General features: G+C 38.8%; 1 non-coding gene across 1 annotated transcript; it reads right to left on the reverse strand.

Annotated features, from left to right (window-relative positions):
• Nucleotides 1-40514: 40514 nt before the first annotated feature.
• On the reverse strand, nucleotides 40515-40587 carry TRNAK-CUU (transfer RNA lysine (anticodon CUU)). The gene has a single exon. It is a non-coding gene; the product is annotated as a tRNA-Lys (tRNA).
• Nucleotides 40588-72089: the final 31502 nt, after the last annotated feature.

A 72089-nucleotide genomic window follows, 5' to 3' on the forward strand; every position in this document is an offset into this window, starting at 1 on the left:
AGTCTTGTAAGTAGAGTCCAAGGTTATAACATTGTATAACACATAAGGTCCCAAGGCTTATGAGATCCAAGGTTCTATCAGCAATTTCCAAACACAGGTGGACCAGCCTTTGTTTATCTTTCTAGGTGGGGGTAGGAATAATGTCCTTGTCAACATTTTGACTCTTAGCTTCTCTCTAAAATCAAAATATGCTGAAGTGAGGCCAGAATAATCTTATTTTGAAGGTACTTCTCAGATAATTCTAGGTGGCCAAAGTTTCTTATCCACTGGCCTAGATTATTTTTATTGAACACATTTATGTTTATGTGGTTATGACCAAGATGCATCCGAAAAACTTATTGAGGCCTCTGTATCCACCACAGAGAAGTTTTATGTAGCTTTTCCTTTGAGTTTCTCCAAGCAAGTATGGAGATAAATGTTTCTTCTCTACTAGGTCATTAATCAAAAAATCTAAAACTCTGATAAAACACATACTATGCTTTGACTTTAGTTATAAAATCATTACAGAAAGAAAGAAACAAAATAAGAAGTGCAAATACAAATCTCTTCCTATACCCTCAGACCGTAGACGATGGTGTTATTGCCCTGATTGATGTAGCCTCAATAAAAATAATTTGTTTTTAGCATCAATCAATGGACATTTCAGCAGATATTTGCAGTGTCCTGCTGGATCCTACTTGAATAAGATAAAGACAATTATGTACATTTTCATACCATACAAATTTTGCTGAATCATTTCACTACACTTAAAAAGCTACAACTGTTTGAAATTCAGATGAATATTTGTCATTTGTGGTCTTCATTAACATTGTAATGGCATCATGATTTCAGACATTTCTGTTGATGAATAATAGTTTTCTTGAGATTTTTACCAGCTAGTTTTAATTTTGTAGTCCATAAACTGTAACAAGTAATCTGATTTATTATAAATAAATCATAAAGAGGAGACATTAGAAATCATCAATTTTAATATCCTTCCTTTATGAGACAGGAAACCAAGACTCTGAAAAGGGGAACTGATACAGGCTGCACTGTGTCCCCTCAAAATCCACTGTTTAAGTTGTAATTCCCAGTATCTCAGAATGTGACTGTGTTTGGAAATAGGACCTTTAAAGAGATAATTAAATTAAAATGAAGTCATTAAGGTAATCCTATTTAATTTGTGTTCTTATCAGAGGAAATTTGGACATAGCAGTTTTTATTCTCTGACTTGCTGTAACAAATATTAGAGCTTGGGTGGCTTATTAACAACAGAAATTTATTTCTCATAGTTCTTGAGACTGGGAGGTCTGAGATCAAGGTGCAGGCAAGTTTGGTGTATAGTGGGGGCCTGGTTCATAGATGGCTATCTTTTTGCCATCTTCAACAGTGGAAGGGGCAAAGGATCTCTCTGGGGTCTCTTCTAAAGACACTAATGCCATTTATGAGGACTCTACCCTCAAGATATATTCACCTCCAAAAGGTCTCACTTTCTAAAACTATCTTCACATTGAGGATTAGGATTTTATCATATAAATTTTGAGGAAATACATTCAGGCTTTTGCAGGTGTGTACAGAGGGAAGGTGATGTGAACACACAGGGAGAAAATGACCACCTGCCAATAAAAGAGAGAGTGGCCATGGAAGAGACCAACTCTGACGGCACTTTGTTCTTGTACTTTTTGCCTCCAGAACTGTGAGAAAACAAATTTCTGTTGTTTAATCCACCTACCCTGTGATACTTTGTTATGGCAGCCACAGAAAATTAACACAGGAAACAAACTGCCCAAGTTTAAAGAGCTAATTAGCTATAGAACTGGGGCTAAAATCCAAGGCTTCTACCTCTCAGTTTGGTATAATTCGCTCTATGTCATGGTGCTATTAATACATAAAAGATTAGTTCTCAAAAAGGTTTAGTTATGCAAAATCATAGTAGTATACCAGAACAGTTTGAAGATTGTTCTTATTCTTCATTCACCTTAAACATTAGATGATCTCAATGAGTGTTGGATATCAGCATGTGGTTGAACATTAGGTTTAACACATTATTACCCTGAAATCCAGACAAAAAATCTTACCGTTTCAGTATATGAGCCCTATAAGCTATGAAAAACTTTGACACTTGTTATTGTATTATCACAGTCTCATCTTCGGAATTACCTCTGCATCCCAATATCTGAACTTCGTCTCTTACATACTAAGTGTAATGTCGGCAGTTCCGTGGCACTACACTACACTATTCTGTGACTTTCTATCTACATAGTTGGAATCCATGACAGCCTACCATTAGAGCTGACACCTTAAAATTTGGGGCACAAAAGTTTAAACAAAAAGGAAATTTCAGGATTCTTTGACAGTGAGTTTTCTTTTGTCCTCTTTGGATTTTGCTCTTTTCATACTTCCTCTGAAATTGGCTTACTTGCCTAAAGTAAGGAACCCAAAGCAAGTTAATAACTGTAATCAATTATAAAGAGTGATTAGGAACTTTCATGATCATGAATAATAAGCAAATGCATAATGTTTGTTGTAAAACTGGCAGCACAGATTTTATGTAGGATAACAGATAAAACATGCATTCCCCTGCTGGCTCAGATGGTAAAGAATCTGCCTGCAGTGCAAGGGACCTGGATTTGATTCCTGGGTCAGGAAGATCCCCTGGAGAAGAGAATGGCAACCCACTCCAGTATTCTTGCCTGGAGAATCCCATGGAGATAGGAGCCTGGTGGTCTACAGTCCACAGGGTCGCAAACAGTTCAACATGACTGAGCAACTAATATTAACACACTAACAGATAAAACACAAGACATTGAATACAATATTTGGGACATATTTATACTAAAAAATTATTCACTATTTTCTGAAACTGAAATTTAACTGGGTCTTCTGTATTTTCATTTGTTAAATCCAGCAACCCTAATTTTATAGATTTGATGATAGATTGAATATCAAGATTTTTCCATGTAATGAAAGATTCCATAAGTTTCTCTTTCTAACCTATGCAGGAGAGATTGAACTGAACGTATCTGATAATTATTTTCTCAAAGCAGAGACCCATTTACTGGAGAGACAGTGATCTAAATAGGAAATAGATGGTCAATTGACAATATCTTGTAAAAACTACCAAGTGGAAGTGTCAGTAGCTCAGTCGTGTTGGACTCTCTGTGACTCAGTGGACTGTGGCTGCAGCTTCTCTGTCTGTGGAATTCTTTAGGCAAGAATACTGGAGTGGGTAGCTGTTTCCCCTTCTCCAGGGAATCTTCCTGACCGAGGGATTGAACTTGGGTTTCCTGCACTGCAGGCAGATGCTTAACCATCTGAGCCACCAGGGAAGATCCAAGAACTAAACATATCTGATGCTTAGTTTCTCAAAGCAGAGACCCATTTATTGGAGAGACAGCGATCTAAATAGGAAGTAAATTGTCAATTACCAACATCTTGTAAAAACTACCAAACCTGTTTATATTAAAAAAACCAAAAAACAAGTTTATTGCTTATTCCACTAAGGGAGGTCATTATACTGACAGTAGTTTAGTAGTGTCTCAAGAAGAGGTGGTCAAGGCAAGGTATTTGCAAGGACTGGGGAGTCTATTGTGGGTCTTTCAATGCGGTAGAAGGGATGAAAGAGATTTGGCAAAATTTATGAAATAGTTGTTTACAGTTGATGGGCCCAGCAAGGGCAAGGGATTTGGAGTTAGCCTTGAAGAATAAATAGTCTTTGATGAGTCCTATAAGTGATCTGTTACTCTGAGGGAAAGTTTAGTGGTTGATTATTTGGATAAGTGGATTTTCAGAACATTTCTGTAACAAAGAGCAAACACAACAATAACAGTAACAAAACACATAATTTTAAGCTTTTTGCAATTTCATCTTCCTAAGTAAGAATTTTGTGAAATATGCAAGTCCTGTAATTGCAGAAAGGCCAATATTAAAATCATCTTAATGTAGAAAATAAGCTACATAGCAGTCAATCAGCAGTTCTCTAAGTGTAATCCAAGAGCTACAGGGATGCTGAGATCTTTTTAGGGGATTGACAGAGTTGTCAACTTTCCAATTACATGTTTGTGTGAGGCCAGATTTTCTTCATCTGTTTCAACTGAAACAACATATTACAAAGGATTGAATCAGATGAGAGCCTCTCTTCTATTAAGCCAGACATTAGAGATTTGCAAAATTGTTAATGCTCTTCTTATTACAGTGTTTGGTTGTTATTGTCAAGAACTATAAAAGCTCTGAGGTTTGGCAGATTAACAAGTTAGCTTATCCAGTTTAATGGAGGTTGACAGAAGGCATGAGACTTCTGTGTCAGAGTCAAAAGACTTTATTGCTCACAGCAGTACCAGTAGCCAGAAGGTCAGTATATTACGTCAATTTCCCCAGTGAACACCAGGTCCCCAGGGGTGACATGGATGGGTCTAGATGATGCCTGTACATGCAGTGAGCTGCATGATAAAGAGAAGGACTGACCTTGAGGAGCCTGTCATTTATTGCAAGCAATGAGCAAACCTACTCTTTGTACTGCAGGGACGTGTTACTTTATCCCTCAAGGCTGCTCGCTGTCTACCCAACCATGGGAAAATCTGGGTACAGAGCTGTCAGAGGCTTGCATTCTTGGCATCCACAGCAAGATGTCTGGGAGCACAAGACACTGAGGGATGCACATCACTCAAAAGTTATTTTCATAAAAACATCTATGTCAACATATACTGACTATTCAAGAAGGAAATGGCAATGCACTCCAATATTCTTGCCTGGAAAATCCCATGGACAGAGGAGTCCATGGGGTTGCAAAGTCAGACACGACTTAGCAACTAAATAAACAAGAATATTGGCTGTATTATTGCTCTCTCTAAGTGAATAAAGTAAAATTTAAACTTTTTATTAGTTTTAATTTATAACTGATAAGCTAGTTATAACCCTTTAAACAAACTCTAGGGGCCTCAGTAATTTTTTTGAGTATAATCTCCCAGGACTAAAAAGTTTGAAAACTACTGTTATAAATAGTTTCATTTCTCACCATTATAGCTCTCTTGATTTTTTCCATTCACCTTGATTCTAGAGCTAAGTTATTTATTACTGCCAAGGAATGCCAAGGGATTTATGCAGTATGTCCTCTGACATAATCTCTTTTAAATATTCTCTTGATACCTCACCACTGCTGGTCTCCATCACCCTCTTGGTCCCAAAGGAGGCTGGAAAAACAAGGTGGCTTCTGACCCAGATGGCCCTTGGAGCACTGAGACATTCCACCCAAGGCTGCTGGCTAAAGTCTGCAGAGTGGCTTTTCGTTCTTCTTAAGTGTCAGGATGGAAACAGTTCTGAACCTTGGCGGTCTATGATCTGTGCCATTATTTAATTCCTCAGTTCTCTTTAATTAGAAATTCCCTGAACATTTTTTTCCCTTTGGGAATTCTTTGTTGCTCTTAATGTTTATTCAATAAATCTTCCTTTCTTTCAAAATTTTCCAACAGGATTCTTTGGAATGTGATACACATACACACACACACACACACACACACACACATATATATATATAGGCTTCCCTGATGGTTCAGATGGTAAAGAATCCTCCTGCAATGCAGGAGACCTGAATTTGATAATGACCCTTGATTATGTTTGTATTTTGACAGCACAGGTCTTGAAGGTTGTCTTTATATATTTTCTTCCTTAAATTTTCTCAGGAGAAGGTATTCCAAGGATTTTTTACAAAATAGCCACTTTAATGATTCCTTAGCACTGTCTAGATTATGGTCACACTGAAATATCTTAAAATTCCAAATAGATAACACCAGTGCAGGAGGTTTACTATATAACTAGCACAAATATGTACTATTTCACTAATAATGAGCAGGTATTACTTTCTTTTTAAATAAAAAATTATATTTAATTACAAAAATAGGGGAAAATGTTTAAAATATAATATTTTGGCAACACAGACTTTAAAGCTAATTCTTCCATTCAAATTCAAGTAGAATACAGGCTAGAAGACTGTGGGTGCCTTTGGGTCAGGAGTTATATCTTACTCAACTTTCTTGCCTCAACACCTAAGAAATCATCTGAGCACACCACAGGTTTTCATTAGGTGTTCTCAGTATTGAAGAGATAAATAATAAAATTTATTAACTGCTAATTTTAATAGAACTCATAAACATCTCCATGGAGTTATCTTCTTACTGGAGCATTTGAACTTCCCCACTCAAGCTTCCAAATCCCTGGACACAATTTCTTAATAGACTTATACCATAGCTGAGTATACTGACATTGTTTGGTTGTATCTGTTGTTTTGTAGAATGATCAAATAATGGCCATCTCATGTGGCTTATCCTAAATAAACCTAGGTCACCATTTATTTTTGTATTATATGTACTTTGATAGGGGTAAAATAAGGCAAAAAAAGAAATCAACAGGTGGATGATTCCTTAAATGAAACAACCTCATAGTGTTTCTGCTGCTGCTGCTGCTGCTGCTGCTACTAAGTCGCTTCAGTTGTGTCTGACTCTGTGCGACCCCATAGACGGCAGCCCACCAGGCTCCCCCGTCCCTGGGATTCTCCAGGCAAGAACACTGGAGTGGGTTGCCATTTCCTTCTCCAATGCATGAAAGTGAAAAGTGAAAGTGAAGTCGCTCAGTCGTGTCCGACTCTTTCCGACCCCATGGACTGTAGCCCACCAGGCTCCTCCATCCACAGGATTTTCCAGGCAAGAGTACTGGAGTGGGGTGCCATTGTCTTCTCCGCATAGTGTTTCTAGATTGCCACAAAGAGGGTGGATTTGGTGAGGGGTTTACCATGGTATGTTAGAGACATAGGAATCATTTGTGGGTGGATTAGTAAGCAGTAACCAGACAGACTTTGTTTCTGAACCACTCCTGTTAAGGTGGCCTGTAGGGAAGAGAATATGAATCTGGATTACAGCTCTAAAAGAAATACAGGGCACTGTAGAGTTTTGCAATCCTCTCTGAGGATGGAAGCAAGAAGATGCACAATGTTTCATTTTGTACTTGGAATTTTTAAAGATATTACTTAGCCCCATTTATGATGGGAAAAGCAGTTCAAGGAAAAGAAGTAGTAACTGAATCAGCAACAACAGTTCTGGCCAATGAGCTCTTCAGTAGTGCTGGCCGAACTCGTTTTAATTATTTCACTGAAACCTTCCTTTCTGGGAATAATGCACTTTTTCGCTGACAGCCTTTTGATTCCTAGAAATGTCCGATTCACCTCACCTCCCATCTCCAAATAAACACACACAGTTCAGTTCAGATCAATCATTCAGTCATGCCCAACTCTTTGTGACCCCATGAATTGCAGCACGCCAGGCCTCCCTGTCCATCACCAACTCCCGGAGTTCACTCAAACTCACATCCATCGAGTCAGTGATGCCATCCAGCCATCTCATCCTTTGTCGTCCCCTTCTCCTCCTGCCCCCAATCCCTCCCATCATCAAAGTCTTTTTCAATGAGTCAACTCTTTGCATAAGGTGGCCAAAGTACTGGAGTTGCAGCTTTAGCATCATTCCTTCCAAAGAACACGCAGGACTGATCTCCTTTAGAATGGACTGGTTGGATCTCCTTGCAGTCCAAGGGACTCTCAAAAATCTTCAACACCACAGTTCAAAAGCATCAATTCTTCGGCCCTCAGCTTTCTTCACAGTCCAACTCTCACATCCATACATGACTACGGGAAAAACCATAGCCTTGACTAGACGGACCTTTGTTGGCAAAGTAATGTCTCTGCTTTTGAATATGCTATCTAGGTTGGTCATAACTTTCCAAGAATATTTTATTGGTTAAAGCAAGTGATACAAGTTTTATTGGATATAAGTGATACAAGTTTCTGGGTGACTTACAGCAGAAGATGTGTCTGCTACTGCTGCTAAGTCACTTCAGTCGTGTCCGACTCTGTGCGACCCCATAGACAGCAGGGATTCTCCAGGCAAGAACACTGGAGTGGGTTGCCATTTCCTTCTCCAATGCATGAAAGTGAAAAGTGAAAGTGAAGTCGTGTCCAACCCTCAGCGACCCCATGGACTGCAGCCTACCAGGCTCCTCCATCCATGGGATTTTCCAGGCAAGAGTACTGGAGTGGGGCGCCATTGCCTTCTCTGAAGACGTGTCTAGAATAGTGTATTCCGGACTAGAGTTTTTACTGCAAACCTCACAAGGTAACTCACTGTACATCATGACCCGATTCATAAAGACAGACAGACATACACACACACCTGAAACAGAAGTTTCATAAAGTATTATTTACTTTTGAGATTCAGGATTCACAATAATATTTTTACTTTTTATTCTATTTCATCCAAAAAATGGCCCACTAAACCCACTAAATTGATTTCTTGAATCAGCAATAGATTCCCCACCTACTGTTGGGAAACAAGAAAGAATTCATCCATAAACATTTAAAATCTTTAATAAAAGTTGATTTAAGAAATGTAAACAGGTATAATCATCTACAGAAATGAAAATTTGTGGGAGGGCATGCCTGGTGACACAGAAAGGCTCAGCAATATTTTGTAAACAATTACATGAAACTCAGGAGTGCCTGAGGGTAGGGTTTTATTGCTGATTAATCTAGGTTGTTTCAGAAGCAGATGCCTTCTATAACTTCTATTTACCCTGTTTCAAATCTATGAAATCCATTACAAAATCAATTACAGAAATATATAATGATTTTTAAATTGTTTTAGCATGTATCATTAATTTCCTGAAACATGATTACTAATAGTGCTTTTAATAATACTTTCCTCAAGAATGTGATTCTCACGGTTGGCAAGGGATTATTGAAGATATCGAAAGCAATCTTCTGCCAACTGTGTTTATACATTTCTGTATCTGCATTTATTTGTTATCTGTGTACCTATATGCAGGGTATTAAATAATGATACACCTAAAAGTTAAGCAGGGGAAGAGGACAGTTGAAACTTTAAATAGGATAATCAGGGAAGGTCTCAATGAGGTGAAATTTGTGTTAAGATCTGAAGGTGAGGAGAGAAAGACATGTGGATGGGAGGAAGAGTTTTCCAGGCAGAGTTAACAGTGACTGCAAAGGAACTGATATTGGAGCTTGTCTAGTGTTTTGGAGAAGCAGCAAGAAGTGAGTAGTAGGACATGAGAGCAGTCACCACAGGACAATTGTACGAGATCCTTTGAGCCACAGGAATGATTTTGCTTTTACTTGGAGTGAAATGTGAAGCTACTAGTGGATTGGGAGCAGGGGTATAATAAAAGCTGTCCTCCATTTGTACAGGGTGCTGTGTAATATACAGACGAAATGGGGTGGAGACAGTGTGGGAGCGGTGAGACCCTTTACTATGACCATTACATTTATTGTGACATAACATAGTAATGTAACTTACCATGACCTTTGTAATTGGGCGTCCCTGGTGGCTCAGATGGTAAAGAATCTGCCTGCAATGCAGGAGATCCAGGTTCTACCCCTGGGTTGGGAAGATCCCCTTGAGAAGGGAATGGCAACCCACTCCAATACTCTTGCCTGGAGAATCCCGTGGACAGAGGAGCCTGTTGGGCTGCAGTCCATGAGATCTCAAAGAGTCAGACACGACTGAGCAACTAACATTGTAATAATCTGCACAAAAGATGATGTTGGCTTGGGTAGGGCAGTAGCGTGGAGTGGGGAGAAGTGATAGGACTGTGGATCTATTTGAAGGGGTAATTGGTGGTATTTTCTTAAAATTGGACATAGTTGTGAAACAAAGAGAAGTTGAGGTTGACTGAGGATTTTGTCGTGAGTTACTGAGGAGCCCTTGTAGATTAATTAGAAAATGATGAACACCTCAGTGGAAAAATGGATCATGATGTAATTGAACATAGAAAGTGATTTTCCTTAAAGTATTTTTTAAAGTAAATCTTTATCCAGGAAAAGTGCAAAATTGTAAGCATACAGCTGGGTGAATATTCACAAAGTGTACAAAACACACCCATCTAACCAGCACCCAGATTCAGAAACAAAACATTACCTGCATTCATTATCATGCATTCCCCCTTCCTAAAGTAATTGTTTTTCAATTTAACTCTGCATTTATGCTAAACATATTCTGCACAGCAAATGATGTGGATGTAGAGCGATGGGCCACTGAGGAGGCGATATCTTTAGAAATCAGGAGAGGGAAACTTAAGAAACTCACCTGCAACCGTGTGACAGGAATTAGTCATCTGCTTGATCTCATGAAATTCATACTGAAAAGTTCTTTCCTAATAATACAATGTGAGACCGACAGATAGTAAAAATAGACATATTTTCTACATAGGGTTCAAAATTAGAAAGTTCATAGGAGTTGCTAAAAAAATTTAAAAAGAACCCTGAGTTGACAAAAAAAAGAAACTTACATAAAAAGTGAAATTGAATGTACTAATGTCTAATGATCTGTACTTTCAAAGTAAATTTTTATTATCTACAAAGCTTGGAAAAGGTGAGCATAAAAATAAAATTTAGATGCTGAAACTAAAAACTGGATTTGGAATACAGAAACTGTAGTTTTAGTTTTTCTCAGAAGTTACATATGAAAAAAATCCATGAGCTAATGTGGGTGTGAGGGACTTGGGATAGAATGGCAAAGAGAAAAAAGAGATGAAATGGAGTTCCTAGATGACTACTTGAGTCCTCCTCCCAGCAATTCACCCCCACCCCAAACCTGGATATAAAAATCTTGCATTTCTAAAGTGAAGACGTCTCTTCCTGTAGATGCTGAAAATGTGAATTAGTTCTAAAAATTAATTGCAACATTATTTTGATAGCATCAAAAATGTTAAGTACATCTAAAAGGTCATGCTTTTTATTGTTGGTAAAAAAAAAATGGCTGTCAAAATTAAAATTTAATACTAAGAATAGTGAATGTTGACTCCCTTTATTAAAAAAAATATGAAGAAAATAATATGCTGTAGTTACTGTACTAGGATAACTTTATTTGTTTTGCCTCTTAATATTCATTCCTCCTCCTTTGGGTAAGGCACCTCTGTTTTGTCCTGAGGGAGGTACTTAATCCTCACTGTGTACACTCTGGTAAGAGGGGAGGGTGCCTTGTCCTTTTCTGGCAGCAAGTGGGCTTGTGCCCCAGCGGAAGCTGTCCAAGCCCTGTCTCCTGGAACAGGAATCTTGAGCTCAGTGACCAAACAGAGGACATTATGCAATTGATGCTTTTTCACTGGGGAGGTTGCTCCTTGAAGACATTGTTCCTCATCTCCTTGAACTGCCCTGGTTCTTGCTCTTAGATCAATCCCTCAACTTCTCATTCACCTTTGGGAACCCTCACTTTATATCCTATAAGCTTCCCTTTTTGCCTAAATTAACTAGAATTATTTTCTATATTGTGAAACCAAAGAACACCAATTTACAGTTTAATACTATTTATCAGAGAAAGACCACCTTTCCAAAATTTTTGCTAGTAAGTACAATTTGATTGAATATTGAATAAACTTTTGGAAGAAGACCAGGAAATATTTCATACTCACAGATAGAAACTTTTTAAGGAAAAAATATTCAATAGTGGCATTCTGTTCATAATACATAAGTTCTTAAGAATAAATTTAAGAATCCCTCAAGTAGAATATTGGAGAAGGAAATGGCAACCCACTCCAGTGTTCTTGCCTGGAGAATCCCAGGGACAGGGGAGCCTGGTGGGCTGCTGTCTATGGGGTCGCATAGAGTTGGACACGACTGAAGTGACTTAGCAGTAGCAGCAAGTAGAATATGTGCATACACATATACACACACACACAGAGAAGAAATGCAGTTACCAAGATTTTCATTTTAATGAAGACTAAAGTAGCAAGTATTAGCTGTTTTCACACTGCCCCAACTTTTAGAGGCAGGGTCTACCCTACTCTTCATTGACAAGAACTTGATATTTATTCTTTGATGCCAAAGAAAGTGAACTAAACGATTTTTCCGGGAAAAAGAAAACCTCTCTATTGTGTCTTTTTGGAGTCCTTATCCAACCATAACTTAAACTTTATGAGCCATAAAATGAAACTATTACAAATCACATGTAAATATTCTTTTAAATTTATGTTCAAAATAAGGCCTTTGTGGTCAAGTACAAGAATTTTGAAGTAAAAAAGACTTCGATTCAGACCCTAACTCTTCTGCTATAACATTGAGGAAATTAATTGCCTGCTTTGAACTTAACTTTCTGTAACAGGAAAATATCAATAATTACACCTACCTATTTGTAGGGTGTTCATAGCTGGTATTATTATTAATAGTTGTATTCATAGGTAGAAATTAATACTTCAAGAAACTACTTCTTACTGTATAAGAAGTCAGCTAATAAAATTTGCATATTTCTAGGATAACCGTACGGAGAAGGCAATGGCACCCCACTCCAGTACTCTTGCCTGGAAAATCCCATGGATGGAGGAGCCTGGTAGGCTGCAGTCCTTGGGGTCGCTGAGGGTCGGACACGACTGAGCGACTTCACTTTCACTCTTCACTTTCATGCATTGGAGAAGGAAATGGCAACCCACTCCAGTGTTCTTGCCTGGAGAATCCCAGGGGAGGGAGAGCCTGGTGGGCTGCCATCTATGGGGTCACACAGAGTTGGACACGACTGAAGTGACTTAGCAGTAGCAGTAGGATAACCGTAAACTCCGGGAGTTGGTGATGGACAGGGAGGCCTGGTATGGTGCAGTCCATGGGATTGACTGAGTGACTGAACTGAACTGAGGATAACCATGGGCTTCCCAGGTGACACAGTGGTAAAGAATACACCCGCCAATGCAAGAGACACATGTTCAATTCCTGGGTCGGGAAAATCCCACAGAGTAGGAAATGGCAACCCACTCCAGTATTCTTGCCTGGAAAACTCCATGGATACAGGAGCCTGGCAGTCTACTGTCCATAGGGTCACAGAGAGGTGGACACGACTGAGTGACTGAGCGCACACAAGGATAACCTTAAACGAAAATAGATTTTCACATTTCAATTTGAGCAATGGCTATATGGTAATTGAGGTTATTTTTAGGAAAAGCAGTGTTCTTGATTTTTGAAAATAATATAGAAAATTTCTTATTTCTGATTGAAAAAGACATCTGTAAAGACTGCTGACATCACAGGAATGCATCTATGCAAATATAATTTTTTACTTCTTCTTAGGCAATATGGAAGGGAAAAGAAACACTGTAAAACATTTAAGGCATGATTGGAAGTGCTCGAAAACCAACTAAGGCCCTTTCAATGATTAGCAGAAAGCAGCTGGCAGAGCCTATGGATTACAGCCAGAGACTCCATCAATATGTATTGATCTTATTCTTCCCAGAAAGGTACCATACTTAGTTGTTAATATACCCAGATACTCCTTATATCATCTTTCTCAATTTTATAAGTGGCATTCCATCATTTTGAGTCTGAGTCCATGTCTATTGAAGACAGTTATTAGGCATGAAAATTCAATGGCTAAAACCAGAAAACACACACAACAGATATGTCATACCTTGTTAAATTATCTAGATATTTTATCCTTCAAAGGTCAACTTAAAAAGATAATCATGCTCAGAATCTTCCCAAAGAGATTGTTGAAATTAGCCCTCATAACAGGTGAATTCTAAGCAAATGGTGGCCATCAGCCAATTACCCAAATAAGAGACTTACTATGTAAAATATTTCATATTCAAAAAATATTTCAACAGTTCTAATTCTATTTTGCCTAGTTTCTCTAAGTGATATTATCACTACATATTTATGTATTAGCTTATTGCAGAAGTATCATTGCTAACAGAGATTTTAGGCACATTCCCTTGATGTCTACTAAACCTTCCAGTTGTCTTCATGGGGTTGTCTGGTTGCCCTTTTATTAATGTTCTAATCATCTTCAAAAGTACTTACAGATACATCTTTCTGACACAAGACTGCATGCTCCATGAGGTCAAGAACAGTATCAGTGCTGTATTCTAGTTAGTAACCATACAGAGACTGGCACCAAATTAGTACTTAACCAGTATTTGTTGAATGAATCTCAAACTTGTGGAGGCTCCATGCACTGGTAAGAAACCAACAGTGGCAATACCCCTTGGTTTGTCTTTTTTTTTCTTAGCTTTTGGTGTTAACACCCTGCACCCACAGTGTTCTATCAGAAAGCCTGTCAGATTACTGAGAAACCTGGAGGCTAAAATTACTCAAGCCATGTTTGCCATGTATTGATATCTGTATGCCACACCCTGCAGTGAATCTGGCCCCACCTTAAATAACCACGTTACTGCAGGCACATAATGATGTGAGCAGCATTGTGTGTGAACATGCTTTTGAAATTTTTAAAAAATGAAATACTGCAATGCGATGACATTCACCCATCCTTCATTTAATTTCAAATCTCTCTCTGAAAGTGCTGTTTATTTCTTAGTCATATGATTTCTACCAAAAATAAAGACATGGATGGTACCCTGCCTTCCCCGGAACCATCTGTATGAACTACCCAACATTGTTTTCCAAAAAAGAATGTGAATCCAAAATCATATGATGAATATTTTGAAAGTGATTTTGATTCCTTTCATCACACCCCCCCCCAGTTATTCATCACAAAAGGAAAGAGGAAATGTCAGTATTAAGTGTCCCCATGTGACATAAGCTTTATGTCTAATAAAGGATATTAGATATTTTAAAGATCTAATTTAACTTTCACAATACTAGCTAGTGTATGGGTATTCCTTACCCTTATTTGCACACTGTTAGTTGTTCAGTCGTGTCCGACTCCTTGCGACCCCATGGACTGTAGCCCACCAGGCTCCTCTGTCCATGGGATTCTCCAGGCAAGAATACTGAAGTGGGTTGCCGTGCCCTCCTCCAATTTGCTCAAGACTACTGGAAATGAACATCCCAAGGGCACATGGCTAATGACCGTCAGAGCTAGGATTTGAATCTGCCTGTTGGATTTGAAAACCTGTGCTGTATTCCTCCCAACATCTCAAAGCAGTAAGTGCACACTGGAAATCTCACAGCTCCAGCGGAGATGCAAATTAGTTAAAATATCTTCTTTTCTCAGCTGTATTTTAATTACTGTGCTGTTATCAGACTTTTATAGTGGTGAGAGTTGATAGTGTGGGAGACCCCACAAAGGTAACTGTTTAGAAAGGAAATTGATGATACGCAGCTAAAGCTACACAAGTGTTTAAGTTACTCTTTTTCTTCTTCAGTTTCAAAGTTTATTTAGTTCCAAAAAGGCAGAATTATTGAAATAAACTTTTCAGTGTGTAGAAATGGCCTCTCAAGGAAAAATTTCCTTGCTCTTGAAAATATTTTTGTTGGAACAAAATAAAAAGGTATCAGAGAAGCCTGAATTGAAGAAATGAATTGAGTCAGCAACTCTGTACAGACACAGTCTGAAAGATTTGTGAATCTGGATAAACATTTCTGAAGGAAATCTAACATTTCAGAGTTCCAGCACAGTTTGGGGGCATATTTTAAATAAACATTTACCAGGCAATACTCCTTCTGTGACTATAGTTTCTTAAAACATTGAAACAATGGACTAACTTTTACACAAGGCACATAAACAGTCTTTCCAAGGAGTTATGTTGACTGGGAGTAGATATACTGTAATTTTATTATCTATTACCTCGTAAGACACAGGTTAAAAAATAATAGTATGTAATAAGACGTTTGGGCTTCCCAGGTGGCCCATAGTGGTAAAGAACCTGCCTGCCAATGCAAGAGACATAAGAGACACTGGTTTGACCCCTGGGTCGGGAAGATCCCATGGAGGAGGGCAACCTACTCCATCATTCTTGCCTAGAGAATCCCATGAACAGAGGAGCTTGGAGGGCTGTGTTTCATGGGGTCGCTCAGAGTCAGGTTCGACTGACTCAGGATTTTGGTATGGGAATATGTTTGCTGATAAATGTTTTCCTTGGAGGGCAGTAGAGGGTTGCTGTTCAGTTATGCAGTGGTGTCCTACTCTTTGCGACCCTATAGACTGCAGCACGCCAGGCTTCCCTGTCCTTCACTATTTCCCAGAGTTTGCTCAAACTCACATCCATTGTGTCAGTGATGCCATCCAACCATCTCAACTTCTGTCGCCCCCTTCTCCTCCTGTCTTCAATCTTTCCCAGCATCAGGGTCATTTCCAATGAGTTGGCTTTTCACATCAGGCGGCCAAAGCATTGGAGCTTCAGAATCAGTCCTTCCAATGAATATACAGGGTTGATTTCTTTTAGAATTGACTGGCTTGATATCCTTGCTGTCCAAGGGACTCTCAAGAGTCTGGACTCTGTGGGAGAGGGAGAGGGTGGGGAGATTTGGGAGAATGGCATTGAAACATGTATAATATCATGTATGAAACGAGTTGCCAGTCCAGGTTCGATGCACGATACTGGATGCTTGGGGCTGGTGCACTGGGAAGACCCAGAGGGAGGGTATGGGGAGGGAGGAGGGAAGAGGGTTCAGGATGGGGAACACAGGTATACCTGTGGCGGATTCATTTCGATATTTGGCAAAACTAATACAATATTGTAAAGTTTAAAAAAAAAAAAAAAAAAAAAAGAGTCTTCTCCAGCACCACAGTTCGAAGGCATCAGAACTTCGGTGCTCAGGCATTTTAGTGTTCAGATCTTACATCTGTACATGACTACAGGAAAAGCCATAGCTTTGATTATATGGACCATTTTTAGCAAAGTGATATCTCTGCTTTTTAATATGCTATCTAGGTTTGTCATAGTTTTTCTTCCAAGAAGCAAGTCTTTTATTGTCATGGCTGCACTCACTGTCCGCAGTGATTTTGGAGCCCAGGAAAATAAAGTCTATCACTGTTTCCTTGTGTCCTCATCTATCTGCATGAAGTGATGGGACCAGATGCCATGATCTTCATTTTTTAAATGTTGAATTTTGAGCCAGCTCTTCTCTTTCACCTTCATCAAGAGGCTCTTTAATTCCTCTTTGATTTCTGCCATTAGGGTGGTGTCATCTGCATATCTGAAGTTATTGATATTTCTCTCAGCAATCTTGATTCCAACTTAAGCTTCATCCAGCCCAGCATTTCACATGATGTACTCTGCATATAAGTTAAATAAGCAGGGTGACAATATACAGTCTTGATGTACTCCTTTCCCAAATTGGAACCAGTCCAATGTTCCATGTCTAGTTTTAACTGTTGCTTCTTGACCTGCATACAGGTTTCTCAAGAGGCAGGTCAGATGGTCTAGTATTCCCATCTCTTTCAGAATTTTCCAGTTTGTTGTGATCCACACAGTCAAAGGCTTTAGTGTAGTCAATGAAGCAGAAGTAGATGTTTTTCTGGAATTCTCTTGCTTTTTCTTTGATCTAGTCGAGGTTGGCAATTTGATCTCTGGTTCCTCTGCCTTTTCTAAATCCAACTTGTACGTCTGGAAGTTCTTAGTTCACATACTGTTGAAGCCTAGTGTGAAGGATTTTGAGCATTACCTTGCTAGAATGTGAAATGAGTGCAATTGTGCAGTAGTTTGAACATTCTTTGGCATTACCCTTCTTTGGGATTGGAAGGAAAAATTGAACTTTGCCATTCCTGTGGCCACTGCTGAGTTTTCCAAATTTGCTGGTATATTGAGTGCAGCACTTTCACAGCATCATCTTTTAAGATTTGAAATAGCTTAACTGGATTCCATCACCTCCATTAGCTTTGTTCGTAGTGATGCTTCCTAAGGCCCACTTGACTTCGCACTCCAGAATATCTGGCTCTAGGTGAGTGATCACACCATCGTGGTTATCTGGGTCATGAAGATCTTTTTTGTACAGTTCTTCTGTGTATTCTTGCCATCTCTTCTTAATATCTTCTGCTTCTATTAGGTCCATACCATTTCTGTCCTTTATTGTGCCCATCTTTGCATGAAATGGTCCCTTGGTATCTCTAATATTCTTGAAAATATCTCTAGTCTTTCCCATTGTACTATTTCCCCCTATTTCTTTGCACTGTTCAATTAAAAAGGCTTTGTTATCTCTCTTGCTATTCTGTAGAACTCTGCATTCAGATGGGTATATCTTTCCTTTCCTTCCTTGCCTTTCTCTTCTTTTCTCAGCTATTTTTAAGGCCTCCTCAGACAACCACTTTGCCTTTCTGCATTTCTTTTTGATTACCACCTCCTCTACAATGTTAGGAACCTCTGTCCATAGTTCTTCAGGCACTCTCTATCATATCTGATCCCTTGAATCTATTTGTCACTTCTACCATATAATCTTAAGGGGTATGATTGAGGTCATACCTGAATGGCCTATTGTTTTTCCCTACTTTCTTCAATTTCAGTCTGAATTTTGTAATAAGGTGTTCATGACCTGAGCCACAGTCAGCTCCCAGTCTTGTTTTTGCTGACAGTACAGAACTTCTCCATCTTTGGCTGCAAAGAATATAATCGATCTGATCTGGTGTGGGAATATGTTTGCTTCTAAATGTTTTCCTATAGCGAACAATAGAGGGAGACCACAACAGTAAAGTTGAGGTAGAAAAGACACATTTATGAAAAGTCAATTCTAACACAGATTTGTCACATAGCTGGTGAAAAATATACATGCGGTATGTGTTTATAAACTGTAGCAATTCAGAGACTCTATAAATATGTGGATATTTATATATACACTCATACATGATATCCATTTATTCTCATGTACATACAAAATTGTTTAGATTTTATTTGGCTTGTTTTCATAAAATAATAGTCCACAAAAAGTACAGAAGGTGAGGTATAATTTCCATAGTTATTTTAAGAGTGTTTTAACCCCAATATTCATTGGACATTTACAATTCAATGTATCTTAATTGAATGTTTTCTTCTATACAAGCACAATAAAGAAAGATTATATTTATTCCAGTAAATTGAAATGTGTTGTCAAAAATAGCCATATTTACATCTGTATTCTCATCTTGCATTATTTTTGGCTCTTACAAAGGGCTTTATGTGTTGTTTTAATTGAATTATAATCTTGTATTTTGGCCCAGTTGTACTCAAATTTTAATTCTACTTTAATAAGACCTACTTAATCTAAATCAGTGTCTAAAATGAACTTTGCATATTACCTGAATTATCTTTTTCAGATATAGGGATTTTAGATAAATTAAATTTAGAAACTTTAAGACATCCATAGTTCTTATTTTTGTTTTTCTACCTTCTGGAAAAGGAAAGGAAATCATTTTTTACTGAATATCTGTTATGTGCTGTTCCAGGTAACTTGCATAAATATTATCACAGAGTCATTGTTCATATACCAGTAGATGGAGCTAATATTACTTGACCTCATTCAGCCCAGGACAACTTGACTAAGCTTACTCATTTCAGTGAATCTTGGATTATAAAAACGAGACTGCCAAACAGTTATTAACTATTTCATTAATTTGAAATAGCATATTTCAGAATCTTAGATTTTAGAACAGTGTCTAAATACCTATCTGTGGCTTGCATTTCTTTATACAACTGCATCATATATTTATTCAGCATAAGTTTATATTCCTTGCCACAAAGCAGAACTCAGTACCTCCTGAAGTAATTTCGCCTATGAACTACTTTCACGCTAAGAAGCTTTTTCCTAATATAGAGTAAGAATTTTCTCTCTCTAAAATCCAACTTTTGGTTCTGAATTTATCCCTGGAGGTCATGTAGAAGCTGATGTAACAAAGTACCAAAAGCTGGATGGCTTACAACAATAGAAATTTATTCTATCTCTGGAGGCTAGAAGTCCAAAATCAAGGAATTGGCAGGGCCATTCTCTCACTGAAATTTCTGGGAAAGAATCTGTTCCATGCTCTTTTCGTAGCTTCTGGTGTTGCCAGCAGTCCTTGTTTTTTTTTTGTTTTGTTTTTAGTTTTAGATGCGTCTCTCCCATCTCTGGCGCTTCGCAGGTGGCCAAGTGGTAAAGAATCCGTCTGTCCATGCAGGAGACAGGGTTTTGATCCCTGGGTCAGGAAGATCCCCTGGAGTAGGCAGTGGCAACCCACTCTAGTATTGCTGACTTGAGAATCCCATGGACACAGGAGCTTGGCAGGCTGCAGTCCACGGGGTTGCAGAGTTGGACATGACTGAGTGACTGAGCACACTCCCATCTCTGCCTCCATCATAATATGGTATTTCCCTGTGTATCTGTGTTTGTATTTTCACTTCTTATAAGACACAGATTAGGGCTCACCCTAATGATGTCATTCTAGCTTGACTATATCTGCAAATACCCTATTTCCAAGTATTATCATGTTCACAAGTACCATGGGTTAGAAAATACACATATCATTTCAGTTCAGTTCAGTTGCACAGTTGTGTCCGATTCTTTGCGACCTCATGAATCGCAGCATGCCAGGCCTCCCTGTCCATCACAAACTCCCAGAGTTCACTCAGACTCACGTCCATCGCGTCAGTGATGCCATCCAGCCATCTCATCCTCTGTCGTCCCCTTCTCCTCCTGCCCCCAATCCCTCCCAGGATCAGAGGGGGGTATAATTCAGCCCATAATTCAGCTTATTACAGTTCCACTGTTTGAATTACTAATTCAAGAGCAAAAAGGAGAAGATAAAGGTGAAATAGCTCCATTTTAGAGAATCTCAGACTAGTTAAAAAAGATCCATATAGAATTAGAACATGTTGAAAGTGATTGAAAATAAAAATCCTATGAGACTAGAGGGGAACAAATGATCCATTCTGATTAGGCAGGTGGAGCACTGAATAGTCAGTGCTCTGTGTGTTTTGAATATATTTAATATCCTAATTTATAATGGGAACATTATTGTTTACCCCTTAATTTCATTTTTTACTTTTTATTTCTATTTTTTGTGACAAATCATGTAATATTTTCCTAATGTATTATGTCTTTAGTGTTTGCTGACAAAGACTTTCTTGATCTCAACCTTACGTAGCTATTCGTCAGTAATTGTGGGGACATAATGGTCAAGCTCAATTTTTGTTTTCAAATTCTTAATCTACATTGTGGAAATTTAAACTTTATTATGTAAAAATGATAATGGGAAATTACAGCAACAATAATAATCCCAAATCTAGGAATCATCATGTAGGAAGAATAGGAAGTTAGATGTTTACTTAGAAATTCATTCTGATTTTTATCTTCTCTGATTGCTGTAGCTAGGACTTCCAAAACTATGTTGAATAATAGTGGTGAAAGTGGATACCCTGTGTTGTTCCTTATCTTAGGGGGAATGCTTTCAGTCTTTCACCATTGAGAATAATGTTTTCTGTAGGCTTATCATATATGGCCTTTACTATATTGATGTAGGTTTCTTCTATCCCCTTTTTTGAAGAGTTTTAATCATAAATGGGTGCTAAATTTTGTCAAAGGCTTTTTCTGCATCTATTGAGATTATCATATGGTTTTTATCTTTTAATCTGTTAATATAGTATATCACATTGATTGATTTGCATATATTGAAGAATCCTTGTGTCCCTAATATAAACCCAACTTGATCATGTTGTATGAGCTTTTGATGTGTTGCTGAATTCTGTTTGCTAAAATTTTATTGAGGATTTTTGCATCCATGTTCATCAGTGATATTGGCCTATAGTTTTCTTTTTTGTGTTGTCTTTGTCTGGTTTTGGTATCAGGGTGATGGTGGCCTCATAGAATGAGTTTGGAAGTGTTTTTTTCTCTGTAATTTTTTGAAAGAGTTTTAGAAGGATATACATTAGCTCTTCTCTAAATGTTTGATAGAATTCTCTTGTGACGCCATCTAGTCCTGGGCTTTTGTTTTTTTGTTTTAGGAAATCCTCAGTTCAGTTCAGTCACTTAGTCATGTCTGACTCTTTGTGACCCCATGAATCACAGCATGCCAGGCCTCCCTGTCCATCACCAACTCCCGGAGTTTAACCAAACTCATGTCCATCGAGTCGGTGATGCCATCTAGCCATCTCATCCTCTGTTGTCCCCTTCTCCTCCTGCCCCCAATCACTCCCAGCATCAGGGTCTTTTCCAATGAGTCAAATCTTTGCATGAGGTGGCCAAAGTATTGGAGTTTCAGCTTCAGCATCAGTCCTTCCAAAGAACACCCAGGACTGATCTCCTTTAGGAAGGACTGGTTGTATCTCCTTGCAGTCCAAGGGACTTAAGAGTCTTCTCCAACACCATAGTTCAAAAGCATCAATTCTTTAGTGCTCAGCTTTCTTCACAGTCCAACTCTTACATCCATACATGACTACTGGAAAAACCATAGCCTTGACTAGACAGACCTTTGTTGGCAAAGTAATGTCTCTGCTTTTCAATATGCTATCTAGGTTGGTCATAACTTTCCTTCCAAGGAGTAAGCATCTTTTAATTTCATGGCTGCAATCATCATCTGCAGTGATTTTGGAGCCTCCAAAAATAAAGTCTGACACTGTTTCCACTGTTTCCCCATCTATTTCCCATGAAGTGATGGGACCGGATGCCATGATCTTAGTTTTCTGAATATTGAGCTTTAAGCCAATGTTTTCACTCTCCTCTTTCACTTTCATCAAGAGGCTTTTTAGTTCGTCTTCACTTTCTGCCATAAGGGTGGTGTCATCTGCATATCTGAGGTTATTGATATTTCTCCCGGCAATTTTGATTCCAGCTTGTGCTTCTTCCAGCCCAGGGTTTCTCATGATGTACTCATGATATAGCTAAAGCAATCAGAGAAGAAAAAGAAATAAAAGGAATCCAGATTAGAAAAGAAAAAGTAAAGCTCCCATTGTTTGCAGATGACATGATACTATGTATGTAAAATCCTAAAGATAGTATCAGAAAATTACTAGAGCTAGTCAGTGAATTTAGCAAAGTTTCAGGATACAAAATCAGTACACAGAAATCACTTGCATTTATATATACTAACAATGAAAAATCAGAAAGAGAAATTAAGGAGTCAATCCCATTCACCATTGCAACAAAAAGAATAAAATATCTGGGAATAAACTTGCCTAAGGAGACAAAAGGACTGTACACAGAAAATTTTAAGACACTGATGAAAGAAATCGAAGTTGACATAAACAGATGGAGAGATATTTCATGTTTCTGGTTAGGAAGAATCAATATTGTGAAAATGACTATATTACCAAATGAAATCTACAGATTTAGTGTGATCCCTATCAAATTACCAGTGGCATTTTTCACAGAACTAGGGCAAAAAATTTCACAATTCCTATGGGAACACAAAAGACCCCAAATAGCCAAAGCGGTCTTGAGAAAGAAGAATGGAGCTAGAGGAATCAACCTTCCAGATTCATCAAGACAGTATGGTACTGGTACAAAAACAGAAATATAGACCAATGGAACAAGTTAGCCTGGAAATAAACCCATGCACCTATGGGTACCTTATTTTTGACAAAGGAGGCAAGAATATACACTGGGGAAAAGACAACCTCTTCAGTAAATGGTGCAAGGAAAACTGGACAGCTACATGTGAAAGAATGAAATTAGAACACTTCCTAACACCATACACAAAGATAAACTCAAAATGGATTAAAGATCTAAATGGAAGACCAGAAACTATAAAACTCTTAGAGGGAAACATAGGCAGAACACTTGATGACATAAATCAAAGCAAGATCCTCTATGACCCACCTCCTAGAGTAGTGGAAATAACAAAAGCAAGCAAGTGGGACCTGATTAAACTTAAAAACTTTTGCATAGCAAAGGAAACAATAAGCAAGGTGAAAAGACAACCCTCAGAATGTGAGAAAATAACAGCAAATGAAACAACTGACAGAGGATTAATTTCCAAAATATACAAGCAACTCATACAACTCAATGTCAGAAAAGCAAACAACCCAATCAAAAAGTGGGAAAAAGACCTAAACAGACATTTCTCCAAAGAAGACATACAGATGGCTAACAAACATGAAAAGATGCTCAACATCAACTCATTCTTAGAGAAATGCAAATCAAACCTGCAGTGAGATATCACCTCACACCAGTGAGAATGGCCATCATCAAAAATCTACAAACAATAAATGCTGGAGAGGGTGTGGAGAAAAGGGAACGCTCTTGCGTTGTTGGTGGGAATGTAAATTGAGACAGCCACTATGGATGATGGTATGGAGATTACTTAAAAAATTAGGAACAAAACCACCATATGACCCAGCAATCCCACTCCTAGACATATACCCTGTGGAAACCAAAATTGAAAAAGACACATGTATCCCATTGTTCATTGCAGTATTATTTACAATAGCTAGAACATGGGAGCAACCTAGGTGTCCATCGACAGATGAATGGATAAAGAAGTTGTGGTACATATACATGATGGAATATTGCTCAGTCATAAAATGGAATGCATTTGAGTCAGTTCTAATGAGGTGGATGAACCTAGAACCTATTATACAGAATGAAGTAAGTCAGAAAGAGAAATATACATACCATATTCTAATGCATTTATATAGAATCTAAAAAAAGAATACAGAAGAATTTATCTACAGGGCAGCAATGGAGAAACAGACATAGAGGATAGATTTATGAACATGGGGAGTGGGGAAGAGAGGGTGAGATGTATGGAAAGAGTAACATGGAAACTTAGATTACCACATGTAAAATAGATAGCCAACAGGAATTTGCTGTATGGATCAGGAAACTCAAGCAGAGACTCTGTATCAACTTAGAGGGGTGTGATGGGGAGGGAGGTGGGAGGGAAGTTCAAAAGGGAGGAATTATATGTATACCTATGGCTGATTCATGTTGAAATTTGATAGAAAACAACAAAATCCTGTAAAGCAATTATCATTCAATTAAAAATTAATTAATTAATTTTTAAAAAAGAAATAAAATCCATACTGATCTTTAGATGATGAGTAAGTGTCCTTTAGACAGAAAAGAGGAGTAAGGCATTCTTGGTAGGAAAATGATACAAGGTAAAAGTAGAAGTAAGAGAGAAATTGTTTGGAGTTGATGTGTTTGCAATTAGAAAGCCTACAGTTGGAAAAGCAATTTGGAATCAGATTGTGTAAGATTTTTGTATGCCAAACTGAGATGTATGGGCTTTGTTCTTTAAGAAACTAGGAATCATGAGAGTCTATTCTCTCTATAAATGATAAACCTTCCAACACATGAAATAGCTTACATATTTCTCTTGAGATTGTCTTCTGCACACAAATCAGTCAGTTCAGTTCAGTTCAGTCACTCAGTCGTGTCTTTTTGCGACCCCGTGGACTGCAGCACACTAGGCCTCCCTGTCCATCACCAACTCCCAGAGTTTACTCAAACTCATGTCCATTGAGTGGGTGATGACATCCAACCATTTTATCCTCTGTTGTCCCCTTCTCTTCCCACCTTCAATCTTTCCCAGCATCAGGGTCTTTTCCAGTGAGTCAGTTCTTCACATCAGGTGGCCAAAGTATTGGAGTTTCAGCTTCAGCATCAGTCCTTCAGAAGAATATTCAGGACTGATTTCTTTTAGGATGGACTGGTTGGATCACCTTGCTGTCCAAGGGACTCTTAAGAGTCTTCTCCAACACCACAGTTCAAAAGCATCAATTCTTCGGTCCTCTTCACATAATATGGTTTGACTTTATCACTTTTGGATAATTTTTCTGTGAACATACTTCAGTTTATATGTGGCAGTTATTAAATATACTTTATTCTGTTTCCTTTTGCATTTTTAAAATGCTGCTTTCACATGTGTAATTTCTTAGATTTTACCATCCCCCCCTTTTTTTCGTTTCTCTTCCCACCATACACACAATACATCCCAACACATACAAAACATCAGAATTTTATCTTATTAACTGAGTAGACACTTTATTAATTATATTTTTGGTGAATAAAGTGATTGATTGCTAGTATCAACAAAAAAATTGTATTTGGTAGCAATGCTACAGACCTCTTCTTATCCTCTCCAACAAAGCATCAGGGTGGCTATTTTTTTACATGTCTGTAATGAGGTGATGCCCAAAATCAAAAGTGGGCAGTAGCCAAGCTCTGAATTGGGAACCAACTAATAAAACATCAACTTCTAAAATTCCAAAGTTTTAAAATCCTGAATACAAAAGGATAAATTATGTGGAAACTTCCAATAATTTTATTCTACAGTTTTCTTAAAGTTGGTCCTACAATACAACAAAACCATTGCTTTATTTTCATTAAACCAAAATAGAAAAAAAAAAGATCAAGTAAGTGTTACCTACTTCTGATATCCCTTCTGTTGTCTCCAACTATGCCGAATATCTTTAGTGCCATTATTGTTAGCTTGGGAGGCCATGTAACAACCTTTGCACATGTACCAACTTAAACAGGGAGAAAACAATGGCTAACTGTTACAAAATAAGGTGGGTAGTAGCAAACGTGCCTCAGGTGGTTTAAGTGAATTCCTTGAAAGTTAGCCAGTGGAAATTTGGAAGATTGGGCAACATGTTGCCTTTTGTGATCAGTGGGTGGCATCATTTTTAATAATGAATCTTGTCCATACAAGCAAATGATTGTTTTCGAAACAATAATAACAAATATCCAACAAAGTGTATCTAAACATGATGAAAACTAAATTTAAAAAAGTAGATATTCATGATTATAACTGAACACTAAAACTAAAGTATCTAAGTCTTAGCTTTGGCTGAGGCCTTGTAAGCATGTGCAAATGTCTCCCATATATCAAATGAGGTGTGAGATTAGCCTATGGTACTTGCAAAGGAGATGATCAAAAACTAGTGCTGAGTAGGTTTCCATCCATGTTGATCCAAAAGGGCAGAAATGGAGATTAGAAGAGGAATTAGGGGAAAGCTATCAGAGAACTGTAAGTCTACTACCCTCTGCTTTTTTATTCTGCCTTAAAAAACAGGCATCAAAAGAACCAGCGAGCTTGGCATGGTTCTTCCAAGTTCTTGCTTCTTGGAGACCCAGTGGACCCAGTCTCAGGTCAGACAAATGAAAGGGTAGGAGGCTGGCTGTGGTTGGCTGGTTGGCTGCTCTGATGCTGGAATGAGGAGACGTTGATCCATGGAGGCAGTCTGTTTTTCCAGAATTTGTTGGGGACAAAGAATGCGTGAGTTTCTTACAGACCAGATGAGTGGAAGGAGAAGTAGAGGAGAGTAGGTGAGGAGGCTTTGCCTGGAGAGATTCTCTCTCTCAGAAGAGAGAAGCTGGAGGGGCACCCAAAGTCTAGGGGCCCAGGTAAGAATCATGGGCAGTCAATCAGAGGTGGTGCATTGCCCTGCACCACAGGAAACTTGGATAAGTCTTCCCAGTAATGGGCTTCCCTCCAAAGAAACTTGAAAATCATTCCCGAAGAGAATAGAGCTTTCAACACCTGCCAAGTCCAGAGAATTTTACATATAACATTATAATACTTTCAGGTATACAGCATAACAACTCATAATTTGCATATATTATAAAATGATATCTGCAGTATTATTAACACCCATACCCATACATACTTACAATTTTTTTCTTCTGATGACAAATTTTAAGATCTAGAACAATAGTAATTCTAAAGATTAGGTTTGGTTGCAAGTGATGGGGAAATCAAACCCATAAGCATAAGCAAGATTTTTATCTACCTCCCACAGACTGTAGCAACATGTGGTGACTCTATGGTGATCAGAGCACCAGATTGCTTCTGCATCATTGCTTTGCCATCCTGAATACCTGGCCTCTTCATCTTTTCTAGGTGGCTGCTTACCTTCTGGTACCAGGGTCTGCGCTACAGCTAGTGGTAAGGAGGAGTAGGGACAAAACACATCTTCTCCGCGTAAGGACGTTTTCTAGAAGTCATACAGTACGTTTTTGCTAAATCACATAGGCCAGAATTTAGTGACATGAGCCTAGCTAGCTGCAAGGAAGGCTGGGAATAACCTTTAATCTGGATGACCACATACCTTAATGCATTTTTGGGTTCTGTTACCAAGAAGAATAGAAGGAATGATGTTGAAGTGAAAACTAGCCAGGCCTTTGCATTTTACATTTATGTCAAAGATCTATTTTCCTCAGATTATTTTTGAAAATGTTATTGACTTGTTTATAAAATATTTTTAGATCTCTCCTTATATTTTATTTTATAATTATTGACCAACCTAGACTGCATATGTTAAAAAGCAGAGACATTACTTTACCAACAAAGGTCGTTCTGGTCAAAGCTATGGTTTTTCCAGTAGTCATGTATGGATGTGAGAGCTGGACTATAAAGAAAGCTGAGCACTGAAGAATTGGTGCTTTTGAACTGTGGTGTTGGAGAAGACTCTTGAGAGTCCCTTGGACTGCAAGGAGATCCAACCAGTCCATCCTAAAAGAAATCAGGCCTGAATATTCTTTGGAAGGACTGATGCTGAAGCTGAAACTCCAATATTTTGGCCACCTGATGTGAAGAGCTGATTCATTGGAAAAGACCCTGATGCTGGGAAAGATTGAAGGCAGGAGGAGAAGGGGGTGACAGAAGATGAGATGGTTGGATGGCATCACTGATGTGATGGACATGAATTTGAGTAGGCTCTGGGAGTTGGTGATGTATAGGAAAGCCTGCATGCCTCAGTCCATGGGGTCACAAAGAGTCAGACACGACTGAGTGACTGAACTGAACTGAAACAGCATTATAAATGTCAGTAATGATAGAGTTATTTTAAAATTTTTATTTTCACCATAATCTATAATATGATCTTTTGCTTTGGTTTTAAGTTAAATATACTGAATAAATATTTTCCATGGTATTTGTTTATAAAAGAAAACTTTGTATTAAAGACTCAAATATATTGAGTAATAAAATAGGGCATATTATGCCACCACTTAGACCATCCCTCATTGTTACTCTTTATTAATCACCCATGTCAAACTCCTTCTCTGAAATACATTGAAAATGTCACTGCTGAAATAATTTCCCTGGAGAGTTGTTGTTCAGTCACTCAGTTGTGTCCAACTCTTTGTGACCCCATGGACTGTAGCATGCCAAGGATCCCTGTCTTTCACTGTCTCCTGGAGTTTGCTCAGATTCATGTCCATTGAGTCGGTGATGGCCATCCAACCATCTTATCCTGTCTTCTGCTTCTCCTCCTGCCCTCAATCTTTCCCAGCATCAGAATCTTTTCCAATGAGTCAGCTCTTTGCATCAAGTGGCCATGAAGTGGCCAAAGTATTGGAGCTTCAGCTTTAGCATTAGTCCTTCCAATGAATATTCAGGGCCTTGGAGTACAGCTATGATAATGTCACTTCTCCATGTAAACGTCTTAATAAGTTCCTCATTTCCTATGGAACAAATCCAACCATTTTAGCCTAGAATCTGTTGCTTCCCACGGTATTATCCAAAACATAATCTTTAGGTCTGTCTTTCATTTTATCTTTTTAAACAATCACCCTTTGTGGAAATATTCCATACATCCCATAAACACCTGACACTTTTAGTCCTCTCTACCTTTGCTAATGAAGTTGTTTTTGCTTAGACTAAGCACCTCCCCACCTCTCCCCTTACATGCACTGCCCCCTCAACTTCTTCTTTTTCTTCTACGTATTTTATTATTCTGCAAGGACCTATGAAATGCCATCTTCTCCATGAACTGTGGCCAAACATCAATATTTTTTAAACTTATTTCTATAGGTCAGGTCTTAAGTAGTTTGTACATCCATTATTCTCTTACCACATCATACATTTATTAAATAAATAAATTTTATTTAATTTTAATTCACCCACGTGTGTGTCGTCTGACTCTTTGTGACCCCATGGAATGTAGCCTCCCAGGCTTCGCTGTCCATCGGATTTTTTCACAGTACTTTGTATTTTAAGTAGACGTAGTAAATATTTATTGAATTAGTAACATAATATTTTGTCTTCTCTATGATTTAGTGCTCCTCAGAAGCAAACTTGCATTGTTAAGAGGTGAAGAAGCATATTTAGACTCTCATTTTTTACTTCCAGTTAAAATCTAGTTCCAGACAATAGGAAGTAAATGGTATTACTACTAGAAACCAAATGAGTCATTCATAAACTGATTCAGAATCAGCTTTACATCTTTTGCAAGGACACCAGCAGTAGCAAAAATATATTACAAACTCCACATATTCTGTCCTCATAAAGAATGTATCTTTATTAGTCATCCTTTAGCATTCCTTCAGCATGATAGTTCCTCAGTGTGACAGTTTACGTTTATAGACAAATCTATTTTCAACAATCAAAAAAGAAAAAAAGTTGGGTATTTTGTGTTTGGATAAACCTGATTAATATCAAGTTTGGGCAACACTCAGAATGATAATTAAGCTTGGAATACTTAGATAACTTGTGAATGCATAGAATAAAATGTGGTAGTTATCAGAAGGTGTAAACTATAAGTTACAACAAATTAGATTTGCTTTCTCTTTCAGTTACCTTAATGGAAAATCAGGGAAACATTATGTGCACATATATCTTGATTTCTTTGTTATTTGAAAGTGTTCTTTATGAAATGTAGAACAGCAATAAAAGAAATAAAAGAGAGACAGAAGTCACCATCTAATAATCACTTCTCTTTGTTTTTCCAAATTCTCTCCAGTTCATTTTCATTATCTTATTTAGTCAGCAAATGATTGTTGAACGTGCTCCCTCACCTCACCTCCTCTCACCACACCTGGACCCCTGGCAGCCACTAATCTTTTTATCCTGTCCAAGTTTTAACTTTTCCAGAATGTCATGCAGTTGGACTCATACAGTATGTAACCTTTTTAGATTGACTTCTTTCACTTAGTAACATGCATTTAATGTTCCTCCATATCTTTTCAGCTTGATAGGTCATTTGATTTTGTGCTGAATAATATTCACTGTTTGGGTATACCACAGTTTATTTATCCATTCCTCTACTGAAGGATATCTTGGTTGCTTCCAACTTTTGCTGAGTATAAATGAAGCTGCTGTAAATATTTTGGGAAAGTCTTTATGTGTACTTAAGTTTTCAGTTCAATTGGGTTAATATCAAGGAGTATAGTTGCTGGATTTTACGGTAAAAGTGGCCTTAGTTTTATAAGAAAGAACCAAACTGTTTTTCAAAGTGGCTGCACTATTTTGCACACCCACCAGCAATGAATGAGAAATTCTATTGCTTCCAAGCTCACCAGCTTTTGGTATTACCAGTGTTCCTAGATTCTGGCCATTCTAATAGGTGGGTAGTGGGACTACTTACCTTTTCAAAGACTGCTGGCCCTATTGGTTATACCTAATGCATACTTCCCTGGCTGTTATAAATTCTGAAGCAGCGTGGTCCCAAAGCACCTGTCAACTTTTGTTCATCAATCCTTCGCAGTCTTAGTAACAAAATTTAGACTAACAATTGCCTTTATTGTTTTCTCTAAAATCTGAAAAATGATATTATCTGAAAAACAAGGCGAATTTTATGAGATAAACTGGTTTTTAGCAGACTGTATCTTTACAGGATATCTGGGTAGTTTAGAGCTTCCATTATGTGTATCTTTTGTCCCTGGGCAGTTTTGTGATTTGCCTTTCGCCCCTATCAGCTTGGACAGTCCATAGATCCAGCCCCAAATCACCTTCATTCATTTTTATCCTCATCAAGACAAAACCTTATCACTCTATTCTTAGAGGACTTCCAAAGTTTGTTTCAAAACCAAGATTCTACAATTTTTGTTTTATACAATTAAGTGCTAGAGGGAAAATGTCCTGAATGGATAGCTTTGATATATATTTATATGTGATTTTTCCCTTAAATAACAATAGTTTTAATTACATAATTATGGTGGAACAGAGGAGTGGTAGCTACAGCCTTAACTTGTTAACTATTTTTAAAACAACACTGCTGCGGCTGCTAAGTCGCTTCAGTCGTGTCTGACTCTGTGCGACCCCATAGACGGCAGCCCACCAGGCTCCCCCATCCCTGGGATTCTCCAGGCAAGAACACTGGAGTGGGCTGCCATTTCCTTCTCCAATGCATGAAAGTGAAAAGTGAAAGTGAAGTCGCTCAGTCATGTCCGACTTTTAGCGACCCCATGGACTGCAGCCTATCAGGCTCCTCTGTCCATGGGATTTTCCATCTGTTAATAGCATCTACACATGTAAATATTTAATTAAATTTTCCTAAATGAAATCTTCAGTGAATCACAAAGCAACCCTTACTACACTGAGAAAATTTCAAATTTATAATGCCAGAAAGGCACCCTAGATTTAACCCCTAGCTTCCCTGACTGAACACAAAGCCCTAGTTCTGTTATACTTTTGTAGTTTCTAGAGCAGAAAGTGCAGGTTAGATGTTACTCGTGATCAGACCCTTTTCTATGTAATTTGAATAGCCTTTATCCAACCAATAAAGGGAGAAGAAAAAAAATCCCTGGCAAATTCGGAATTATTTGTGATATTTAAAAAATAATGATTAATATCAACTGAGTCTGTGGACATACACAGAAAAACTAGTTTCCAAAGCAACAGTAACCAAGTTGCCCTTATAAATTCAACTGTGTGAATTATTTATTTCAAGAGATTTTTCAGTAAGGATAATAAAACCAAGTACAGAGTAGCTATTCCATATTTTCAGCAGCTGCCATTTAAAAAGAAAATCATGAGGCATTTAGAAGAAATAAATATTCTGAACCAGCACATTTGTGTGTTATTCTTCCCATTTACCTTGTTTTCATGGCATGGGAAAAACTGTGCACAGAAAGAAATGAAAGGTGACCTTTTTATGTCACATACAGGTTAAGTAGGCATGTTTTCTCAACAGAGATACACAGCTAATGAACATTATCTAAGCACCATCCCACCACAAGACTCTAGATATCTGAGCAGAGAGATAGCTCTCGTTGTCCATGAAACAAGGTCCCTTTCTCTATTCTTTCTGCTGTTAAGTGGGTAGTGATTCAGTGAGTAATAAGAGAGAGGTGATTCCATTAGCTGGGATCACAAAGACTCAAGTTTCATATGCATTTAAGCAACTTGTGACACCCACCCCCCATCACTGAGGGATGTTTTTGTTTATTGTCCTTCCACAGGTCCCTTAGAATGATCTCTGGGCATGTCTTTCATTCTCTCCAAGCCTGCCTTAGCTTCCTTTAAATCTGCTTCCTCACAGGCAAAGCTGAATTGGTGGTATTGAGTATTCAGTACTTCCTGTATTGGCATCCCTTAGGCACAGGCTTAAAGTCTTTGTCTTTCTGTTTACTCTCTCCTGTCTCTCAAAGTCTAGCACAAAACCCACAGTAGCGTGGAGGGTATCTTGCTTGGTTTTCCCAAGATTATGAGGCCATGTTTCCCCAGGTTGCTAGGGTTTTCCCTCAGCTCTGTTGACGGTTCGCTGCTACCAGTAATGATATGTAGAAAAGGTTGATTCAATAACTTCAGTCTTGGATATTCTCTTTTGTACAGAAAAAAGTAAGAATGATGGAGACATAGCATCACTGCTCAGTAACATTCCCTGTATATCTGTCCTTAAGAATGTAGTTGTATTGAGCAAAATCAAAACCTGTATCTTTGATGTACCCATGTACTGAAAACATGGATAAATTATTAGAATTGATTCATATTTTTTAATTTTTAAAAATTTGCTCTAAGATGCAAAATACTTGGTTCATGCAGAATAGGACACAGACATTTATTTAAGGAGATTTGAACTACATTTCTTCTCCCTCAGGTGACACTCAGTTTATAATTATTTTTATAAAGCACATATATTGACATTTAGCAATTACTTAGTTTGTGATTGTTTGATCAATTGAGACTCCCCAATATGATGATGAATACTTGATTTTGAATGATAGCTACATTCCAGTGAAATGGTAAGGCTTTGATACCTAAATAAAAGGTAGTAAACAGGTTGCTATCTCACTACTAGAGTCATACTCACTCCAAAAATTAAGAATTTCTGATTTTTATCAGCTTATAGGTTCTAGTTTTTCTCTAAATTTCAGCGGCTGGGTATGATAACCTTAGAAAAGTGGGGGTCAAATACAAGTCCTCCTCTACCCCTGGACATAGAATCTCAGGATTGCTCCTGAGGAAAGAAAAAGATCTGAAAACCAATTCCTAACCTTTTTGCTAAGGATGCATCAATATAGAGATGTACTAAGCTTTATCATCAATAGCTTCTGCTATCTGTCTTATTCCAGTACACTTTGCATGCATTATTTTACAACTGCTAAGAGGTAAATGGATGAGTAAATAAGTATTAGTCACAAGTACTTATCCAGTTTACCACCATTAGACTGCAACAAGTGTGAAATAAATCTGTTTTGATTTAATAATCTGAATTAGCTCAGTTAAGTTCAAGATGGCAACACAGGGTAAGTATTTAGTGCTGAGAAGAATGTCAGGAAGAGAAGGGCACCCAGGGACAGACATGGAGGCCAAGCTAGTGAATGTTGGAGAGGATGACAAAAGTCTACTTCTGCTGAAAATGCTTGGACTGGGTAAAGAGTAGGGAGTCATATAATGGCACATATTAATCATAGTTGTTACAAATAATTCATACAAATATGAATGAAATGAACCGAGAATTTCCAGATTTTCAAGTTGGATTTAGAAAAGGCAGTGGAACCAGAGACCAAATTGCCAACATCTGTTGGATCACAGAAAAAGCAAGAGAATTCCAGAAAAAAAATCTGCTTAACTGACTATGCTAAAGCCTTTGACTGTGTGGATCACAACAAACTGGAAAATTCTTCAAGAGATGGAAATACCAGACCATCTTATTTGCTTCATGAGAAATCTGTATGCAGGTCAAGAAGCAACAGTTAGAACCAGACTTGGAACAATGGACTGGTTCCAAACTGGGAAAGGAGTACGTCAAGGCTGTATATTGTCACCCTGCTTTTTCAACTTATATGCAGAGTACATCATGCAAAATGCTGGGCTGGATGAAGCATAAGCTGGAATCAAGATTGCCAGGAGAAATATCAATAACCTCATGCAGATGACACCACGCTTATGGCAGAAAGTGAAGAGGAACTAAAGAGCCTCTTCACGAAAGTGAAATAAGAGAGTGAAAAGTTGGCTTAAAAGTCAATATTCAAAAACAAAGATCATGGCATCTGATCCCATCACTTCATGGCAAATAGGTGGGTAAACAATGCAAACAGTGACAGACTTTATTTTTTGGGGATCCAAAATCACTGCAGATGGTGACTGAAGCCATGAAATGAAAAGATGCTTGCTCCTTGGAAGAAAAGCTATGATCAACCTAGATAGCATATTAAAAAGCCGAGATATTACTTTGCCAACAAAGGTCTGTATAATCAAAACTGTGGTTTTTCCAGTGGTCATGTATGGATATGAGAGTTGGACTATAAAGAAGGCTGAGTGCCGAAGAATTGATGCTTTTGAGCGGTGGTGTTTGAGAACTCTTGAGAGACCCTTGGACTGCAAGAAGGTCAAACCAGTCAATCCTAAAGGAATCAGTCCTGAATATTCATTGGAAGGACTGATGCTGAAGCTCCAATACTTTGGCCACCTGATGTGAAGAACTGACTCATTGGAAAAGACCCTGATGCTGGGCAAGATGAAGGCGGGAGGAGAAGGGGATGACAGAGGATGAGATGGTTGGATGGCATCACCAACTCACTGGACGTGAGTTTGAGCACGCTCTGGGGCCTGGTTTGCTGCAGTCCCTGTTATCACAAAGAGTCAGACATGACTGAGTGACTGAACTGAACTGAGATATAAACGAAAGCCCTATTTATTCACTTAAACTCCAAACTTCCTCATTTTTCTGGCTATCCAAATTTCACCCATTGTGTGAGTCTGTAGTTTTGTTTGTTAATTCATTCATAAATTTGAGGAGCCTTCCTGTTTATCAGGAATTATTTTAGACACAAAAAATGGGGTACTAGTTTGCCCAAGATTTGCAGTACAGTAAAAACATTGTATTAAAGATCAACATATGAGTGGGGAAAAAGAAGATGAAACTGGAGAAGTTTAATTTACCAGGAAGCATTTGAGCTGTGAAGAAAGGGGAGAGCATTTCAGTCTGAGAAAACCATCTGATGAAACCCAGTGATATGCAAGAAGATGGTGTGCTTGAGAGTACCCCCATATGTGTGGTTGCTTGGCAGGCCTGAGGACATAAGAAAGAAAGAAAGAGAATGAAGATCTACAGGCAGGCTGGAGAGGAAGGGCTCTGCAAGCCAGGGTTTGACAGTTTGGATTTTTCACTTGGACCCTTAGGAAGACCTGGAGTTTTTTTAATGTTGAGGATTAACCTGCTCAGATTTGTATCTTGGAATGAAACATAGGTTGGAAAGAGGGAAAAATGAATAAAAAGAGACCAATAGCCAGACTAAATATTTTTGTTTCTTAACTGGTGCACTGATGGACTCCCTGAGTGTTTGAGGAAAAAATAAATATCCACTGAGAAGTTAAAAATATTGATGTGGGACTCAGAAAAAAAAAAGGACGTATATAGGGGTGACCAACAATATCAGTTGGGGGAGATGCCTAGGAAAATGGAGAAAATAGGATGGGCTCTAGAAAACACCAATATTTAGAAGTAAGCAAAAACAAGAAACCAGCAAAGAGTCTAGTGGAATGGGAAAAAAACCCAGGAGAATTTAGTGTCCATGATCCTGATGGAAGTACATTTTAAGAAGGAAAGAAAAAATTAACAAAATAAAATGATTCATCAAGGTGCCTACTGATGATCATTGGTTCTGTCTTTAGAAGCCATTACTACTCAGAGTGACAGCAGAGGGAATCAATCATGGGTGAAGAGAGGAGAAATAAAAGGTGAAGATGGGGGTGGAGGGAAGAAAAAGGTGGGATTGTAGCTGAAGTGGAAGGTAGTGTTAGGCCTTGCTTTTAAGCATGTGTGCTCAGTCACTCAGTCATGCCTGACTTTGTAACCCCCTGGACAGTAGCCCACCAGGCTCCTCTGTCTATGGAATTTTCCAGGCAAGAATACTGGAGTGGGTTGCCACGCCCTCCTCCAGGGGATCTTCCTGACCCAGGGATTGAACTCTTGTCTCCTGCTTTGGATTCTTTACCACCGTGCCACCTGGAAAGTCCTTTTAAGCATGGGAGCAGATAAACTTGTTTATAAATTTCAAGTCAACAGAGAACTTCAGAAGAGAGACAGACAGAGAGAGAGACTACTTGATGGATCAAATCCCAGAAAAGCCCCCAAGCAAGGAGACGTCACTAAATTGGTAAAGATGCTTTTATGAGAAGAACTTCGAAGTTTAAAAAATTCTTAAAATGGAGGAAGGGTAGGGTTTGAATTGGAAATTTATTCATACATCTGCCATCAAAAAGTTGATTTAATTAGTAAGAGGGGATAAAACACTCAATTTCACTCGATTTGAAAACCTACTGTTTGATATTATTTGTAAATTCATAGATTATAGATTTGAAAGGGGTTTGAAGAATCTCGTAAAGTTTCGGTCTGGTCAGTAAGGTGCTGAGAGTGGAGGAAAGTCATGACTTGGGGCCTGTTGTTCTGGATCTTGCTACTAGAGGCTGCAGCGGTTGATGGAGGAGGGGTACACCTTCTGCTTCCTCCTGCTGCTCCCGTCACCGCAGGGAGGTCCAGATGGTAGGTGGGAGGGGGTGGGGCCTGAGATGGGCCTGGATTCTGCTTGCACATGTGTTGAGGACTTATTTTCACTGCTTATGATTGGTGGTCTCTCTGTCTGCAAAGTGATGCAAGAGTCATTTGAGCCCTATAGCTGATAATCAAAAGCACTTTTTAAAAAGTTAAGTTGGAATGAGATATTATGAAATTATAAACCTATAACATAGAAGTGTCAGATGCAAGTAAAGTGATGACACCATAGCACCTCCTTTGTACACAAGAACCTGTATTTAACATCAGGACTGTCACAAACACTCAATATTTTAAGAATCTAAACATTAGTAGTAAACAATTTTAACTCGGCTTCATTTAAAAATCTGGAAGAGGAAGTAGCAACCCACTCCAGTATTCTTGCCTGAAAAAATATCCCATGGACAGAGGAGCCTGGTGGGTCGAAAACAGTCAAGCACAACTGAGCATACACACACTTTTAAAAATGTATTTGTATTAAAAAATACGTACTTCTAAGATGACTTTTAACTCTGAAAAATAATTGGTGTTTGACAGTTCATGAACTGCTTTGCAATTTGAAAAGAAAAGAAAATTTTATAGATTATAAAAATAATGCATACTATAATTAAAACATTAAAATACAAAAAACATTTAAAATTATATAAAATGCTACCACCTAGAGATCAGTCTTGTTCATATTTAGGCAACCGTCTCCTCAGATACCTCTGTAAATGCACATGTGCACATATATGCTTATCAAAATTTCATTAAATCTATATTTTTTAATGATGTCATAAAACTTGATTTTTTAAAATTTATTTTAAACTTCAGAATTTAATTTCCAGGAATTGGAAACCATGGCTTCTAAATGTTCTTTATACTTTAGCTTACACTGCAACATAGATGAAGTGAAGTGAAGTGAAGTTGTTCAGTCGTGTCTGACTCTTTGCGACCCCATGGACTGTAGCCTACCAGGCTTCTCAGGCCATGGGATTTTCCAGGCAAGAGTACTGGAGTGGGGTGCCATTTCCTTCTCCAGGGGGTCTTCCCGACCCTGGGATCAAACCCGGGTCTCCCGCATTGTAGGCAGACGCTTTACCTTCTGAGCCACCAGGGATGCATTTGGTAAGTTAGAGGAAAGTGAAGCAGAATGTGGATGTGGGAGCCAGCACCCTCAATCCCAGGGACCTCTAATTCCCTCCTCTGCTCAAAGGGTCCAAGTGCCCTGTCCTTGCTCCACCCTTGAAAACCATTGTTCCTTCTCATGGGGTCACATGAGTTTGTTCCATGTGTTCTTGTGTGTACACTGTTTTGACTTGCTTACTGGTCATGGATTCCTGCTTCTCTGTTAACCTTTCTTCTGTTTTCCAATGAAACCAAGATTAAACACCTTAGAGATGACTATCTGGATAAAGATAGCTGAAGGAAACCAGACATCCTGAATGGCCAGGCTAATATCATGTGTCCATCTAAGTTTCCTTTCAGATCAAGTCTCCTGACTTCTACCTGGAGCCAAATGAGCACCAGGCAGTGACCTGAATCCTTCCTGAAAAGGAAAGTACACAGGAACCCAGAGGAAGAAGATAAGGGCAAAAATTACATCTTGGTTACAAACCTGGGATATAACATCTATCACTGGTTTTAACACTTGGTATCACATATTTTGTCAATTTTTACCAGTTTGTATTATTATTTTTTTTAAGAGATACTCTCAAAAGGGTCTATTTGTTAATCAGTTCAGTTGCTCAGTCATGTCTGACTCTTTGCAATCCCATGTACTGCAGCACACCAACTTCCCTGTCCATCACCAACTCCCAGAGTTTACTCAAACTCATGTCCATTGAGTTGATGATGCCATCCAACCATCTCATTCTCTGTCGTCCCCTTCTCCTCCTGCCTTCAATCTTTCCAGTGTCAGGGTCTTTCCAGTGAGTCAGTTCTTCACATCAGGTGGCCAAAGTATTGGAGCTTCAGCTTCAGCATCAGTCCTTCCAATGAATATTCAGGACTGATTTCCTTTAGGATGGACTGATTGGATCTTCTTGCAAGTCCAGGGGACTCTCAAGAGTCTTCTCCAATACCACAGTTCAAAAGCATCAATTCTTTGGCACTCAGCTTTCTTTCTTTTCCAGCTCTCACATCCATACATGACTACTGGGAAAACCATAGCTTTGCCTAGACGGACCTTTGTCAGCAAAGTAATGTCTCTGCTTTTTAATATGCTGTCTAGGTTGATCATAGCTTTTCTTCCAAGGATCAAGTGTCTTTTAATTTCATGGCTGCAATCACCATCTGCAGTGATTTTGGATCCCAAGAAAATAAAGTCTGTCACTGTTTCCATTGTTTCCCCATCTATTTCCCATGAAGTGATGGGACCAGATGCCATGATCTTAGTTTTCTGAATGTTGAGTTTTAAGCTAACTTTTTCACTCTCTTTTTCACTTTCTTCAAGAGGCTCTCTTAGAAAGTGAAGATGAGCTTTCTTTTTACTACTGTACATTTGGAAGGAAAGTGGCCCAGTCTTGAAAGTGAAAGTCACTCAGTTTTGTATGACTCTTTGCCACCCCATGGATATACAGTCCATGTCATTCTCCAGGCCAGAATAATAAAGCGGGTAGCCTTTCCCTTCTCCAGGGGATCTTCCCAAGTCAGGGATTGAACCCAGGTCTCCCACAGAATTGCGGGCAGATTTTTTACCAGCTGAGCCACCAGGCAAGCCCCAGAATACTGGAGTGGGTAGCCTATCCCTTCTCCAGGGGATTTTCTCAACCCAGGATTTGAAGCAGGGTGTCCTGCATTGCAGGCAGATTCTTTACCAGCTTAACTGCAAGGGAATCCCATTTTGTTAATAGCTAGTCTTTTTTTGTATTATACTTTCAATTCAGTGGCACCTCTGAAGTATAATAGCTTTTCTATGTGCATTCCCATCAAATCAAGACAACAAAAAAAGCACTTTCTTTTCATTTGCTGATATATGGGGAAGAAACTGTTTTTTCTTTTTATAGAAACTAAAATTAAAATTTAACTTTTTGGACCTTTTGTAGAATAGCTAAATTATGCTCTAAGATTAGCTTTACTGCAGGGTTAATAATCTCTGAGAATACTCTAGGTTTGATCAATTTTCTTCTTTTCCTTTTTAAGAAATTTTACTTATTTATTTGTCTGCACCAGGTCTTAGTTGCAGCAGGTGAGATCTTCACTCTTTTTTTGTGGCATGTGAGATCTAGTTCCCTGACCAGGGATTGAACCTGGCCCCTCTGCATCAAGAATGCAGAATCTTAGCCATTGGGCCATCAGGGAAGTCCTTTGTATTTTTTGAACCCATATTAAAAAAATTTATTTTAATTTTTAGTTTTTATTTTGTATAGAAGTATAGTTGATTTACAATGTTGTGTCAATATCTGCTGTACAACAAAGTGACACATTTATATACATACATACATTCTATTTTAATATTCATTTCCATTACAGTTTGTCCCAGGACATTGAATGTAGGTCCCTGTGCTATAGAGTAGGACCTTGTTGTTTATTCATTCTAAAAGTAAGTTTGCCTCTACCCAACCCTGAACTCCTAGCCCATTCATTTCCCTTTCCCCTACCAACCACAAGTCTGATCTCTGTATCTGTGAGTCTGTTTCTGCTTTGTGTGTGCATGCATACTAAGTCACTTCAGTCGTGTCCAACTCTTTGTGACCCCATGGACTGTAGCCTGCCAGGCTCCTCTGTCCAAGGGGATTCTCCAGGCAAGAGTACTGGAGTAGGTTGCCTTGCCTTCCTCAAGGGGATCTTCCCAACCCAGGGATCGAACCCATGTCTCTTATGTCTCCTGCATTGGCAGGCAAGTTCTTGACCACTAGCACCACCTGGGAAGCCCCTTCTGCTTTGTAGATAGGTTCATTTATTTCATATTTTCGGAGAAGGCAATGGCACCCCACTCCAGTACTCTTGCCTGGAAAATCCCATGGACGGAGGAGCCTGGTAGGCTCCAGTCCATGGGGTCGCTAAGAGTCGGGCACGACTGAGCGACTTCACTTTCTCTTTTCACTTTTATGCATTGGAGAAGGAAATGGCAGCCCACTCCAGTATTCTTGCCTGGAGAGTCCCAGGGACGGGGGAGCCTGGTGGGCTGCCATCTATGGGGTCGCACAGAGTCGGACACGACTGAAGTGACTTAGCAGCAGCAGCATTTCATATTTTAGATCCCACACATAAGTGATATTACATGATATTTGTCTATCTCTTTCTGGCTTATTTCACTTTCTATTATAATCTCTAATTACATCTATATTGCTACAAATCCCATTATTTTGTTCTTTTTTATGGCTGAATAACTTCCTGTTGTATATATGTACCATATCTTTATCTATTCATCTGTCAATGGATAGTTAGGTTGTTTCTATGATCTGACTATTCCAAATAGTTCTGCTATGAACATAGGGGTGCATATATCTTTTTGAATTAGAGTTTTGTCTAGGTAGGCTTCCCTCATGGCTCAGATGGTAAAGAATCTGCCTCTAGCGCTGGAGACCCAGATTCGAAACCTGGGTTAGGACGATTCCCTGGAAAAGGAAATGGCAACCCACTCCAGTATTCTTGTGTAGAGAATTCCATGGACAGAGGAGCCATGGACTACAGTCCAAGAGTCACAAAAAGTTGGACACAGTTGAGTGACTAACACTTTGTCCAGGTATATGCTCAAGGGTGGGATTGCTGGATGTATGGAATTCTATTTTTAGTTTTCTTAGGAGCCTCCCTAGTATTTTCCCCAGTGGCTGCACCAACTTAACATTACCTCTAATAGTGCAGGAGGGTTCCCTTTTCTCCACACTCTCTAGCATTTGTTATTTGTAGACTTTAATGATGGCCATTCTGGCCCATGTAAGGTGTACCTCATTATAGTTTTGATTTGCATTTCTCTAATAATTAGCGATGTTGAGCATCTTTTCATGTGCCTACTTGCCATCTTTCTGTCTTCTTTGGAGAAATATCTATTAAAGTCTCCTGCCTATTTTTTATTGGATTGTTTGATTTTTGTTGTTGAGTTGTATGAGCTGTTTGTGTATTTTGGAGATTATGGGCTTCATCATTTCTTAAATTAAGGGATGATTCAGCCTTCTTTAATCTATGGCCTTTGCCATTTTCTTCCTTTTCTGCAATATTGCATACACACTGAAAAATTATTTTCTATATAAAATGTTATAATTGTTTCTTTAAAAATGACTGAAAGTCAATGAAATAACATCAGTTGTTCTGGTTGAAGGAAATATTAGTATCTGTTAATGTTATTCTCTATGCTTTCTCAACATTTTTAAATATTTCACAAAAGAACTTTTTACTGTAATACTTTTATTTTGACATAATTTAATATTTACTTAAAAATAACAGGAATAGAACATAGAATTCCTACATACCCTTTGCTCAAATTCTCAAAATTGAATACTTTACCATACTACCTTTACAATTCAGTCTTTCTACATATACATGTTTTGTTTTGTTTTTTTTTCTGAGTCATTTGTAGTAAGTTGCATGTGTGATATTCTTTTAACCCTCAATTCTTCAGTGTTCATTTCCTAAAAATCAAGGCCATTTATTACAGTACATTTACCAGAAATTAATACAATGTTTGGATTGTATTGATACAATACTAGTTGCTATTCCAGTTTTCTCAATAATACCCTTTTTAGGGGAAGGAAATCCTGAACCCATGTTGGCTGTCAAATCTCCTTAGTTGTCTTAAGTCTAGAAGCATTTTTAGTCTTTTTTTCTTGTCATGAACTTGGCATTTTTGATGAGTATAGATCAGCTATTTTTGCAGAATGTTCTTAAATTTGAGTTTTCAAAAATTAAGATTTTAGAGACTGTGTGTTTTCTGTTTCTCAAACTAACTTAAAACTGCATCTAACTCTGAACTCATTTCCCCTTAACCAGCCCTGGGTCTCCTCTGCATCCTATTTCCACAAAAGGTGTCATCATTTACCAGTTTTTAACCCCGAAACCTAGGAGTTGCCCTCCTCTTTCTTATCCAGGTAACATGATGGAGATATTATCTCATAACACTTGATATAGAAAATAATTCTTGTGTGTGTGTGTATTGCAGAAAAGAAAGACAATGGCAAAAGTTGTAGACTAAAGTAGGTTCATAGGAGTCCCTCTTCTCCATCCCCACTGCCATTCATGAGTCCAAGCTCTCACTTTCCATAGCCCCCAGCCATCTCCACACCTCCACAGTCTTTCATCCTTAAATCTCCCCCAAACAAATCTTAAACATAAAATATAAATCTTCCAGTGCTTCTGTGTTACGAAAGTAATTTAAAAATTGCACAGTTTATGGGCTAAATCACCAGTGTCTTTTCAGTGTATCAGAGCCTATGTTCTGGGCTTTAACTCCCAGCCATCCCTCTCTTGCCTTCTTATGCTCCAGTCACATTGAAATACTTGAAAATTTCCAAACAATCCTGTTGGCTCCTGCACCTGGGCCTCCACATATACCCATCCCCTTAGTCTTAAGTACACTTCTCCCTCTCCATTCATACGTTCTTCTTTATTTAGCTAGCAGCAACTTGTCTATTACAACTCAGCTCAAGTGGTCCCTCCTCTGACAACACTTCCCCAACCTCATTCCCCACCATGAGCAGTGCGATTTTGTTTTTTTCTATGATCTCTGGGAAAACAAAACAAAACCCTATAACAATTATAACTACTGTATGATACTTTCGGGTATAAAACTATTCCTGAACCAAACTAACAGTTCAGGAGCCAGAACTCAGTATGCCACCCCCTAAGGAGGATAAATGATTCATTTACTTTACTCTCTTTGTTTTGTCCTGCAGTGGTTAGCTTCATCTCTGACTGGTCTAAGATATTTACCTGTATGACTGGCTATGTGAAGTTTCTTATGATTCTTTATTCCATTTATAGCTCTCAGACAGGCTTTTCCTTCTGAGAGTGGACTGCTGGCTGTTTTTTAAAAAATTACATCAGTGCTAATTATATGTATATAAATCATAAAAATTGGCAGTGTAAGAATAATGAATGGTAGCAATGTTACTACCATGAAGATTAACTGCCTGGGGTGGGGGAACAGATTTGATGTGATGGGTATTGTCAATGTGTTCTGGAAAATGCAATGGTTGGTACAAACAGTTTCTGGGCCTCTGGCTAGGCTTTCTCTGCTCTGGGTCATTCTGTGAGTAGCATACTGCCTGGAACTCAATAAATATTTATGAAATAAACAGTGGTTTTGTTAAGCCGAAGATATAATCAGGTCTGTAAAGGAATAAGGAAACTATTATTCAAATTATCTGCTTCAAAGAAAAGACTCAGCATTTAGTACTACAGGTTTCAAAACTAATTTTGACATGGTTTCACTCAGGTTCCCAAGACTAAGGTCAGAGCCTTGCACTGAACCCTGTTACATCATGTATTTTCTACAAAGTTACTCTAGCCTATGTTTAGCTTCTAGTTTATATTCCTGTAAGTCAGTGATTTTTCAAATCTGCCTTCATATGAGAATTATCTGAGATGGTTTGAAAAAAATACAGATGCCTGGGACCTATCCCCTAGAGGTTCAGATTTAATTATCCCTATTTATTTTTGGAAATTAGGCATTTTAATATGAAGTGTTAGTTGGTATTGGGGGGAACAACCTTTTTATTCTGTTTAATGTATGAATAATTTTTGTTTAATTGGACCTTTGTATACTTTGTTATTTTCCCAGATTTCATGAGGCTGTTGAGTAAGTTATAACTTGTGTAATCACTTTTATATAGAATTACTATGTTTGGCATATATTTTCTTCAGAGAATAGCAACATGGGGGGATTTAATAATTTAAACAGCATTTAGTGATTTGAATTCCCACAAAGGATTCCTAGGAAAACATAGATATAACTAATGATGCTGAAGTTATCGATACAAAAATAAAGACTTGTCCTTAGCCACTACATTGTTGTGAGTGGTGATCTGAAAACTACTAATGCATTTTCTGTGAGTTACAGGAAGAATAAAGCAGATAGGACTTCTAGTAGCTAAGACTCTGAGTACAGTTTAAAGTAAATGAATGGTCTTCAACTTATGAATAATTGAGTCATCTAGTTCTTCTTTAGGTGGCCACATGTCTAATATTTTCAAGAAATAAAGATAGCTTTCACTGACATGACAGTAAATTAAAATAGTTAACCTTTATTTTAAACCATCATATTGCATAGTAATTGCCACCATGGATTGGCTACTTCACTAATGTATAGTTTGGATGTCAACTCAAAACTTGAAATCAGGAAACATGTTCATTTTATTAAATGTTGGTTTTTCCATATTGTGGTTGCTATTTTGTTTCTAAAATCTTAGTCTAAATTCATTATATTTTGATAGGGCACATGAAATATGAAAAAAGGGCTGATGAGATTACGTTACTGTCATCTAGCTTATAAAACTTTTATCCCAGATAAGTATGCTAAGTCGCTTCAGTCGTGTCCAACTCTGTGCGACCCCATAGATGGCAGCCCACCAGGCTCCCCCGTCCCTGGGATTCTCCAGGCAGTAAAACTGGAGTGGGTTGCCATTTCCTTCTCCAATGCATGAAAGTGAAAAGTGAAAGTGAAGTCGCTCAGTAGTATCCGACTCTCAGTGACCCCATGGACTGCAGCCTTCCAGGCTCCTCCATCCATGGGATTTTCCAGGCAAGAGTACTGGAGTGGGGTGCCATTGCCTTCTCTGCCAGATAAGTATATTAAAGAGTAAAATTAGGGTCATGAAAATGTTTTCATTGTGTTTAAAGTGACTGAAACCCTTTGTGTTGCTGAGAGAAGAAAGGGCAAGACTGCTAAGAATAACTTAAAACAGACCAGATTCCAGGCCCTCTTTCTAAGACATTAGGACAAAAACTACTTTTGATATCAACTAACTCTTACAAAATATTATTAACATTTAAGTATAAATGAATTTGAAACATGTTCACTCTGTTTTGTTTAAAATAAAATCATTAAAACACTGGCAAAAGTGTGGAGAACAGAAGTCTCCAAGCACCACCTGTGCACAGAAGTGTGGGCCTTGATTCTGCCTTTCACATGGGCCCAGGCTTTTTAGCATGATGTTCTAGTAGGAAGATTGTTCCTAAATATTCTCTCCAGCAAAAAGCAAAGTATTAGTAAGCTTGATCAGTGGTTTGCAATATATGTACTATTTACAAAAATAATGGGAAGTCTTAAATGTGTCCTAACTTTTACTGGAACATAATGACCATACACCAAGTAAAAGATCTGCCTCAGAAGTTATCCATATCCCTACTGTGGGAACTTGCCAATATCCACATGGTGGGAACCTACTTGCTTGTCACCCAACTATCTTCCCTTTGGCTCTGACTTTGTGATTAGAAGGTGACAGGAACAATTTGCTACTAGGATTTTAATTCTCCTTTTTTTTTTCAGTATTCATTTATGAGAAGACATGCTATTTCTGTGGCTCAGTTTCCTCATCCCCTTTTATTTGAGTATGCAAATATCCCCTTTACAATGATCTATAAAACAGTGATGACTATCACACAGGGAGCATAAGGATAATACTTTACTTCCAACAGCACTAAGAACCTTGATTTAGATCAAGTAAATATAACTAGCCAAATTGAAAATTCCATAACCTGTGGTTATTGTTGTTTGGTCACCCAGTCATGTCTGACTCTTTGCATCTCTATGGACTGCAGCATGCCAGACCTCTCTGTCCCTCACCATCTCCTGGAGTTTGCGTAAGTTCATATCCATTGCATCGGTGACACCATTCAGCCATCTCATCCTCTGATGCCCTCTTCTCCTTCTGCCTTCAATCTTTCCCAGCATCAGAGTCTTTTCCAATGAGTTGACTATTTGTATCAGGTGACCAAAATATTAGAGCTTCGGCTTCAGTGTCATTCCTTCCAATGAGTATTCAGGGTTGATTTCCTTTAAGATTGACTGGTTTGATCTCCTTGTTGTCCAAGGGACTCTCAAGAGTATTCTCCAGCGCTACAGTTCAAAGGCATCAATTCTTTGGGGCTTAGCCTTCTTTACAGTCCAGCTCTCTCAACTGTATGTGACTACTGGAAAGACCATAGCCTTGACAACACGGACCTTTGTCAGCACGGTGATGTCTTTGCTTCTCAACACACTGTCTAGCTTTGTCATAACCTGTATATCAACTGTCAGTTGACATTTATGATGAAGAAAATCGTGCCTTCCAGGCATACATGAGTTTTCTTTTAAACAACAGCATGGTCACACTTAGATTTCTCTGTGTTTCTGTTGTCTGGCTGTGGTGGGAGTGAAGGGGGAATTGTCACACTTCCTACTTGCTGAGAGTTTCTGTTGGAGAGTACCATAGTTTTCCTTCATCTGTAATCAGGGAGAATTGTCTAAGACCAGCAGTGATATAAGTTAATGAAGACTATGGCAGTTTGGAGAGTGCCATAGGAGATATCTTGGAGGGTTCCTCTGTCTTCATAGGGATTGTGTATTCAGACATGGCTTATAATGCTGATCTAGGAGATTTGGAATGGAAACTGGCAGGGAAAGGAGACAGTTTCTATCAGTCTGTATGTTCATTTTCCCCATATCAGTATGATACTATAGAAGGGTAAGGGCTGTCAGCAGCATTAACTGGACTCATTTGCTTGAGAGAAGTGGATACTGTTGTGACAAGTTATATGAAAGTGACTTTGTTGAAATTTTTATTCAGCTGAAGGCCAAGCAGACTTACTGCTTTTCAAAGAGCAGGAGATTAAGAAGACTATTGCAGCCAGGGTAGGCTCAGATGCTCAGAAAATAGAAATAATCCATTTTCCATCTCCAGAGTTTGTAAAATTGTATAAGTTGTATCTTGATCAGTATTTTAAAAAAATAAACTAATTTCAAGAAAAAGTATTATTTGGGTGGCCTGAGGACATAGGGCTAAACCTTCAGATATTGTAGCACATTTTGATGGTACAGGAAAGGACTCCTTTCCTGTGCTATCACTTGCATCACCAGAAAGTGTGGCCTCACTCACAGATGGAAAGAATGGGTCAGCTTTATGCAAAATTCTCAGGCATTTCTTGTGTTTGGAATGTGGAGTATTATAGGATTTCAGGCTATTCAGATGAGAAACAATGAGTACCCAGGTTCGATGCAGGATACAGGATGCTCGGGGCTGGTGCACTGAGATAACCCAGAGGGATGGGATGGGGATGGAGGTGGGAGGGGGGTTCAGGATGGGGAACACGTGTACACCCGTGGCAGATTCATGTCAGTGTATGGCAAAACCAATACAATACTGTAAAGTAATTAGCCTCCAATTAAAATAAATAAATTTATATTAAAAAAGAGAAACAATGAGTACTATTGTATTATAAACACTTAAAAAAATAGGAGATCATTTCCTAAAATGCTTCCACTGTCTGTTGGTGGTCAGCTCAGCACTCTGATTAAAGAAAAAAGAAACAAAATGTTTTGTCAAAAGGGTGCAGTCTTCATCTTGTCTATTTTAAATAAAGATTTATCCCAATATATTTTTCAAGTACGCTACCTCCAGATGAAGCACCCTGAAACATTATGAATGTGTATATGATGTAAATTCGAACATAATATGATCAGTGATTGGCTGTCACCAGACTTCTTATTTCATTAACTTAACAAATTGTTTCCCCATTTATACAGTTGAAGGTTTTGGACCTTTCTTAACAGAGTATGATGGATTTTCACTCTGCAGTTAAACTGTGTTTAACTAAACACTAGAGCTTAGGACCCTACATATTCCCCATTTTCCTCTGAATATATGTGGAAAGGAAGAAGTTATTAAAGGGAAATCTATCAGATTTATAGGTACTATGATTCAAATGGAAGAATGGTAATGATAGTACTGAGACTGAGCTCAGTTTTGTTTGAAGACCTTACCTCTGTACGTGGGGGCAAGGGGTGAAGAGGACTGGAGATACTGATAGTAGGTATGAGAACCTGGATTTTTCAAGTTAAAAGTGTTTGTATTTTTGAAAATTTGTCTCTTCTATACTAACTTTTTTGGTGGGGAGAGGGGTAGAATAAATGCTCAGTTTCTCAAATTTTCTTTCCCCTCCCCTTCTTCATTCTCTTCTTGCCAGATGGCATATGGGCACCTAGAAACGTCTGAAACCTCCTGGCATCAGAGGGAGAGTTGTCTGGTCTATGTGCTGACCTGGGGAGTTCTCTAACATCTCTGAGTGTGTTTCGCTCTCTGTGGGATTTATGATACTCTAAGTAAACAAATCAATCCTAAAGGAAATCAACCCTGAATATTCATTGGAAGGACTGATGCTGATGCTGAAGGTGGCCACTTTGGCCACCTGATATGAAGAGTCAACTCACTGGAAAAGACCCTGATGCTGGGAAAGATTGAAGGCAAAAGGAGAAGTGGGAGGCAGAGGATGAGATGGTTAGATAGCATCACCAGCTTCATAGACATGAACCTGAGCAAACTCCGGGAGATAGTGGAGGACAGGAAGGCCTGGTGTGCTGCTGTCCTTGGAGTCACAAAGAGTCGAACATGACTCAGAGACTGAACAACAGCAAAAGAGCAGTGGGTTCTGTTTGTATTTAGGGCAAGTTCGCAGCTGTTGCTTCTGATGTCTGTGATCCTTGTGATGGCTTCTGGCTACTTGGCTTACGATCTATGGCTCCAGGCACCTTTTCAACATTTTTCTTTTACTAGTTCTCCCTGGGTGGAACTTCTGGATCTTTCCTTGAGTTGCATAAATCCTGAATAATCCAAAGCAAATTCTCATTTGAGACCTTTCTTTTTATCTGAACACAGCTAATTGCTGTATGTTCCCAGCAACAGTTACCCAGTATCGATGCAGAGCACATTGGTATCAGTTCTAAGAGAAATGTAATTATTATTTGCCCTCAGATCTCACCAACTCTCTTTCCCTCCATCCCCTCCCTACTCTCAGCCAAGGTTTTTATGGTGGGAGAGGAGCAGGGCCAAAACATTAACAGAGGCTCCACACTCACCTCACCTTTCTCTCCTCTCACCCTCTCCAGGCTGTCACCTCTTGTGTGACAAGAAAGGCCTCTAGAAAGACTACAGTCTACATCCTTTCAACCCCATGGCTTGTAGCAAATCTCTGTGCTTTATGATTCTTGTTCTTTAAAGGAAAGCTTTAGGAATTTAGGAAACCCTTTTCTTTCTCAGGTGCAAAGCTTTGCATTAAGCCTATGCTTTCATGACCAACTGTACCTAACTTTTTAAAAGTTTATTTTGAAACCTGAAAATGAAGACTTTCTTCTTTGTTCTTGGCTGGTTCTGCTTATGCTCTGAAATAATGACCACTTCATCCTTGAAGGGTAAAGACTTGGATAACAGGAATTACCCCAAAAGTGAAAATTATATCAGATGGTATTTCAAACTATTACCCTATATTACAGTTATTAACAACTTCTAGTTATTTCCAAGCATAAGTATATTCTTTTCCAGGACAAGCATTATAGGCAAGTTATAAGAGATGAAAGAGTATTCCATGATAGAGTGAAATTATCCTATGAAACAAGTTTAAGGAATATAGATTCTTCTACTTTTTAAATCATATGAAGAGAGGGCCTGAGAAGAAGATTGAGTTGATGTGTTGGTGGTATCACATAATAAGTATGAGGTTAAATTTATATGTTGGTGATATTATGTGACTGATATTACTCCTACTCTCTCAAAACCTCTCCGCGGTGCTCTAACATCTAGATTTGGTGACAGACAGCTGAGAACAGCAGGACTGAGTTACTCATTAGGAATAACTCTGGAAAATCAGATGCAAGTAGGGACTAACTTCCTTGCAACCATCTTTGCCACCACTGTGTGCATGCATGCTAACTCATTTGAGTCTTGTCCGACTCTTTGTGACCCTGTGGACTGTAGTCCGCCAGGCTCCTCTGTCCATGGGATTCTCCAGGCAAGAAAACTGAAGTGGGTTGCTGTGCCCTCCTCCAGGGGATCTACCTGACCTAGGGATTGAAACCACTTCCCTAATGTCTCCTGCATTTATGATCAATGTCAAGATAAGAATGAAAACAGAAATTTGCTTTGAAATATCCAAAAGCATTTTAATCTCTCCTTTCACTTTAGAAGGCAAGTACTTCTAAGCAGCAACTTGACTTGTTCTGAAAGGATCAAGAATATGTACTCAGAGTGTCAATGTTTTCTTATTGTGTCACAGGAGAAATTTTTGTCTTAATAATTAGATTGAGACTTTAAGAAGAGTGGCTATGCCACAGATATGTCATGTATCTCTGAAAATGTCTAGGCAATATTAGCCATGTTCTAGATAAGTATATTATACTCAGTAGATTAATCTATAATTTCATGGTACAAACTCACAGAAAAAAATTTTAATAATTTTGCATGGTGTATGGAATTTAGAATTTCCTTTGAACTTTGCAAATGGATGGGCATTAGATAAAAAGGGAGAAAAGGTTATATTCAGTAAGAAGGCTGCTGCTGCTGCTGCTATGTCACTTTAGTCGTGTCTGACTCTGTGCGACCCCATAGACGGCAGCCCACCAGGCTCCCCCCGTCCCTGGGATTCTCCAGGCAAGAACACTGGAGTGAGTTGCCATTTCCTTCTCCAATGCGTGAAAGTGAAAAGTGAAAGTGAAGTCGCTCAGTCGTGCCCGACTCTAGCGACCCCATGGACTGCAGCCTACCAGGCTCCTCCGTCCATGGGATTTTCCAGGCAAGAGTACTGGAGTGGGGTGCCATTGCCTTCTCTGAGTAGGAAGGCTAGTGACAGTGAATACAATGAGTATGAGAGGGTGAGCACATCCATTTGACTGTATTAGAGACTGAAAATAGAAGGGAAAGCCAAATGCTGGAATACTCAAAAGCAAGCAACAAAAGTAGTGAAGTGACATTATGGAAGCAGGTGAAGTCTATACTTTCTTCCACCCAGTAGCACAAAAGAAACACATTGGATGCTCTCTGACTTTGTACCAGCTCTCCTTAAATTTTTCAAGAAGACTCTAGAGTGTATCATGAGTGGCACTGTTTTATGCTGCCAATCTTGTTTTCTATCTAACTGCCGTGATGAACCTGAACAATGGCTGCATGTGTCCTCTGTTGTTGCCATGACATCATCTCTCATCTCTAATGCAGATGTTGTGGCTTGGCACCCAGGTCATGGTCCTATCTCCTGCTTTTGTTGTGCTTCTAATGTCTATAACATTCAACTCTTCATGGTCCTACGGCTAAAGTGGGACTACTCCCACCATGTTACACTCTGTTACTTGGTTAATGAAGCAGCAAGCTCTCTCTTCTCAGGGCCTTGCCTAAAATTGTTGTTCAGTTGCTCAGTCGTGTCCAACTCTTTGCAACCCCATGGACTGCAGCACACCAGGCTTCCCTGTCCATCACTAGTCTGCTCAAACTCATGTCCATTGAGTCAGTGATGCCATCCAACCATCTCACCTTCTGTCATTCCCTTCTTCTCCTACCTTCAAACGTTCCCAGCATCAAGGTGTTTTCCAGTGAGTCAGTTCTTTGCATAAGGTGGCCAAAGTATTGGAGCTTCAGTTTCAGCATCAGTCCTTCCAAAGAACATTCTGGACTTGACTGGTTTGATCTCCCTGCTGTCCAAGGGACTCTCAAGTGTCTTCTCCAGCACCACAGTTCAAATGCATCAGTTCATGACTCCCAGCCTTCTTTATAGTCCAACTCTCACATCCATACATGACTATTGGAAAAATCACAGCTTTGACTATACAGACCTTTGTCGGCAAAGTAATGTCTCTGCTTTTTAATATGCTGTCTAGGTTAGTCATAGCTTTTCTTCCAAGGATCAAGCGTATTTTAATTTCATGGCTGCACTCACCGTCTGCAGTGAATTTGGAGCTCAAGAAAATAAAGTTGCCTAAAATTATCACAGCCTATTTCCTCATGGGCTCTGACCACAAAGTGTAGAGGGTAAGGGAGAAAGCCAGAAAACAGTTTTGATTTACACTCACTAAACTGTTGTATTAGTTAGCTACTGTATAACACATTATTCCAAAACGTAACTACTTAAAGAAAAGTACTATCACATGGTTTCTGCCAGTAAGGAATCGAGGCATGGCTTAGCTGGGTCCTCTGGCCCAGTGTTCCTCATCAGGCAGAGTCAAGGCATCAGCTGCTGCTGCTGCTGCTAAGTCACTTCAGTCATGTCCGACTCTATGTGACCCCATAGACGGCAGCCCACCAGGCTCCCCCATCCCTGGGATTCTCCAGGCAAGAACACTGGAGTGGGTTGCCATTTCCTTCTCCAATGCGTGAAAGTGAAAAGTGAAAGTGAAGTCGCTCAGTCGTGTCCGACTCTTAGCAACCCCATGGACTACAACCCACCAGGCTCCTCCGCCCATGGGATTTTCCAGGCAAGAGTACTGGAGTGGGGTGCCATTGCCTTCTCCGCAAGGCGTCAGCAGGGGTCTCATATCAAGGCTCACCTGAAGGAGGGCTCATGTCTCCTGCTAACCAGTTCCTTGTCAGATTGGCCTGTCTTAGGGCAGCTCAGAACATGGCAGCTGGCTTCTCTCAGAGCACATGAGGCAGAAAGCAACTGAAAGCTAGCAAGACATAATTCTCTTCCTTTTGTAAACTAATCTCTGAAGTGACATCACTTTTGCTATATTTTATTTGTTAGAAGGAAATCAGTTGGTCCAGGCCATATTGAAGGGGAGGGAATTACCAAGGACATGAATGCCAGGAAGGAAAGATCAATGGGGCCATTTCAGAGGCTGCCTTCCACAACTTTTGAGAATTTATCATCTTTTTAGGTGATTGTATCCTTTTGTTTCTTGAGGTGATTGTATCTTGAGTTTCTTGTAGAAGTACCAGGCAAACTCAGAAATATCTGAATTTGTATAGTCTCTTATTCTCAGATTTGCTTTGTAATTACTTCAGAAATAAAATCTGGCAGCAATATATGAGGTGAATTAAAGTCTGTGTGTGGTTGAAGCAGTAAACTCAAGGACGATTGTAATAGTCCTGACAGGAAGTAATGAGTCTAAACCAGAATGGTGGTAGGGAGCTGAAAAGGAGGCTATACATGCAGAACAGGCCGAAAAGAATGACTTGAAAATCATTGCTTCCAGTCTGGATATCAAAAGTGAGAAAAAAAGGAACAGCGATGACTTGGATTCACAGATGGCTCCAGGGTGTTGATGACGTTTATGAAAAATTGGAAAACTTGGAAAGAAATCAGGTTTGGGGGAAAATGGTTAAAATGGATATGCTAAATTTGAGTTTATGTTTAAATTATGAGTGAGCAAATATGACTGGTCTAGTTTTGTGCAGCTTGGCCTCACACATGCAAAGATATAGAAAAGAGTCCCATGACCTTGAGGTTACATAAGTTCTAGAAGGCCAGGGAGAGTGACTGAAGCTAGGGACAGGGGTCAGGACTGGAGTTGTGGACTTACTTCTTTTCAATATAGAAACCTTAAGAAGAGATGGAGTCAAAGGGAAGGCTCCAGTTGGGCTAACAGGACACAGAAGAGCCCTCAGATAAACCTTAGATTTGATATCACTTTGTGGTTTACAAAATGCTCTGACTTACACTCCTCTTTTACAGCTTTGCTGAGTAGTTGCAATCATCTCCATTTATGCATGAGCAGAGGAAGGATGACCAGACCTTGACTGACCTGCCTAAGATCATACAGCTTGTAGCTAAGAAAACTGAGATTTCACTCCAGATCTTTTGATAACCTGCCCACTTCCTTAGAGCTGCTTTTTAAGGTATGTGAAGTAGTAGAAAAGAGAGAAGTTTTAGACTAATATGGCACTGTGAAAAATTCAAAAGCAGAGATTTTTTAAGGAGGTTATTAATAATCTCAAACACTGCAAAAAATTTTAGAGAACTGTTATGGGAAAACAATGGAAAATAAGAATTTTATACTTGAGTAAAATGAATCAAGTTTTTTTTGCACTTGTGAAGAACTGCACATGGGGAGCAAGTTGTGTAAGCTTTTGTCCATTCTTGATCCTTAGGAAGAGTAATGTTTCCAAGAGAGTTGCCAGAGTTCTAAGTGGTTAAGTCAGGGTTATAAACAGCACATTCAACGGGCGACTATGCAAGTAGATGTTTTACGTCAGAATAGCAAAATCTCCATTTATAAGCCACACCAAGAGAAATCCTTATTTCACCAAGGTTGTAACTTGAGGCTGAAACCTATCTTCATGAGCTGAATCAGTGAACATTTCTGTCACTTTTGGTACTTTAAAACTAGAGTTTCTTCCTTCCCTCTTTCCTTCTCCCCCCACCCCCCGCCCCCCCGCCTCTCTTCTTTCTGTTAATTGTATTTGGCCGCACTGGGTCTTAGATGCATCGTACAGGACCTTTGATTTTCAGGGTGGCCTGTGGGACCTGAAGTTGCAGTGTGTGGGCTCTTGGTTGCTGTATGTAGGGTCTAGTTCCCCAACCAGGGATCCCTGCATTGGGAGCATGGAGTCTTAGCCACTGGACCACCTGGGAAGTCCCTAGAGTTTTCATGGAAAAGTTGGAAAACCTTATGTATCCTAAATCTTACATAATTCATGATTCTTAGTATTTATTAACATAGAAAGGACACATTTCTTTTTTCATGGTGTTGAGGTTTATTGTGTCAGACTATAATAACATAAAATGAACTTCCTTGAAGTTTCTTGGCATTTCTAACAATGCCCTAATTAGAAACACTATATTAAAAAATGTGGCATCATTTTCTCCTTTTGGGCATGAGGAAGTTTTCATATAGAAGTATGTTTAATTTACTCTGAAGAGTGGCTCATTTATCATTATCGCTGAAACAGCATCTTCTGATTTTAAAGGTTGTATCACAGGCTGGGTCATGAGATCATTTTTGTATAGTTCTTCTGTGTATTCTTGCCACCTCTTCTTAACATCTTTTGCTTCTGTTAGGTCCATACCATTTCTGTCCTTTATTGTGCCCATCTTTGGCTTCAACAGTACATGAACTGTGAGCTTCCAGATGTTCAAACTGGATTTAGAAAAGGCAGAGGAACCAGAGATCAAATTGCCAGCATCTCTTGGATCATAGAAAAAGCAAGAGAGTTCCTAAAAAACATCTGCTTCTGCTTTATTGACAACACCAAAGCCTTTGACTATGTGGAACACAACAAACTATGGAAAATTCTTAAAGAGATGGGAATACCAGATCACCTGATCTGCCTCCTGAGATATCTGTATGCAGGTCAAGAAGCAACAGTTAGAACTGGACATGGACACATGTACACCCATGGCTGACTCATGTCAATGTATGGCAAAAACCACTACAATATTGTAAAGTAATTAGCCTCCGATTAAAATAAATAAATAAACATTAAAAAGCACTGGACATGGAACAACAGACTGGTTCCAAATAGGGAAAGGAGCAGGTCAAGGCTGTATACTGTCACCCTGCTTATTTAACTTATATGGAGTACATCATGTGAAATGCTGGACTGGAGGAAGCACAAGCTGGAATCAAGACACACACACACACACACACACACACACACATGTGGTGTGCTATGCTAAGTCACTTCAGCCATGTCTGGCTCTTTGAGACCCCATGGACAGCAGCCGCCAGGCTCCTCTGGTCCATGGGATTCTCCAGGCAAGAATACTGAAGTGGGTTGCCATGTCCTTCTCCAGGAGATCTTCCCAACCCAGGGATCCAACCCGTATTTCCTGTGTCTCCTGAAATGGCAACTGGGTGTTCTTACCACTAATGTCACCTGGGAAGCCAAATATATATGTATATACATACCCACATACACATGTATTTGTCATTTCATGCTATTTTAAACATAAGTATGCTTGTTTTCAAAGTGATAAAAAAATATTTCCTTATTTAAACAACCCAAATTCTGAAGCAGTTAGAACTTTACTGCAAAGAACATTGACTTAATTCTTGCTTGTCTGCACAGGGAGGAAAGCAAGGCCAGTCTGCAGATCTCGGCCTCGTCTTCCCTGTGAGATGGTTAGCCTGTGATTTATGGCGGTGCAGGGTCATTTCTGTCCAGTGAGTCACTCATCAAAGGAGTGGACTGCAAACACGACAGCCTTGACATTGACACTGCCAGCATTGCATGACCACTCCACCTGCTGCAGGGAAACAGAAGGTGAAGAGAAGCAGAAATGCTTTATCTGAAAGATCTAGTTTGCTACAATGGAAAGCTTTCAGTGCTTATGACAAAAGGAAATTAAATAACTTTTACAGTTAAAACCCAAATCCAACAAGCAAAAATGAGACCAACCAAACAAAAACCCCAAAAGTTGTGTTTTTTGTTTTTTTTTTAAAGCAACACTTCAAAATTATCAAACAAGAGATGTGGTGATTTAAAAATGTCTGAGCAAGGCATTTTGATGCAGCTATTTCACTAACTTCTCCCCTTTCTCCTCTTTCCTCCCTCTTGACCTTTATTATTTTTCTCCCCTGTTCCCTCATTTTCCCTCTTCCATCCTCATTCCTCCTCTACCTCCCTACCCCTCTTCCCTGCAGACTTCTACCCTTCAGTTTCTATATCAAATTTTTTCAGTGTTAAGAAAGGGAAATTTATCACAGGAATTGGGAAGTCTAGAGAAGTAGAATGGAAATGCCTGCAGGCCATTTTGAGAATCATCCATAATTTGAATTTAAAAATTGCCACAAGCACAATTTTATTTGTCATGATGCTTCCTTTTGTTTCTTCTTTTTGTTTTTCAGTTCCAGCAACATATTTCTCAGTTTCTTCAGGATTTAAAATCTTAAGAGATTGATCTCCCCTCATGAGAGTAAGTTCAATGTTTCTGCCACCTGTCTGAATCATCCAGAAGGGCCTTGATGACCAGCTTAATGATCAAATGGTCCATTTCAGGGGTTTAATAAGTATAGTTCTTCTCTAAAAATTCATTCTGTGACTTGCCACCTGGCCTATGACATTGGCCTTCTGGCATGGTATGTGCCTGAGGGATCAGTCTCCCAAATGATGGGAGGGTGAGGGTGAAGGGGGTTGAATGAGAGCCAGTCCCTCCAAACAGGAACAAAAGGTCAGATCTAATGCCCAGGAGACCTGTGGGGATAAGATTCCCAAGCCAGTCCTGGCATCCAGCACAGAGAGTGTTTATAGGTTCTCTGTTCTCTCTGAACTCATTTACATTAGAGTCAAACAAAGAGTAAATAAAAAAAAAGTACTTTCTGGACAAATATAAGTCAAAACTACTGTAGAATTCCTGTTTTGTAAAATGCTATAAAGGTGGCTATTTCATTGCCAGTTTCTCTTGCAACTGAGGATTGTTAGTATAAGGAATATTCTTTGGAAAGCTTGTCTTTTTCTACATTAAAGTCTTACCGAATATGGAAATGACCAAAAGTATTAGCATAAAGTTTGATTATGGATATTTTGTAGGAAATAATTCAAAATGTCAAAAGAATTTTTATCCCAGAGTTGTTAGTATAGCAAAAATGTGTTACAGAAATGTGTAAAAAGGAAGCTATGGCTCCATAAATCACGGTGTAAACATGCAGTGAGATTTTGTGCAGCTACTAAAAATGATTCTTTCCAAGTTTTCAATGATATATGGAGATGACTTAGAAAAAAGCCACAATATATCTTAGCAGCAAGTGAAGGAATGTGGTCAATCTATATTTATTGATGTGGAGCCGTCTTCAAGACAAATGAGGTAGCAAGTAGAATTTTTCATAGTCACAAGCTTTGTTGTATGAAAATATAACTTCACTTTCCTTACCATAGTATCTGAATCTTACTTCCCTTATCTCTAATGGAGGAAGACACAATCAAGTCATTTCTTAGGTAGACTCTGTCAAATGCAATGACTTCTTAGTCATTACAATGTTTAGGCTGAAACAAATCAAGTATTGGGTGCTAGAACTCTGCTACAGTTGATCTTGAAAATCCAGATGCCTTTGCCGTGGTGTTTGCTGCAAGGTATGTGTTCATTACCACTGTGCACTCAACTCTGTAGCCAAACCTCACTTTGGTTTCAGCTGAAACAAGTGACATTACTTTGCCGACAAAGATCTGTCTAGTGAAAGCTATGTTTTTTCCAGTAGTCATGTATGGATGTGAGAGTTGGACTATAAAGAAAGCTGAGCACCAAAGAATTGATGCTTTTGAGCTGTGGTGTTGGAGAAGACTCTTGAGAGACCTTTGGACTGCAAGGAGATCCAACCGGTCCATCCTGAAGGAAATCAGTCCTGAATATTCTTTGGAAGGACTGATGCTGAAGCTGAAACTCCAATACTTTGACCACCTTATATGAAGAACTAACTCATTGGAAAACACCCTGATGCTGGGAAAGATTGAAGGCAGGAGGAGAAGGGGATGGCAGAGAATGAGATGGTTGGATGGCATCGCCAACTCAATGGACATGAGTTTGAGCAAGCTCCTGGAGTTGGTGAAGGACAGGGAGGCCTTGTGTGCTGCAGTCCATGGCGTTGCAAAGAGTTGGACATGACTGAGTGACTGAACTGAACTGATACAGAGTTTCCAGGAATGCTAGAAATGTAATTTGTTCTTTTGTTATATTTTCCAACCTTGCTGGTGTGTAATGGAACACATATGGGGTTGGAACTATTTGGAAATGGAACCATAATTCAGCATCATCCCCGTAAAGTTGGTCATGTTGGTCTACTGTTTGAGGTTATTGGCATAGTACCAGCACCATGGTAACTATTAATTGGTTTTAATGATGCAATTTTATTATTTAACTGATTAAAAAAAAGAATGACTTTAGGAGTTAAGTTCTCTTTCCAATTATGTCAGATTTACCTGTGTGGAATTACAAATATCCCTCAGAATGATAACAATTGTCAAATGAGACAGTGCAGTCAATTAGCAGTCATTCAGAATACCCATTGAGCACCATGTGCAAGACAATCAAATGGAAATTGATCATGTCTTATATTTGCACAATGCTTCATTTTATAGGACATGCCTGTGAATTTTCTTACTTGACCTAAAAAGTTTATGAAGTAAACTAGGAGAAAGTCTCATATTATAGGTTAGAAACAGGAGTTCAGAGTTGAACTTTTTGCCCTAAGATACACTGGTAAATGGTAAACTTGGAACCAGTACTCAGCTGATTGTACCTGGGATGCTGTTTCTAATATTCCACATTGTCACACTTTCTGTTGGCTTTGTAAAGAGGCTGAGGTAGGGAAACTGGACAAACCCTCGGGATTGTGAAAGTGATGCCTCTGGGTGTGGAGGCTGCAGGAGGGCCTTCTAAAAGGTGAGGCTGGTGGAGCTAAGGGCTCCTTCTTTCATCAGCTTCCCCAAATTACCTAGGACCAGCCCTCCGTGCATGCATGTGTGTGTGCTAAGTTTCGGTCCTGTCCAATTCTTTGTGACCCTATGGACCATAGTCCACCAGGCTCCTCTGTTCAAGGAATTCTCTCAGCAAGAATACTAGAGTGGGTTGCCGTGCCCTCCTCCAGGTATCTTCCCAGCCCAGAGATCAAAGCCATGTCTCGTATGACTCCTGCATTGGCAGATGGATTCTTTATCAGTAGCACCACCTGGGAAGCCCCAGCCCTCTGTAAGTACATTCCAGCTCAGGTTGTGTTTTTTCTTTTATTACTTCCTGCCCCATTTTGGAGGGGTCTCCCTGGGCTTCTCTGGTGGCTCAGATGGTAAAGAATCTACCTGCAAAGCAGGAGACCCAGGTTCAATCCCTGGGTCAGGAAGATACCCTGGAGAAGGGAATGGCCTTCTGATGGGTTACAGGCTATGGGTCACAATGAGTTGGGCACGATTGAGTGACTAACACTTCTGGTCAAAAAAATACCCTGACCATTAGAAAAAAGTTACAAGTTGTAGGTATCAGATCCCCCAAGATGCCATTTGTCAAACAACACTATCAGAAGCTGTAGCACTTGGGCGTTTCTTCGTCTTCAGAATAACTCACTGAACTTCTACCTCTGATTTGCAAACAGAACATCTCTATAAAGCCAGAGACCTCATTAGTGCACATCAAAGGATGACAAAGAGGAGGAAAATAGACCCAAAAGTCTTCTGAAGACCTAAAAGTCACAGCTTCCCTGCTAATATTTTGTATTTTTAATATTTGCCACAGTATTTGGGAATCATTCAATAAGCCTTGATTAGATTTACATAAAGACAGCAGGCTTTCTGAAATCCCAAGTGAGGAGTGGGTGGTTAAAAGGAGGCGACTAGAACATGACTGTGTAACAGAGTATGAGCCAAGTGAGAAATCCAATGCACCTCTTCTGCCAGTTTTTAGCATAAGCCCAACATCCAATGTCAACAAAGGAAAAGAACAAAGGAATGAAAACAAGAAACACTCGTGTCTTTCACAGTAGAAAACAATGAAGGTAAATATTATGCTAAACAATTTTAGATGTATTCTGTTAGCCTTATGAAAGAAAAGCTAGCTGTTTAGAAAATCATCAGGCTTCTCTTCATCCAACACTCTTGGCACTGGGGGTTTTTCCCATGTGTCTCCATTGGGAAAGTGTTTTCATATTGGTGGCTGCTAAGCTGAGTCAGCACATTGTGATAATTAAGCTGAAGTCATGGGTCTAGTTGGTTATGGTCTGTATATGTATTCATTTATACTTGGCTCTATTCTAAAAATGCTTTGAGGGGGAAGCACCCATTCGCTCACTGTACTTTGTGTCTTGATCCTCTCTAGTCAATTAGTAAAAGTACAAGTGATCATTTCAAAGGACACTTGGATGATGAATAGCAGAGTACAGATTTTATCATTATAACTAGGAAAATAAGCAAGAATGCTTTCTTAAAATATTAAACTAATGGTAGGTCTGTAGCAGCTTCAGCCATAGATGAAGGGTAGACAATTTTGGGGGCTTCCCAGGTGGTGCTAGTGGTAAAGAACCTGCTGCCAATGCAGGAGAAGTAGAGACATGGGGTCAATCCCTGGGTCAGGAAGATCCCCTGGAGGAGGGCATGGCAACCCACTCCAGTATTCTTGCCTGGAGAATCCTGTGGACAGAGGAGCCTGGTGGGCTATGGTCCAGTGGGTCACAAAGAGTCGGACACAACTACAGCGACTTAGCACACATGCAGGCAATTTTAATTAAAAATAATGAGCAGTGTGCTATGCTCCAAATGGTCATGAAGGCCCACGGAGGCTAATGTACCCAACCACCCTGCTCTTGGCATCACCCCAGAAATATTTTCCTGTGATCCTCAACTTCAGAGAATTTTAGTCCAAATCATTGCCTTTTGTACCAGTAAAAGTACAGCATAGAGACAGTGGGATATGTCACTAGATACTGAACAAGATATTTATATAATTGCTGACAGTTCTGTTCAATCTAATTTTAATCTTGAACTAATTTGGACTCTCCAAATCTGTTATGGCAGAGTTGAGAAAATGGTTAAACTTGAAGTCTCTATCTTCAGAAAGAGGGGTTTGAGGACTGCTGCAACTGCTTTCTAGTTAGTTTTGTAGCTAGTTCAATGGACGTGGATAAGTCACTAAAACTCTCAGTGCCTCAGTCTCCTCATTTGAAAGTGAGGTAATAACAATACCTGTCTCATCACCATTTGAAATAATACAAAATGCTTAGCACATTGTGAATGAAACTTGTTTATATTGGCCATTATCACTGTGTGTGTGGTACTGTCTTAGGCTTTACAGATGCCAAGATGTCTGCGTCTCTTTGAGCTGCTATTATAGCCAGGCAGAAAGGGCGAGGAAGCTCTCTGGGATGTCTTTTATAAGGGCACTAATCCCATGCATGAAGGCTCCACCTTTACGACCTAATCACTTCCCAAAGGCCCCTCCTCCAATTACCTTCACATTAGGGATTAGAATTTCGTCATATAAATGTTGGGGAACACAAACATTCAGTCTATGGCACAAAATGATTAAAATAGTCTACCCTTAATGAGCTTGTATTAGTCTGGATTCTCAGGAGAAACATAAATAACAGGATATGGATATATCCATCTATTGATCTATATACCTATATGTTACATAAGGATATACAGAAATCTCTATGTATATGTAGGGAGACAGAGGGGAAGAAAGTGTAAGAAATTGACTTCTATGACTGTGGAGGCTGAGAAGTCAGAGATCTGCAGTTGGTAAGTTGAAGACCCAGGAGATCCAATGATATATGGTCACAGCTCAAAGATAGCCAAAGAGAAAGAATTCTTTCTTACTCAGCTTTTCATTCTATTCAGGCCTTCAACAAATTGGATGAGGCCTACATACACTGGGGAAGATGATCCACTTTATTCCATGTACCAATTTCCAACACACCAAGAAATAATGTTTAACTGAATATCTGGGCACCCTATGGCCCAGTCAAGTTAATGCACAAAATTAACATTTACAGAGCTTTTAGTGTGACGTGGGAGATAGATACATCAATAAGTAATTACAACTGAATGAGGAAAGTGCAGTAATAGAATAATATAAAAAGAGCTATGACATTTGAGGAGGAAGATGCTAATCAATCAGGGGTAGTTGGACAAAGTTTCTAGCAGTTCGGATACTTGAATGGAGTCTTGAATTTTGGAAAGTAGTTTTCCACGTATCCAGGTATATATAGAGGGGGCATGGAATTTTAGGCCATTTCTCACCTACTTCACTGCTAACATACTAGTCCAAGCAGCTATCATTTTCATTACACCATCCCATTAGCCTTCTAGCTTTCCTCTTGCTTTGATTGGTGTTCTTCTCTGATGAATTCTTCATCCAGAAGCCAACAGGGAGCTTTAAGTCCACAAATGAGCTCATTGGACACTGCTGTCTCCAATAATTTTCCATCATACTTAATAGAAAATTTGAGGTTCTAACACTGCAATGCCCCATATGATCCATATTCTATGACTCCTCATAACTTTTCTAACCCAATTTCCTGGAACTTTCCTTCTCTGTTGATACTGTTACCTGGAGCTCTTTCATGAATCTGAAAAACCTGCTTTGATCTCAGAGTATTTGTTTCTATCTGGAATAATTTTCCTATAAATATTCTTATGACTTCCTCTCACTTCATTCAGGTCTCTGCTTAAAGTTAGCATCCTTATATGGCTCAACATCCCCATTATCAGTTTATCCTGCCCCCTGCTTTTTTACAAATACTGCAGCTTTTTTTTATTGTCTGAAATTTACAGAATTCTAAATGCAATCTTCTCCCTACTCCCACAGCATACAAAACTCACATTGAAATGTGAGATAGGTAAGCATTCTGAAAAAGGATTAAAGATCCTATGAAACCTGTGAACAGCATAGTCTTTGTACAATTATTTTCACTTTCTTCTCTTAAAATGCATAATGAGGCAAATTCATACATATCAACTCCCTGCAACTTATTTCAATTGAGTTATAAGAATTTTAAATGCCAAGAGAGATGCCCAACTATAAAGATACAAATCTATTTTACAGAAGATGGCCATTACCATGAATTTAACTTCTTTAATTTATTTTTTATTTATTTTTATTTATTTTTAATTGGAGAATTTTGTTTTACAATGTTGTGTTGGTTTCTGTCATACAATAATGTGAATCAGCCATAATTCTACAAATATCCCCTTCCTCTTGAGCCTCTCACCTCCTATAGATCATCAGAGTGCCAGGCTGGGCTCCTTTTGCTATTTGGCAACTTTTCACCAGCCATCCATTTTACACATCAGTGTACATAGGTTGATGCTAATTTCTCCATTCATCCTACTCCTTCCCTCGCCTACTGCATCTACAAGTTTGTTCTCTACACTTGAGTTTCCATTCCTTCCCTGCAAATAGGTTCATCAATACCATTTTCTAGATTCCGTATGTATGTACTAATATACAATATTTATTTTTCTCTGACTTACTTCACTGTGTATAATGGGCTTTAGATTCATCCACCTCACTTGAACTGACTCAGATTCATTCTTTTTTATGGCTCAGTTATATTCCATTGTATATATGTACCACATCATCTTTATCCATTTATCTGTTGATGGACATCTGGGTGGCTTCCATGTCCTTGCTATTGTAGATAGGACTGCAATGGGTATTGGGATACATGCATCTTTTAGAGTTGTGGTTTTCTCAGGGTATATGCCCAGTAGTGGGATTGCTGGGACATATGATAGATTTATTCCTAGTTTTTAAAGAAATCTCCATATTGTTCTCTATAATGGCTGTATCAGTTTACATTCCCGCCAACAGTGTAGGAGGGTTCTCTTTTCTCTACATCCTTTCCAGCATTTATTGTTCATAGCTTTTTTTTTTTAATGGCCATTCTGACTGGTGGGAGGTGGTAATTCATTGTAGCTTTGATTTTCATTTCTCTAATAATTAGTGATGTTGAGCATCTTTCCATGTGTTTATTGGCCATCTGTATGTCTTCTTTGGAGAAATGTCTGTTTAGGTTTTCTGCCCACTTTTTCAGTTGGGCTATTTGTGTTTCTGATACTGACCTGTATGAGCTGCTTATATATTTTGGAGATTAATTGTCAGTTGCATTGTTTGCGATTATTTCCTCCCATCCTGAGGGTTGTCTTTTATTCTTGTTTATTGCTTCATTTGCTATGCAAAAGCTTTTAGGTTTAATTAGGTCCTATTTGCTTATTTTTGTTTTTACTTCCATTACTCTAGGAAGTGGGTCAAAGAGGATCTTGCTGTGATTTAGGTCAGAGAGTGTACTTCCTATGTTTTCCTCTAAGAGCTTTATAGTTTCTGGCATTACACTTAAGTCTTTAATTCATCATGAGTTTATTTTTGTGTATGATTTTAGGCAGTGTTCCAGTTTCTTTCTTTTACGTGTAGATGTCCAGGTTTCCTAGCACCACTTTTAGAAGAGGCTGTATTTTCTCCATTGTATATTTTTGCCTCCTTTGTCAAAAGTAAGGTGCCCATAGGTGTGTGGGCTTATCTCTGGGCTTTCTATCTTGTTCTATTGGTTTCTATTTCTGTTTTTGTGCCAGTACTGTACTGTCTTGATGTCTGTAGCTTTGCAGTATAGTCTGAAGTCAAGATAGTTGATTCTTTCAGCTCCGTTTTTCTCTGTATTTCCATACAAATCATGAAAATTTGTGTTCTAGTTCTCTGAAAAATATCATTATTGGTGTGATAGAGATTGAACTGAATCTGTAGATGGCTTTGGGTTGTATAGTCATTTTTCATAATATTGATTCTTCTAATCCAAGAACATGGTGCATCTCTCCAACTGTTTATGTCATCTCTGATGCCTTTCATTAGTGTCTTATAGTTGTCTGCATACAGGTCTTTTGTCTCTTTAGGTAAATTTATTCCTAGGTATTTTATTCTTTTTGTTGCAATGGGAAATGGAATTGTTTCTTTAATTTCTCTGAGTTTTCAATGTTAGTGTATAGGTATGCAAGGGATTTCTGTGTATTAATTTTTTATCTTGCAACTTTACTGTATTCATTGATTAGCTCTAGTAATTTTCTCGTGGCATCTTTAGGGGTTTCTATGTACAATATCATGTCATCTGCAAACAGTGAGAGTTTAGTTCTTTTCCAATTCCTTTTATTTTTTTTCTTCTCTGATTGCCATGCCTAGGACTTCCAAAACTCTTTTGGATAATAATGGCAAGAATGGACAATCTTGTCTTGTTCCTGATCTTAAAGGAAATGCTTTTAGTTTTTCACCATTTAGATTAATGTTTGCTGTTGATTTGTCATATATGGCCTTTATTATGTTGAAGTAGGTCCCCTCTATGCCTACATTCTGGAGAGTTTTTGTCATAAATGGATGTTGAATTTTGTCCAAAATTTTTTCTGCATCTATTGAGATGACCATATGGTTTTTATTCTTCAGTTTATTGATGTGGTGTATCACACTGATTGATTTGTAGATATTGAAGAAGCCTTGTATCCCTGGGATAAACCCCACTTGATCATGGTATATGATCTTTTCAGTGTGTTGTTGGATTCTGTTTGCTAGAATTTTGTTGAGGATTTTTACATCTATGTTTATTAGTGATATTGGCCTGTAATTTTCTTTTTTGATTGGTATCTTTTTCTTGTTTTCTTATCAGTATCTTGCTTTCTTTTGATTTGTGTTTATTGTGGTTTTGCATATATCTAGAAAGCTCCCTGAGATGATGCTTGAGTTGAATGTTGAGGGATGAATTAGCAGGTAACAAATTGGGGAGAAGATAATCCCAGATCAAAGGACATGCATGTGCTCTCTCATCAAGAAGCAGAATGCCACCTTGGAGAAATGCAGGTGGTCCTGCTGTGTGGGTGAATGAGAGAAAGGAGGACAGAAGGAAGACAGGGGAGTCATCTGGGGAACACACAAACTGGGGACCTGCTTCTCCTGTTCATATCTACCAGCACCCCATCCTTAACTGTGAGTTGCTAGTCTCATATTTAATGTCTCACAACAGTATTTCTCAAGATTTTTTTATTGTCCCCCCACCCAAGGAGTCTATTTAAATATATTTTCCTAATACTGCTGCCTATGAAATTTTAATACCAGAGATATGGCCTTTCTGGTTTATCTACTGTCCATTTTGATCTATGCTTTATGTATAAAAATGAAATTTTCTCCGCTCTGAGTGCCAATTTTTGCCTCTGTTGAGAATGTATGTTTATACTATTCTCTGACAGTATGATTCTCTCTGTCTCCCTCTTCCTCAGACAAACAGTTTCTAGGGAGAGCATCTGAATACCACAGAATATCACGTATGTGACAAGAATTGAACCACTTTCACATGCTATTAATTAAATTCACACAAATCACAGAGATTTTTCTTTAGCCAGTGCTAGAGGTTAACAGCATCTTACTAATTCTGCCCCATTTTTTGTACCATGCATGCCATGTGTGCTCAGTCATGTCTGGGTCTTTGCAGTGAAAAAATCCCATGCAGTGAAATCCCATGGACTGTGGCCCACCAGGCTCATCTGTCCATGGGATTTCCCAAGCAAGGTTACTGGGTGGGTTGCCATTTCCTTCTTCAGGGGATCTTCCTGACCCAGGAATCAAACCCAGGCCTCTTGCATTGCAAGCAGATTCTTTACCATCTGAGCCACCAAGGAAGCTATTTTATTTATTTATTAATTTTTTTGTATAGGGACCACTTTATTCTATATCAGTGGTATTTGGGACTCTGAAATGTTTCAAGGAATGTTGGATACAAGATTTCTAGAGTCTGCCTTGAGTAATAACTCATTTATTCACAGGGTACTTACCCTCAAAGTTACTGCCTGCCAAATCCACCAAGGCAACAAGCTGGAGAGCACAGGAGGGAACAAAAGGGCATGTAAGAAATGAACCTCAATACTACACTCATTGCAGCAAAGCTTGCAGGTTTTAAAAAAATAATTTTCTTACACAGCATCTATTTACATTTAATCTATTTTCTAAACACATGATCGATTTGAAGTGGCAAAATAGAAAGGAGAGAAAAGGGCTAATACAGGTGAGCACATAACAGTAAAACACAGAAAAGCAGTGACAATCAAGTCTATTAATATGAACACACGTCAGTCTAAGCCCTGTTAACATAGCCACAAATAATTTCAGGTATGACAATAAGCAGAATTTTACTGTGTTTATAATGTCTCTAGATGATTACCATATCACCTTTTATTTAGGGAGAGGGAGCATATGAACCTTATTTTCCAGAATTTCCAATCAATGTTATTGAAATAGTTATTTGCTTAAATTAATAAAGCTTCATATAACTGGAAAATTTAGCTATTCATATAGACATGAGGTGGAGAAGGAAATGGCAACCCACTCCAGTGTTCTTGCCTGTAGAATCCCAGGGACGGGGGAGCCTGATGGGCTGCCATCTATGGGGTCGCACAGAGTTGGACACGACTGAAGCGACTTAGCAGCAGCATAGACATGAGGATTCTGGATAGCATCTGCCTTTAATAATGGTAGGAGCTATAACATTCAATATAGCACCAAGTTCAAAGCTCCCATGAGACAAAATAATAGACTTTGTTCATTTTGAATAATGATATGTGAATGAATCTGAAATGAAAAGTTAGAGTTCTTGGTTTACATGTCTAGGATTTAAAAAATGTAATCCAGTATCCCGAGTAGCTTTAACACTGGTCAGCACAAGCTGTGATAAAAGCTGTAATTAATTCCCTTAGTGGTTATGATGGAAACTCAGTGTACAGAGATTTATTTGCATCAATATATTTAGATGAGTTGACTCAGTGATTGAGCAATGTTATGTAGCTAGCAGAATTGCGTTCAGGTTAAACAGTTTGTCAAGAAGCATGTAAGCCATTAGGATAAACTTACTTTGAGCTAATCTATTATTTGAACTTTATTGAGAGAAAAAATAAAGCAATGCCTCCTTTACCAACAAGGGACTGATGATCACTATCAAGAGCCCTGGGATCAAGAATCAAACAAATTCCATTTGTTGAATATAGTTGACAGGTTGGGATGGGGTGGAGGGGCAAAGCCACCCTGAGCTCACAGATTATTGTTATTTTTTATTGAAGTATAGTTGATACAATGTTTGTTAGTTTCAGGTGTGTGGCAAAATAATTCATATATACATGTGTGTGTATATATATACATATATGTATATATATACACACACACACACTCTTTCAGATTCCTTTCCCTTATAGGTTATCAGTATATTCAGTATAGTTCCCTGTGCTATGCAGTAGGCTCTTGTTGGTAATCTATTTTACCAACACTATACTATATACTAGTGTGTACACATATAGTATATATGTGTACACACTATATACTAGTGTGTACATTTTGGTCCCCAGCTCCTAATTTATCCTCTTCGCCTATCCCCTTTAGTAACCATAAGTTTGTTCTCTAAGTCTGTGGGTCTGTTTCTGTTTTGCATATAAGTTCATTTGTATTATATTAAATTCCACATTTAAGTAGTATCATATGATTTTTGGTTCTCTGACTTAGTATGATAATCTCTAGGTCCATCCATGTTGTTGCAAATGGCATTGTTTCATTTTTTATGGCTGTAATATTCCATCATATATATATATATATATATTATATATATATGTCATATATATATGCATGTACACACACACACCATATCTTCTTTATCTATTCATCTGCTGATAGACATTTTGGATTGCTTTCATGTCTTGGCTATTGTAAATAGCACTGCAGTGCTATTTGGAGTGCATTGGAGTGCATGATCTTTTTTAAAAAGCATAATTCATGGATTATTTTTTTATATATTTTTTATAACCAGGATGTCTGCTTTGCTTGTATTATCAATAGAAAGATGACAATTTGGTAAAAAAAAAAGGGGGGGGCACTTATCCTTTTCTCTATTCTTTTAGTTCTTATATCCAATCCCCAGCTTGAGTGGACTTTTCTCAGGATTGATTGAGTCAGGAAATAGCAGAATGATTGAATTAGTTGCTCACAAACAGCCTGAGAGATTTAAAAATAAAACTGACCAAAAGTGAAGCTTTAAAAAATCTTTTTTAACATAAGGTGGTATGGTAAACACCATCAGAGAACTTTGACATCTCCAAGGAGAGTTACTATAGAAGAAGAAGAAGGAACAGCACCAAAGGGAAGGGGTGAGAGTCCACCAGTTGTTCTTGGCTACTGCTGCTTTCCTCTCTGCCTGTGCAGATCCTGAAGTCTGCTTTCTAAACAGGGCTCCCTGGTAGCTCAGCTAGTAGAGAATTAGCCTGCAATGCAGTAGACCCTGGTTCAGTCCCTGGGTCAGGCAGATCACCTGGAGAAGGGAATGGCTGCCCACTCCAGTTTACTTGGGCTTCCCTGGTGACTCACACGGCAAAGACTCAGCCTGCAGTGCGGGAGAACTGGGTTTAATCCCTGGGGTGGGAAGATCCCAATGCTCAGAAGGCCCTAAAGAGCTCCCCAGAGATTCAGAAAAACTTTGAGAAAAGGATGTCTGGTGATCTAACATAAAACCTGAACAAAGGGAAGGACTGGATTAAATGCTGTAAGAGTTACAGTAACAAGAGACAGACTTGCATTAGTTAGGTAATTTGCCCTATTTCCTTTACTTCTAATTAACTGTGACAACCCCACAAATAAAATATAAAGCTTCAAAGATTTCTAAATCTTGGAGAGTCATTCTTGTGTCAGCAACTTTTGAATTTCAGGCAGTGGGTTTCAAAAGGTAATTTCAAGGGTTAATATTTTTAAAATGGAGAATTTGAGGCTATTTATCATGTTTCAGTTCAATTCAGTTGCTCAGTCGTGTCCGACTCTTTGCGACCCCATGAATCGCAGCACGCCAGGCCTCCCTGTCCATCACCAACTCCCGGAGTTCACTCAGACTCACGTCCATCGAGTCAGTGATGCCATCCAGCCATCTCATCCTCTGTCGTCCCCTTCTCCTCCTGCCCCCAATCCCTCCCAACATCAGGGTCTTTTCCAATGAGTCAACTCTTTGCATGAGGTGGCCAAAGTACTGGAGCTTCAGCTTTAGCATCATGCCTTCCAAAGAAATCCCAGGGCTGATTTCCTTCAGAATGGACTGGTTGGATCTCCTTGCAGTCCAAGGGACTCTCAAGAGTCTTCTCCAACACCACAGTTCAAAAGCATCAGTTCTTCAGCGCTCAGCCTTCTTCACAGTCCAACTCTCACATCTATACATGACCACAGGAAAAACCATAGCCTTGACTAGATGGACCTTTGTTGGCAAAGTAATGTCTCTGCTTTTCAATATGCTATCTAGGTTGGTCATAACTTTCCTTCCAAGGAGTAAGCGTCTTTTAATTTCATGGCTGTAGTCACCATCTGCAGTGATTTTGGAGCCCCCCAAAAAATAAAGTCTGACACTGTTTCCCCATCTATTTCCCATGAAGTGATGGAAAACATACATTACCATATGTAAAATAAATAGCCAGTGGGAATTTTCTATTTGACACAGGGAA

This window comes from Bubalus kerabau, chromosome 8, assembly GCF_029407905.1.
Source record: "Bubalus kerabau isolate K-KA32 ecotype Philippines breed swamp buffalo chromosome 8, PCC_UOA_SB_1v2, whole genome shotgun sequence".
Classification (NCBI taxonomy): Eukaryota; Metazoa; Chordata; class Mammalia; order Artiodactyla; family Bovidae; genus Bubalus; species Bubalus kerabau.